Source organism: Trachemys scripta, chromosome 8 (assembly GCF_013100865.1).
Source record: "Trachemys scripta elegans isolate TJP31775 chromosome 8, CAS_Tse_1.0, whole genome shotgun sequence".
Taxonomy (NCBI): domain Eukaryota; kingdom Metazoa; phylum Chordata; order Testudines; family Emydidae; genus Trachemys; species Trachemys scripta.
Genome location: NC_048305.1, coordinates 85,657,340 through 85,729,428, shown reverse-complemented (window position 1 = coordinate 85,729,428; position 72,089 = coordinate 85,657,340). Strand labels below are relative to the sequence as shown.

The window sequence follows — 72,089 nt, the reverse complement described above, 5'->3', positions numbered from 1 at the left end:
ATCAAGTAACCAAAGTTTCAAAAATTGCCCTCACTATGCATTTACATGATAAACAATATTGCCTTTAAAAAAGTTTCTACATTCTATTGGGTAAATAATCTGTATTTAAAAAAATATCCTAAAAATACATATATTCACAATAGTCTAACGATAATAATACGTCTTTAAAATTCCCTAGAAACATATTTACATGATACCCTATTATAGTAGGCTATGTCAATATGGTGCATTTTTAAAGTCCTTAAATACGTATTTACATAATCCATACTTTAAACAGTCCTGAAATACATATTTACACAATAGACTAATCTCTCTAAAAAGTAATTGCAATCCATTGTGTCTAATCTCACACAGTTCTGTGAGGGATTTGTCTCTTTAATTTTGTCGTCTTTTTCAATACTATCATTTAACTCACGTGGGGGGAAAAATAGGATAATCGAGGGCCTAATACTGCTCTCATTGAAGCCTCTGACAATTCCCTATTGACTGTAAGGGGTGCAAATTTGAGCCACAAAACTGTAATGCAAAACATGAAAAAAAAACTGATATTTAGTTTTAAATCTTTCTAGATAATGTAGATTATTCAGTGAATGATGCTCCATATTTCTATACTTTGGAATACATAAGCACAAGAAAACCAACTAAGGGTAGAATTTCCATAGTTTAAATAATATATCTGTCAGCTACAAAGCCATGGCACAAGAAAATTAATGAGTACTCTCAGAATTTGCAGCCAGCTAATAGTTAATTCGTCTTAATTAGGGTCAGTCTCCTAATGTAGGGCCTAATCCTGTTCTGAGATTAAGCATTTATCATATTTATAGCAGATATGAATAAGATCCCTATGTTAATTTTAAGGATCAGCAAACCCTGAGGGAACCGTTATTTCCCTTTCACATTGAAAAAAAAAAATCTCTGCTGAAGAGAGAGCCTTGATAAAGTCAGCATCACTGTTCTTGATAAACCCTTCCTATTTTAAGCAACAGAGGGTCCTGTGGCACCTTTGAGACTAACAGAAGTACTGGGAGCATAAGCTTTCGTGGGTAAGAACCTCACTTCTTCAGATGCAAGTAATGGAAATCTCCAGAGGCAGGTATATATCAGTGTGGAGATAACGAGGTTAGTTCAATCAGGGAGGGTAAGGTGCTCTGCTAGCAGTTGAGGTGTGAACACCAAGGGAGGAGAAACTGTTTCTGTAGTTGGATAGCCATTCACAGTCTTTGTTTAATCCTGATCTGATGGTGTCAAATTTGCAAATGAACTGGAGCTCAGCTGTTTCTCTTTGGAGTCTGGTCCTGAAGTTTTTTTGCTGTAAGATGGCAACCTTTACATCTGCTATTGTGTGGCCAGGGAGGTTGAAGTGTTCTCCTACAGGTTTTTGTATATTGCCATTCCTGATATCTGACTTGTGTCCATTTATCCTCTTGCGTAGTGACTGTCCAGTTTGGCCAATGTACATAGCAGAGGGGCACTGCTGGCATATGATGGCATATATAACATTGGTGGACGTGCAGGTGAATGAGCCGGTGATGTTGTAGCTGATCTGGTTAGGTCCAGTGATGGTGTTGCTGGTGTAGATATGTGGGCAGAGTTGGCATCGAGGTTTGTTGCATGGGTTGGTTCCTGAGTTAGAGTTGTTATGGTGCGGTGCGTGGTTGCTGGTGAGAATATGCTTAAGGTTGGCAGGTTGTCTGTGGGCGAGGACTGGCCTGCCTCCCAAGGTCTGTGAAAGTGAGGGATCATTGTCCAGGATGGGTTGTAGATCACTGATGATGCGTTGGAGAGGTTTAAGCTGAGGACTGTAGGTGATGGCCAGTGGAGTTCTGTTGGTTTCTCTTCTGGGCCTGTCTTGTAGCAGGAGGCTTCTGGGTACACGTCTGGCTCTGTTGATTTGTTTCTTTATTTCCTTGTGTGGGTATCGTAGTTTTGAGAATGCTTGGTGAAGATCTTGTAGGTGTTGGTCTCTGTCTGAGGGGTTGGAGCAGATGCGATTGTACCTCAGTGCTTGGCTGTAGATGATGGATCGTGTGGTGTGACCGGGGTGGAAGCTGGAGGCATGAAGGTAGGCATAGCGGTCGGTGGGTTTTCGGTATAGGGTGGTGTTAATGTGGCCATCGCTTATTTGTACGGTGGTGTCCAGGAAGTGGACCTCCTGTGTAGATTGGTCCAGGCTGAGGTTGATGGTGGGGTGGAAGCTGTTGAAAGCATGGTGGAATTCTTCCAGGGCCTCCTTCCCATGGGTCCAGATGATGAAGATGTCATCAATATAGCGTAGGTAGAGGAGGGGCATGAGTGGACGGGAGCTGAGGAAGCGTTGTTCCAGGTCAGCCATAAAAATGTTGGCATATTGTGGGGCCATGCGGGTGCCCATAGCGGTGCCACTGGTCTGGAGGTATATATTGTCACCAAATTTGAAATAATTGTGCGTGAGGATAAAGTCACAGAGCTCAGCAATAAGTTGTGCTGTGTCATCATCAGGGATACTGTTCCTGACAGCTTGTATTCCATCTGTATGTGGGATGTTTGTGTAGAGAGCCTCTACATCCATGGTGGCTAGGATGGTGTTTTCTGGGAGGTCACCAATGCATTGTAGTTTCCTCAGGAAATCTGTGGTGTCACGGAGATAGCTGGGAGTGCTGGTGGCATAGGGTCTGAGTAGGGAGTCCACATATCCAGACAGTCCTTCAGTGAGAGTGCAAATGCCCGAGATGATGGGGCGTCCAGGATTTCCAGGTTTGTGGATCTTAGGTAGTAGATAGAATAACCCCGGTCGGGGCTCTAAGGGTATGTTGATTTGTTCCTGTGTTAGTGTAGGGAGTGTCCTGAGTAGATGGTGTAGTTTCTTAGTGTATTCCTCAGTGGGATCTGAGGAAAGCGGCCTGTAGAATTGGGTATTGGAGAGTTGTCTGGCAGCTTCCTTCTGGTAGTCAGACCTGTTCATGATGACAACAGCACCTCCTTTATCAGCCTCTTTGATGATAATGTCAGGGTGGTTTCTGAGGCTGTGGATGGCATTGCGTTCTGCACGACTTAGGTTATGAGGCAAGCGATGTTGTTTTTCCACAATTTCTGCCTGTGCACGTCGGCGGAAGCATTCTCTGTATAGGTCCAGACTGTCATTTCGACCCTCAGGAGGAGTCCATGTGGAGTTCTTCTTCCTGTGTTGTTGGTGGGAGGGTATCTGTGTATCAGTGCGCTGTTCAGTGTTATGTTATTCTTTGAGTCGGAGGCGGCGAAAGTAGGCTTCCAGATCACCACAGAACTGTATCATGTTCGTGGGGGTGCTGGGGCAAAAGGAGAGTCCCCGAGATAGGACAGACTCTTCTGCTGGGTTGAGTGTGTAGCTGGATAAATTGACGATATTGCTGGGTGAGTTAGGGGTACCCCTGTTGTGGCCCCATGTGGCAGGTAGGATTTTAGACAGCTTACAGTCCTTTTTCCTTTGTAGAGAGGTGAAGTGTGTGATGTAGATCTCCTGTCTTATTTTAGTAAAGTCCGTTTGTGTGGAGGGTTGGTTATTTATGAGAGTCTCCAGGTTGGAGAGCTCTTTCTTGATGTTTTTCTGTTTGCTGTATAGGATGCTGATCAGGTGGTTCCTCAGTTTCTTTGATAACGTATGGCATAATCTCTCACTGTGGTCTGTGCAGTATGTAGATAGCAATGGATTCTTCACCTTCAGTCCATTTGGTATGATGTCCATCTGTTTGGATTTCCTATTTTCTCCATTCTGGGGGCAAGAAATCATATTTCTCCGTCGCAAGCTTACAGCTGTTCTAGGGAAGAATGAATCCTATTACCTAGATTTAGAAAGCTAATAAGCAGCTTGCCTCAAGGATGATCTTCTAGTCCCTTCATGCGCATGCAGAGAAACAATATGGCTAAAAAGATGTACTGTAGTTTTTAGAAGAGATGCCCTCAACCCCACCCAAAAAAAGTCTACATGTTTACTAAAGCCTTTTATCCAGCTATGTTCACTCCAATAGCCACCCAGACACTGTCCAGTATCTTGGCTTTCCATCAGCCAATCCAAATCTAGTAACCCAGCATCAGTTAGAGAACTTGTTAGCTCAGAGGGAGAGAGAGAGACAGCTAATAAGCTGTCCAGGGAGCCTGCAGTCTGCTGTCAGCCAGGAATCTGACTTGAGATATCTCTTTTAAGGCATTCAATTGATGCCAGAAGTCAATAGATTGAAGCTTTTGAGAAAGGTTTGCCTCTGTCATTTATAAAATAGTAAAACCAACAGTGATCTGGTGAAGTAGGGTTCCAAGAAGAGAGGCTAAGGGCACCTACTCCTTCAAAAAATATTAGTGGGAAGGTAAATAGCCAACTATTAGCAAAGTCAGAAAAAACAATCGAGATGGTGAGTGACTATTATAGCCATTTCACGTAGAAGCATACAGTATTGCAGATCCTGAATTTCGAAGGTATTGCACTATTTCATAGTATAAGGCCAGTAAGGTAGAAAGATTAATTCAAATTTGCTTTTCTTCATTATAAAAGACTCAAGTAATTATTTCCAATGACTCCTTAGGAGGCACATGCTAAATAGTACCTCTAAGAAAATAAGCACATGCAAACGGAGAGATAAAAGAAAGAAAAAATTATGATGAATGTGAAATTGCTAAAACAGCAAATATTTCTAGTTAGTATATTTCAATTTGTAGTTTTGACAAATTACAAGTTGAAATACAAGAAATTTTTCCAAATGCATTTTTCCATGTAAATAAAGGTAACAATATTATGCCAAAGGACAGCAGATGTTCCAAAGTAACATATTTTAAAAATGAAGCTAAAACAATATTGTGTGATAACAATACAGTTTCCAAGTTTTCTTTCCAAAGCAGAGCTTTCCTGATTATAAGTGAGGGAATTATATGCTGCACTTACAGGAGTATGAATTCTATCTACCAGCTGTTTTCCCACATCTAAATACTGTGTTTCTGTGATCCTTCAGATGAGTGTCCTTCTATCTGCTTTTCTACGCATTGGAGACTATTACCACTGAAGTTAACTGCAAAACTATTGACTTCCCTGGATCAGGCCCTGTGAGGAGTTAAATAACTTCAGAGGCATTAGTCAATATTTTGGAAACATAACATTTCTTCCCTGAAGTTCTCTGATTTCTGGTGAGGGTTCCCCCCCCAGAGGTTTGTTTATATTACCCTTTCTGCAAACAATTCCTTGGTTTTCTTAGACTCATCCTGCAATCCTTTCTCAGGCAAAACACCCACTACTGGGGAAGCACTAATGGATCAAGTGCTTGTTCAGGTTACCATTCACTTCCATGAAGGAAAGCTAACCAGCTGTGGTCCTTAAGGGCCTCAGTGTGAATAACGCAAATTGTCAATTTTTGATTAAACAGATACAGTTATAAAGTTTTACTCCACAAAGGTAAGTGACTAGAGTGAAATCCCAACAAGCTGCATGGACACTTTTCAAAGACACCATAATAGAGGCCCAACTTAAATGTATACCCCAAATTAAAAAACACAGTAAAAGAAATAAAAAGAGCCACTGTAGCTTAACAACCATGTAAAAGAAGCAGTGAGAGATAAAAAGGCATCTTTTAAAAAGTGGAAGTCAAATCCTAGTGAGGTAAATAGAAAAGAGCATAAACACTGCAAGTGTAAAAATGTAATAAGAAAAGCCAAAAAGGAGTTTGAAGAACAGCTAGCCAAAAACTCCAAAGGTAATAACAAAATGTTTTTTAAGAACATCAGAAGCAGGAAACCTGCTAAACAACCAGTGGGGCCCCTGGACGATCGAGATACAAAAGGAGCACTTAAAGTCATTTTGGAGAAACTAAATGAATTCTTTGCTTCAGTCTTCACGGCTGAGGATGTTAGGGAGATTCCCAAACCTGAGCCGCCCTTTGTAGGTGACAAATCTGAAGAATTGTCAGACTGAAGTGTCACAAGAGAAGGTTTTGGAATTAATTGATAAACTTAACAGTAACAAGTCACCGGGACCAGATGGCATTCACCCAAGAGTTCTGAAAGAACTCAAATGTGAAACTGTGGAATTATTAACTATGGTTTGTAACTTGTCCTTTAAATCAGCTTCTGTACCCAATGACTGGAAGATAGCTAATGTAACGCCAATATTTAAAAAGGGGTCTAGAGGTGATCCCTGCAATTACAGACCTGTAAGTCTAACGTCAGTACGGGGCAAATTAGCTGAAACAATAGTAAAGAATAAAATTGTCAGACACGTAGAAGAACATAAAATTGTTGGGCAAAAGTCAACATGGTTTCTGTAAAGGGAAACCATGTCTTACTAATCTATCAGAGTTCTTTGGAGGGGTCAAACAAACATGTGGACAAGGGGGATCCAGTGGACATAGTGTACTTAGATTTCCAAAAAGCCTTTAACAAGGTCCCACCCCAAATGCTCTTACGTAAATTGTCATGGGATAAGAGGGAAGATCCTTTCATGGACTGAGAACTGGTTAAAAGACAGGGAACAAAGGGTAGGAATAAATGGTAAGTTTTCAGAACTGAGAGGGGTAACTAGTGGTGTTCCCTAAGGGTCAGTCTTAGGACCAATCCAATTCAACTTATTCATAAATGATCTGGAGAAAGGGATAAACAATGAGGTGGCAAAGTTTGCAGATGATACTAAACTGCTCGAGATAGTTAAGACCAAAGCAGACTGTGACGAACTTCAAAAAGATCTCACAAAATTAAGTGATTGGACAAGAAAATGGCAAATGAAATTTAATGTGGATAAATGTAAAGTAATGCATATTGGAACAAATAACCCCAACTATACATCCAATATGATGGGGGCTAATTTAGCTACAACTAATCAAGAGAGAGAGATCTTGGAGTCATCGTGGATAGTTCTCTGAAGATGTACAAGCAATGTGCAGCGGCAGTCAAAAAAGCAAACAGGATATTAGGAATCATTAAAAAAGGGATAGAAAATAAGATGGAGAATATCTTATTGCCCTTATATAAATCCATGGAACGCCCACATCTTGAATACTGCGTACACACATGGTCTCATCTCAAAAAAGATATACAGACGCCCCCCAACTTACGCAATCTTTCCATTCCGGAAAGCCTTGCATTAACTTGAATTTTGCATCAGTCGGAAACATATACTCATACGTTACGCAAAAATTTCCACAACTCAGAAATCCTATTTCTGGTTTATGGAACTTTTTCCATAAGTGCGAATTTGCATAAGTCAGGTCTTGGGTAACCCGGGGAGCATCTGTACTGGCATTAGAAAAGGTTCAGAGAAGGGCAACTAAAATGATTAGGGGTTTGGAATGGGTCTCATATGAGGAGAGATTAAAGAGACTAGGACTTTTCAGCTTGGAAAAGAGGAGACTAAGGGGAGATATGATAGAGGTATATAAAATCCTGAGTGGTGTGGAGAAAGTGAATAAGGAAAAGTTATTTACTTGTTCACATAATATAAGAACTAGGGACTACCAAATTAAATTAATGGGTAGCAAGTTTAAAACAAATATATGGAAGTCCTTCTTCATACAGCGCACAGTCAACCTGTGGAACTCCTTGCCTGGGAAGGTTGTGAAGGCTGGGGCTATGACAGGGTTTAAAAGAGAACTAGATAAATTAATGGAGGTTAAGTCCATTAAAGGCTATTAGCCAGGATGGGTAAGGAATGGTGTCCCTAGCCTCTGTTTGTCAGAGAGTGGAGATGGATGGCAGGAGAGAGATCACTTGATCATTACCTGTTAGGTTCACTCCCTCTGGGACACCTGGCATTGGTCACTGTCAGTACAGGATACTGGGCTGGACGGACCTTTGGTCTGACCCAGTATTGCCATTCTTATGTTCTTAAATCATAAAATTGGGTTTTCTGAGTTACAGCCATGTCACACAATATGCATATTACACCAAAGCAAGAGTTTTATTTCCATGTATGCCCCTTAGTGTAAATTATCTGTGAGTATGACCTGCCCACTGGGATGCAGAGAAAAGGAGGCTTGTTTCTAAGAGGTTTCTGCTCAGTCTGCAGATTAAAGAGGGAAATATTTTGCCATGGAAATCTCATGCATAATTGTAAAAGGAAAAGTGCACTTGGTTTTATGGAGTCGCCTTTAAACGGATTAAGGAGCCTGCTAAACCTTGTCTTCTGCTGCAAATGAATTAGCTACTCAGGAGCAATTAAAGCAGCGCTCAAGCACAGAGATAAAGTTGTGCCCCCCGGTGACCTTCTGTTGGAGGAAGCGACGTTTCAGCTGGCAGGACTCGGGCAAGGAGACAAGCTGCTCGCTGAGTCCCAGTACACCGGCTCCAGGCTCTACACCTCCTGTCCAGACCAGTACTCCCCCTACGCCCCAAATCAGAACACTGCGAAGCCGCCCAGTGCCACATCACCCCCCACACACACACCCTGTGTACACAACCCCGCACCCCCAGCTCCAAAATACTGTCTACACTCGCCAGCACTCCAACCCGAATCCAATACCCCAGCCCCAGCTCCCCTCCCCAGCACACCACCTTCCCCAAAGCCAATCCCCCTCCCCCGCCGCCCAACCCTGGGCTCCGGATCCCCCCTAGCCTGAGCACCCGCCTGCACCCCCGGCCGAGTGCACCTTCTCCTGCCCAAGGCCAGCTCCCTGCAGCAGATGCTCGGACCTCTCCGCCCCAGACAAGCCCCCCAGAGCCGAGCCCAGCGGCGGCGATGCACCTGCTCCGGCCCCGGGGAGCAGGCGGCTTTCCGAAGAGTTCTGGCCCCCGCTCGCCCGCAGCCCTGCGCCCACCGAGCCCCAACTTTCCCAGCTCCCCGAGGAGGCAGCAACAAGCCCCCCGCGCCGCGGGGAGGGAGCTGCTCCCAAACCCCTGTCCCCCCGCGCAAGCGGCAGGCAGGGGAGCCCCAGCCCCTTCGCTCCGCGCGGGGAGTCGGGGGGGCCCAGCCCCCAGGAGCTGCCGAGGGAAACAAACTCTTGCTGCGGCTGTTCACTTGCTGGAGCCGCGATGTAAACAGGCCAGACGGAGGCTCCGGCTCGCCCCATCCGCATGCACCGAGCGCCCGCTCAGCCTGGCGCCCCTTTCCCGGAGGCGGGGGGCAGGAGGGCTTACCGTAGGGAGAGGTGGAGGCTTCCCCCTTCCTGGCCATCTTTCCCCCGCTACCCTCGGTGCTGGTGGAGCCCGGGCGCCTCTTCCCCGCTCCTCAGCGCGCTCTTTGTTGCTGTGATGGCATTGGAGGCAGCAGCGGCCGGGCAGCCTGGCGCTGGGCTCCGCTCCGCTGCTGCTGCCGCCGCTCTTGTCCCAGCTCCTGCGCCCGACGCTGACCCCTCTTGTCCCGTCTGGGCGCCAAGCAGCCACTGCGCCGAATCTGCGGGGGCGGCGTTTCGGCAGCGGCAGGCAGGCGAGAGGGAGCCGGGGGAGCTGTGTGCTCGGAGGGAGCCAACCCGGGCTGGCCTTGCAAGGGCGGGGGGGCTGCGTGTGACACCTCCTGCAGCGCACGGACCCCACACTCCGCCCGCAGAGCCCCCCTCCCCCCACAATGCAGCAGCACCACGCAGGCGGCCCGGGAGCGCTGCACGCCCCCCGCCCCAAAAAGCAGCCTCCCTAACTTCTCCTGCAGCCTAGCCCCTGCTGGCGCAATAACTTCGGCAACTCCTGGGCAGGGCTGCGGGGCCTGCCCTGGGGGAGCGAGGATAGGAAGGTAGCAGCGTAACTCAAACGCACCTTGTTGGGCGTGGGAGGTTGCACTGGGAAGATGGAAGTTACAAAGCCCATCTGGCTTCCAGGGTGGAGGCCGGAAGCTGAGCTGCTGATCGGGGTGAATCGGTTCAGCTGAGGACACCCAGGAGCGCTCTCCCCGTCGGAAGAGCGCCTTTTGGAAATATTGGCAAGCTGTGTCGTGTCCACAGGGCCATACTGTTGCTTGAGACATTTTGTCACGCATAGAAACTATGCCGAACTCACCAGCAGTTTGTTGCTTGAGCCTTTGGCAAGTGGCCCCTGGACTTGAAAAGTTTCCTTTCCATTTTGTTATGCCATGATGGAGCTGTTCTTTCCCCTCGTGCTGATGAGTGTCTGGGACGGCCGGGTTGTGTCTTACCACGAGTCCGATAGCTGTGTCCGGAGAGGTAGAAGGGGCAGCCTGTTTGCTTTCCCAATGGCCTCTGGATGAGTGCGGCGGAACTTTTCCAAGACTTGCACGTGGAGACTTGTCATTCTCCTGATCTGAATGCATTTCATGATCAGGTAAAGGGCCAAGATCCATCTCAGTCCATGCATCAGTCCCAGCAGCAGTGTACGTTAACTATGACGATAGGAACCTTCTCTTGTAGCGGCTAAAGGGGTCACTCGGGAGGAACGGGGAAGGCTTAATCCAGTGCTGAGCTCCATTTTGAAAATCAGTATGGCTCAGTCAGTGCTGCAGCAAAAGGGCCCTGTAATCGAATCCCAGCCACAGATTTACAGTTTAGTCCATTGTTAGCACGGTGCCATTAAGATGATTAAGCGGTACGTTTCTGATCGCTGGTCCCCCTTCCTTCTTTTGCAATATCCCTATGTAATTCTTGACACAAGCCTGCCTATAAAACCAAGATTTATAGTTTGTCGGTATATAAAGAAAAGACATTAGGGGAAGGATACTATCCAAAGCCTGAAGGAAAGAATGCCTATGTTAATACTTTTTTTGAAAAGCAGGATGAGATCCTCAAATCAAGGTGCTAATAAGTGCCAAATAATATTACTTATTATACTGATGTGCATGTGAAAACTAAACTATGGGAGCTGTTCACATACATCTACTGAGATAGCAGGATAAAAACACAAAAGGAAGACCATGATTTTCAGTTATTTTACCTACAAGTTTTGAAGTAATAGCTGCAATCAGTCATTCCTATACATTCATCCTGTGCATTGTGAGGGAGTCAAGTTTCACCAGGTTATGGCAACATTTGTTTTCCCTTTGCAATGCCGTTGCAGCCAGAAGAGTTACTGTTCAACAGCTCTGCTACCTATGTGTATTCTGAATTCTAGCATTTTATATTGCTTTCAAAAATAAGATTTTGCTACTTTTTAGCACTGCAGAGCCACTGCAACATTGGGACAACAAATAAGATTCTTCCTTGGCTCAGGTAACATCAACAGATCTGTTCACTAAATCTCTGTTGCCAAAGTGGCCTGATGTATAAGGCAGAAAGAGAACACAATCTAACCTACGGATTCTAGGTTGAGGTGTCTGGGCTAGCAATTAGAAAACCCATCTATTTACACCAGGGGCATAGACAACTGGGAGCTTGGGGGCCTGAGCACCACCCCACCCCCCCCCCCCCGCCCCCTAGGGATTGTGTTAATAAATAAAGGAAACATGAGTTTGGAACATAAACTTGTTAATTAAAAGTGGCAAATTTAATCCTGGTACAAATTTAATCCTGGTACAAAACTACTCAGAGTGAGATTCAACAGATATTATTTTATTATTTTTAATTCTCACCTTTGTCAGTCCGTCCCTCCACTAATGCAAGTTGACACCACACCATTCTATTTTGTTGTGAGCACGTTCTTTCAATTTTTGGCCAAAGAGTTTTGTCATGAGATTGGCCCAGAGCATTTTTGGTCTGCCCAGCAGTCACTTGTGGTCTCTGGGAATCCAGTCACTGATGCAGGTTATCCACCTATTGTCTTGGCTGCGGACTACAGGACCCACCTGTATCGTATATTGCCTGCACCAAATCGGTCACCTCTGTACGCTTTCTGATCTCCTCATTCGATATATGATCACAGAGCAATATCTTACACATTTGCCTTTCCATTGCTCTCTGGGTGACAGCGAGTTTTTCTTCCTCTGCTTTCGTCATTGACCAGCTTTCCGCTCTGTACATCATTGCTGGCAGAACCAGGGAGTTGAACAGTTCTTTCCTTTTGTTCCTGGGCAGTTCATCATCCGTTAGAGACGCCTTTATTTTGTTGAAACTTGCCCACCCCGCATTTCACCTCCTACTGCATTCCCCTTCGAATGAGTTGTCTCTGCTCAGCTGCTGACCCAGAAAAATATATTTGTTGACCGCCTTGATTTCTTTCCCATTTACAGAGATGATTCCTTCTGCACCATGCTTATTCTGCATCCACTGCGTCTTCGATGTGTTCATTTCTAACCCAATATCATGAGAAAATATTTGCAGTTGCTGCAATTTGTCCTCCAGTTCTTATGTGTCCTTTAATTAATTCTGCTTCCCCCCAATTAAAAAGGTTGTCTGTGTGCTTGTTACAAGTAAAGTGAACAAGGATGGTCTCAATATCACTGAGACAGTAAACATGGAGCTCTGCAATACCATTTATAAAGTCACTTTTCAGAGCATAACCACCTTTAGTGGTAAGAAAATGGGTAGGTTAGAGAAGGGCTGAATTTCTGCTCCAAAAATCTGAATTTAGCTTAGGCCCAGGGCAGGTTTTCTCTCAAAGGAGAGGGGCCCAGAACATGGGCAGGGCCAGATTAACACAGGGGCTTTAGGGGCTGCAGCCCAGGGCCTCGGACTAAGGAGGGCCCCCGCAAAAATAAATCCATAATTATATACAATTCAGTGGTCACCACCCCGTCGATCACAATCGACTGGTCGATCCTGGAGCTTCTGCCAGTTGATCGTGATCTCTGGGCCACTAAAAGTCCAGCAGCGCAGCAGGGCTCAGGCAGGCTGCCTGCATGCCATGGTCCCACATCGCTCCTGGAAGCAGACGGCTGCGTCTCTGCGGCCCCTGGCGGGGGGCGAAGGCAGCTCCGCGCACTGCCCCTGCCCTCAGCACTGTCCCTGCAGCTCCCATTGCCCAGGAACCGGCCAATGGGAGCTGTTGGGGAGGCACTTGCGGGCACGGGCAGTGCACAGAGATATGCTGTCCCCCTCTCCCCAGGGGTGTGCAGAGACGTGCCAGCAGCTGGCTGCTTCCGGGAGCGGTGTGGGGCTATGGCAGGCAGGCAGCCTGCCTGAGACTTGCTGCACCGCCGGCCAGGAGACACCTTTGGTAAGTGCCTCCCACCGGAGCCTGCATCTCTCACCCTCTCCTCCATCTCAACCCCATGCCTCAGGTCAGAATCCCTTCCTGCACCAAACACCCTGTGAGAGCCCACACTCCTCACCTTCTCCTGCACCCCAACACTCTGCACCAGCCTGGAGCCCCCTCCTGCACCCAAACTCCCTCCCAGAAAAAAACTAATATAACAGCTGTTCTAAGGTAAGAAGTAGGCTATTTTGAATTAACTTAACTATATTCCACATGTTTTACAACTGAAATGTAACCACAGACTGGCTTTATGTTAATTAAAAGGCAAGTTTAGTATAGCATTAATAGACTTGATGCCATAATTGTGATCATTTTGTTTTAAATTAGGAAAAAGACTTGTATACATGGGCCCCACAAAATCTAATAGCCCCGCGCCCACAGGAGAGTTAATCCGGCCCTGAACATGGGGTGGGAGGGGGGGAAAGAGGGGAGATTTGCCTTCCTCCTGCCTCAGTTAGCAAGGATTGATACCCCTATGTGTTGGGATAAGATGTTCCCTCAGAGCAGTGGTTCTCAACCAGTGGCCCATGGGCCGTTTGCAGCCCAATCAGCATACAGCTGCGGCCCATGTGACATCCTCAGGGCCATAGACATAGTATATATATTGTGTTGCTGCAGCCCATATAACACATAAAGAGCTGCATATGCAGCCCACAATGATAAATAAGTTAAGAACTGCTGCCTCAAAGTGACCCCATTTCATCAAAGTATGTAAATGTGTACTTGGCTTTGGGTACATGCATCAGGGCTTTGCTGAATCAGAGAGTGCTTGTCTTCAGTGCAAAGTTAACTCAGGTTCTTACTTGAGTGTTGCCCCTATCCTAAGTCCCATCCACACTCAGAAAACTCTCACTCCAGTATAGTGGGGTTTTACACCTGAGCTGGGTGGGTATGTGTAAGTGTATGTGTACACTGCAGCTGGGAGCAGCCTCCCAGCTAGGTAGACAGATTGGCAGTAGCTCTGCTGGAGCTCACACACTAAAAAGAGCCATGTAGAAGCTGAGACTCTCAGACAGCACTCAGACTAGCCACCTGAGTTCAGCCCAGGAAATCAGGGGGCCTTAAAAGCAGGAACTGCAGTCCCAGCTGCAACCTCTACACTTCTATTTATAGAAACCGGAGGCAAATTATCTTGAGTCTGTCTGTGTCGGCTAGGAGGGTCACTCACAGTGGCAATGTAGACATATGACCCCAGTGCCGCTAACACTCACACTCAAACACAATCATTCTGTAGTAGGGATGCAGGCAGATCACATATAGCAGGCACCTAGTAAGTAATTCTCAATGATGTGGCTGCCCTGACAGTACCTGCTGAACAAGTGACTTACAACTTACATTTGTTGAGAGCCTGGCCAGCTACCATAACTCTCTATTTCTTCATATCTGTTTCTTGTATTGATTTCTTTCCATGTTTCTCCTTCTCTTTTTTTCTAAATTAATAGATGGTGTAGACTGTAGAGGGATGGAGAATAGTTGCTGCAATTGTAAGAGTGAATGTAGGGGTATATAGGCTCTCAGCCTTATTGTACATGAGGTTTAAATAAAGGGATAGAGATATTTACCAGCTTAAACAGAAGGCTTCATGTCATCCAAGAGTCTTGCTCCAGGAAGAGTTTGATGATTAAAGGGCAAATCCTGACCCACCCCACTACCAGAGGTCCCCCTGAGAGCAAAACTATCCACTGTGCAAAGGGATGGGCTGTATATGGGAGAGAGGCTACGTGTGGGACAGTTCTATATAATCAAGGATATGGCAAAATGATCCTCTGGCTCTCTCCACACTGCAGTGGTGAAGCATTGGGTGTATGAAGAGGTACATTAACCAGTGAGCTGAAATAGTCTCCATGGAGCAGCTCCACCACTATTTCACTACTTCAGAATATGGGGGGAAATTCCTTTCCCTGTTCCCCTCATGTGGATACCCCTTACTCAGACTGGTCATGGGATTTGACTCTCAGGGAGGGTTACAGCCAGAAGTAATGGAATTTACGGAACCAGTTCTGCAGAAAAGCACTACCTCTGGGGCATCGGTGTGACCCAAAGCAATGTCTAGCTGGAGGAAAAAAGTAAAATCAAAAGCTGACACCTATGGATGTCAGTCAGCATAATTACCAGAACCAGGCACCTCTCTGTAGTTTAATCTCTCAAGTCTGTCTTGACAGAACACAGCCATGCACACTAGGCATTCTTTTGGTTAGGATTGTTTGGTTGTTTATTTAATAAACTGCCAATTTTTAACTATTATGATTGGGCTCCCATGATTTTCTCAAAAGAGTAACCCAGCATCATTTGTAGTATTAAAACAAGTTTAACTCATGTGCTGTGTGAACTTGGCCCAATCACTTCATCTGGGATTGTCAAAGGGGTCTAAGGGATTCTGGCACCCAACTACCATATCAAGTCATTGAAAGCCTTCACCTTTTTGTCTCTAGGTCTTCCTTCACACTCATTGTATGTCATATAAATATATACACCACTCTTTTTAGGACAATGCTTATTTCTATGTGTTTTTACAGCACCTAGCTCTATGGGGCTTTAATCTGTGTGGAGGTCTCTAGGTATTACTGTCAGACAATTAAAAATAATAATCATCAGCAACAGTATCAGCATAATCAGCATCTCATTCTTCCCTGAAAAGATGGGCACAACTCCTCTCTACTACTAACGCCTGGTCTACACTGGGGGGGGGGAAATCAATCTAAATTACGCAACTTCAGCTACGTAAATAACATAGCTGAAGTTGACATACTTAGATTGACTTACTGTGGTGTCTTCACTGTGGTGAGTGAACTGCTGCCGTTCCCCCGTCGACTCCGCCTGCGCCTCTCGCGGCGGTGGTGTACAGGAGTCGATGGGAGAGCGCTCGGGAATCAATTTATCGCGTCTAGACGAGATGCGATAAAATCGACACACACCCCCAGATTGATCGCTGCCCGTCGATCCGGGGTAGTGTAGACATACCCTAAGGGAACTGCACCCAGGTATCTGAGGGGAGAATTTGCTTCAAAGTGTAAATTGCATACAGTCCTTTGCTGCGGCTGCTAAAAATAAATGAATTTTACTATATAATTATTCTTAAAACTACATTTTAAGCCAACATCCATTTATACTTTGCTGTTCAATATGTAGCTTTTATTTATCACTAGATGACTATTTCTGTTGCTTTATCTATTTAAAATTACTGACAATGTCAATACAAACATTTATTAAAAATCCAGACAGCAATCTCTTACCACAGCACCCTCTACTGTTGCTTTGCGATTTAAATTTGATATTACTTTGAATTTACACATTATAAGTAGATAAATAATGACTTCTGTGACAGGATAGGACAAATCGCAAGTTAGTCTTATTGATGTACAATAAAAATGGAAGCTGCCTGGTTTTTCTATAATTCAATGCAGATCATCATTCAGCCTTCCAGTGATTCCAAAACTGATCTACAAAACTACCACTTCAAATACAATCTTGGATACTAGTGACCAAAAGTCCTTACTAATGTGAAATGAGTTTAGTGGACTGAGTTCAGTTCTCTGTCGACAGGGATCCATGCGGAACAATCAACGCTACAATTGGCAATAATCTTCCCCCATATTGATAGTGGATATTGATCTCCCTTCTCACCCCAGCGACACTTTAAAGCAGGGTGGAGGTACATTGGTGAGACAGTTTAGAGAAGCTTGCTCTGCTACTATTCTATGGCAGAGATGACTTTGGACTCCAAAACTACAACTTCATACTTTTATGAACAGTAGTTCACACAGAATTTTTAACTGTATAATTGAAGAAAACCATCTTCCACTTCAAATAATCACACACAGTGCCTCCCTTTCCTCAGATGCAACTGCCCACAAAGCAACTCTTTGTTTCAGCATGGTTTTGTTGTCTCATTCTTAAATCAGGTAATTAAAAAAAAGTTTTAACAACAGTTTAGAAATAAATTTAACGTTTGTTCAGCTTGAGGCAAAATTAAGAAATATGTCTCAATTCCACAGTACAAAAGGACTTGCCACTGAAAACATATACATGTATATAAATATGCTCTCTCTTTCACTGTGCACAATATTTTTCACATTATTCAAACATTTAAGTGGTAAAACACAGGATGTTTTCAACAAAGAGTTCCTTTCAAAGGTACTTAGTGGCTATGAATATTAGAGTTATAAGTAGTTTTACCCTACCCACATAGCAGCTTTAACCATAAAATACTTTTTATTAAGTTACTGTTCCAGCTTCTGAGCTACTCTAAATGTTAAATATTTTTGACAAGTAGATGCTTTCATTGCAACTAGGCAGCTCTGTTAAATATTTAAAATATGGCTCTCCCAGGCAGAAAGGGAATAAGAGCAGCATATCTGAAAGTTTTTTTCAGCTGCTAAAATGCTCAATGCAGCAAATATTTTAATATTATTATCTAGGTTGGATTAGTATCACTGGTGCTTTCCAAATCCGGTGGTAGGCAGTGTCCCTGCCCCAATGGCTATTTTGTTTTGTTTGGGGGTTTTATGTCTTTAACCTGCCTATATTTCACTCACAGAGCAAATTAAAACCATGGTTGTCCAACTAAACTGTTTCTAAAAAAATTCTTCAGAAGCTAGGTTTGAATCTACCATTCACATAACATAGAGGAGAATACATAATATTTTAAAACAAATTAGGATGGGATAGTCTTATCACTGAAGCATGAGGCATAACTACTCTTCCTGGATTGACCATTGGCATCCTGTATTAGCTTGGGTCAATCACTTACGCCAAAATCACTACTCACTTGAGGTTAAATTCCTTAAATTTTATAAAGTGTTTTGAGATCCTCAGTAGGCAGATGTTAAAGGAGTGCAAGGTACCATTATGTGTGTCATTAAAAGTCTGAGATTTGTGGCTTGAGCTGCATTTTTGTACATCCAAAATTCCCAGTGAAGAGTCAATGGAAGTTTTGAGTGCGCCAGGAATGCAGGATGAGTCTCTTTAATTGTACAAATTTTTCTATAAATCCAATATGAATGTTTTAAATTGGTATCCATTACTATCCATTATTCTCAAATGTATGTGTTAGATATTAAAATAAACATACCTGAGTATTTTTTTCTGAAGTTAAGGCAAGAAATTAAACTCTGTGTGTACGCATGCTCAGTGTCCTATTTAAAAAACTCCAAGACTGAACAAATGTGGCTTTGTAATAACAATGAGGCACAACCATCGGTCCTTACTGAAGTTGTGAAACAAAGCAATTTGAGTTATCCAAGCACAAAATAAAACAAATATCTGAAAATGTTTATAACTGAACAGTTTAAACTTTTCACATGGAAAAAAAAAAAGCCATGTAGGCTTTTTTCCTAAACTTTCCGAAATACATATATCACTTTCGAACTGTTATCCAGTTAAAGAAAATACTGTTTTTGATAAAGTTGCAAGAGTCTGAAAACAGACACTTAGAAAAAGATTCTATCACAGCCTTATCTATAGTCACTACTGTGATAGTAAATTCAATGATTAATATTTTTTGTATAAAAAATAAATTCCATAATTTTATTAAAGGGAAACTGCCATGCTTGTTAAGTTGCCCTATTCTGAAGTTATCCTAGTCTGTAGGTTTTGACTTCAGGATACCAATGCTACAATTTTATTTTTTTATTATTATTTTTTTTTGCTTTAGCACCTCACTAATCTGCACTACATGGCCACACAGAAAAATTTCTAATAAAAAATTCATAGCAGATGCTGTAGTGAGGTCTGATATTGCTAAGACTTAATTAAATAAAAAATATACTGCAGTACATTTACTAGTAATAATACGAATAATAAAAATACTTAGCACTTGTATAACATCTTATTAAATATTAACATACATAATTAGGCCTAGACTGCAACTGTCAAAATAAATGAACTGAGTATATTTTGCAGTACATTATCCTTATTTTTGTATTGTGTTTACTTGCTAATTTATACAATTCAGCAATAATCAATGGGTCTCCTGATCATTAGCATGAAATAGGATGTTCTATTGTATTAATGAACTGGGCTAAGCAATATATAATCTATACTGCAGAAAAAAATTCTCACAGGAGGAATAAGTAAAATTACTGCAGGCTTATTAGCAAAGGGGTAGCCTGGATGCTCACGCAGAGGAAAAGGGGGCGGGAAGAGAGATTGTCTTTCTCTCTCCTGTGATGATTCTGGTAGGATTCCAGTTGGAAATGCGACACCTCTGCCCAACAGAGATGTAGAAAATTCTTTGCATGTTCACTTCTCATGTGAACTCTTATGTTCATGGTATGCATACTGAGAAGTTGGATGAAAATATAAAATAATCTTACTGCAAGATTGCAATGTAACACTACTTTGACTCCTTGTACAAGGGTTCTCCGGGGCTCGACCCTTTCTGGGGCTGCAGGGAGCCACACCGGCTCACTACACACAGTTGATGTTGGGGAATTAGTCTGGCCACGGAGTCTCCCTCGGCAGCCCTTGCTGTAACAGGAACAAATACTGTAAGCCCAGGCCCTGGGTCAGGGCGGGGCAACACTGGGTCAGATGCTCGGGCCCTCGGGCCGGAGCGGAGCACTGGCACTATAAACAGTAGCAATAAGTCCAGACCCTAGGTCAGGGCAGGGCAACAAATGCCGAGTCAGGAGCTCAGGCCCTCAGGCAGGGCTGAGCAACCACAGTACAAACAGTAATGAGTCAGGGGCTAACGCAGAGCTGAGCAGTGACAGTAGGCCCAAGCCTCCAAAGGCCTGGGAGAGGGGGAGACTGCCACCCATGAGTTGGGTGGCAGGGAGGACGAAGGCCCTCCCACTCCACTGCGTCCCAGCCCGGGGCCCTAGCAGCAGCAGAAGACCCGCTGCTTAGTCAGTGGGGATCCTGGCCGCAACACACTGACATGGGCTCTGGCAGTGCTGCAGCTAGACTAGGGTCGTCTGCCCCCGGGTTACTTCCAGACTCCCCCTCGGGTAGTAACTGGGTCAGGGTGTTGTCCTCTAGGGGGTTCAGCACCATACGTTCCTCAGCAAGCGGCAGGCCCAGCAACTCCTCCGGGTAGCGGGCACAGGGCAGGCCCGGCCAATCCTGGTGGCGGCCTTGGGCCGCGGGGTTTTCCCACTCGCGGGCTAGGCTGGAGGCATCTGGCCTCTCCAGCGGCTGGAGCCTTACTGAGCTCTGAGGGCGAGCCTTTATACTTCCGGGTCGCCGCCTGACCCTCTGAGGGGCAGGCTCAGAGCTCCCTAGCTCTGCCCACTCCGGCCTCCAGACAGGTTCTTCCCTCTCTGGGGAGGCGGGGAGCCTCACTACGCTCTTTAATCCAGAACAATAATACACAATAACCAAAAACAGAGAGAGACAAAGCAGGTTGCTCCCTAAGGCACTGAGGTGTAACTCACCCTAGCTTGTTCTTGACTAGCTCATTCCAGGCTGACTCTGACTGCAGGATCAGGAAAAACCCCCACTCATAAAGTGATAGCTTGCAATTCCAACACAGTCCTCAATACACAACATGAACAAGCTGAGCCTGTTCTGGGGGCCTCAAAGTTTGAGTGTCTCTGGGTGTTGCTGAGGCACTGGAGAAGTCTGACATGGAATATCCCACACTGCCACTAGGAGACATGAGAAGTAGCAGTGGGGAAGCAATTATTTGGGGGTGTGAAGGGTTAGTGTCCTACCTCTGAGTTGCTTTTGCCTACTGCTGCTGCCCTTGACTGGGGATGACTTCTAATCTCCCTCACAGCTATTGCTGATGCCTCCTATTCATAGAATCATAGAAATGTAGGACTGGAAGGGTCCTCCAGAAGTAATGAAATTCACCCCCATGCTGAGGCAGAGTCAAGTAAACCTAGATCATCCCTGACAGGTGTTTGTTCAACCTGCTCTTAAAAATCTCCAACAATGGGGTTTCTATAACCTCCCTTGGAAGCCTATTCCAGAGCTTAACTCCCCTTATAGTTAGAAAGGTTTTCCTAATATGTAACCTAAATCTCCTTTGCTTCAGATTAAACCTACTACTTCTTGTTACTTTCAGTGACAGGGCCGGCTCCAGGCACCAGCTTGTCAAGCAGATGCTTGGGGCGGCCACTCCGGAGAGGGGCGGCACGTCCAGCTATTCGGCGGCAATTCGGCGGACGGTCCCTCACTCCGGCTCAGAACGAACGACCTTCCGCCGAATTGCTGCCGCAGATCGCGATCGCGGCTTTTTTTTTTTTTTTTTTTCCCTTTGGCTGCTTGGAGCAGCCAAAACCCTAGAGCCGGCCCTGTTCAGTGAACATGGAGAACAATAGGTCACTGTCCTCTTTATAACAGCCCTTAATATATTTGAAGACTATCAGGTTCCCCCCTCAGTCTTCTTTTCTCAAGACTAAATATGCCTGTGTTTTCTAATATTTCCTCATAGATAAAGTTTTCTAAACTTTTTATCATTTTTGTTGCTCTCTCTCCAGTTTGTCCTCGTCTTTCCTAAGTGTGGTACACAGGATTTGCACAGTACTCCAGCAGAGCGCAGACTGAGCTGGATAATTACTTCCCATGTCTTACATTCGACACTCCTGTTAATACATCCCAGAATGAGAAAAGTCTTTTTCACAGTTGCATCACATTGTTGACCATATTCAATTTGTGATCCACTAGAACTCCCAGATCCTTTTCGGCAGCATTATCACCTGGCCAGCATCCTGGTGTCCCTGTCTCCACTTCTATCCTTCCAGCCAGTCTGTCCCTATTCCCAATTTATCCACTCTCAGCCAGCTTGTCTTTCTTCTCCAGCAGGACTGTCCCTGCCCAAGCCAGATCTTGCCTCTGTACTTACTCTCTCCACTGGCCAGTCTGTCCCTGCCTCCACTTGCATCCTCCTCAACAAACCTACCCCATGCACTCTTCCTCCCCACAGTGAGGTATGGGACTGTTCTACATTCCATCTATACTTCAAAAATAACTGCATCACAGCCACATTTAAACAGGATGTGACATTTATTTCTGGCCAGCATGGACACTACACTGAGGGGGAAAAATCTCACAGGAGGAATGAAACGTAAAAAGTACTATAGGCTCACTAGCAAAGGAGAAGCCAAGATACTGGGGCTGAGGAAGAGAAATGAGGGATTGAAGTGAAAGAGTGAAACAAGTTCCCTGCCTAACAGGGTTACATTTTTTTTCCATTTCACACAGCTAAGATAAAACAACAAAAACAAACCAACAATGCTATAACATGGTAGGGTAACAACCATGTTTAAAACATTTTTATCTTTGTAGGATATATAGCACCTTAGTTAGCTGCTACTGTTTGCACAGGATTTTATTAAAACGATTGTTTTAGTTCAGTTTAATTCATAAACCTTTGTGGATGTTGAATGTCATAGAAAACAGTCATTGATCTACAAGGGTTTTGGATCATGCTATAGAATTTATTGAAAAATCATATTTCTGCTGTAGAATTTTATAGAATGACTTAAAACCTAATGGAAGGATAGCCTTTTCTATTCACATCTACAGACATTTTAAAGTAATGTCTATAGAACCCAATTATATTTCTATAGAATTCAGCTGGTTTAATCCCTATTAAATTCTATAGGATTTGTCTATAAGGGAAAACACAAACGTACCATTTTATTTTAATAATTATAAGTGTGGAGGACAGGGTGAATAATAACAGGAGAGGATGCTTGCTGGATAAGTCCATAGGAGACCCTGAGGCCATGTCTACACTACAAAATTATGTCGACCTAATTTAGATCAGCATACAGCCACCATAGTTATTAAATCGTTTGTGTGCGCGCACACTTGGCTCCTCGTGTCGGTGGTGCGCAACCTCTCTAGTAGCACTTGTATTGATTGTATTGTCAGTGCGGGGCATTCTGAGATGGCTCCTGAAAGCCAGTAAGAGTCGATGTAAGCAGCACAGTGTCTACACTGACACCGTGTTGACCTAATTACATCAACCATGTCTCTATGCCGTTCTGGGAGGTGGTGTTACTAAATTGGAGTAGAGAGGCCCTTATGTCAGTGGGAACCAAATTTAATTGAAGACTCTTCCACAGCTAGGTTGACACAAGGCAGCTTACTTTGACCTAACCGTTTAGTGTAGGCTAGGCTTGAGTGCTTTAACCAACTCAATGTGGATATTACACAGTGGTGTAGGACCCGTAACGGGCTGTAGGTATCTTTTGTCTAGAATGATTTCTGTACAGCTCTCTCATTTCAGTTTTATGTAATGTTAAGGTTGTGACTGTCGGTAAGGACATCTGCTTATTTTTAATCTGCATGACAAGATATTTGCATCAGCCTGTCCCCATATTGCAACTCAAAGATGTGAACAAACTGCTGTTGTGTCAAACCAGAAGTAAATATAAGATTTTTAAAAAGCCTGCAAGATGCAGGGCCAGATTACGAAAACTGTGACTGTCCTACCAATTTTTTAAGAACTTTTCTTTCTACTTCTACAGCAGCTTTCTACAGTTTCATTGGGCCATGCTCAGTCAAGGAAGGGTGCTACATCAAAGGGACATCACTGAAATAGAAATTGTCCCAATGTAAGACATGCACAGCATGAGTTCAATTCACAGCTTTGCCACAGACTTCTGTGTCATTTTGAGAAAGTTACTTAGGGTGGGATTCAAAAAAGTATTTAGGCACCTAACTTCCTATTGATTTCAATTGAAACTAGGTGCCTAAATACCTTTGTGAAACCCATCCTTATAGCCAGATTCTGAAAACTTTACTCCTGTTTATTAGCACCTTACTCCATGAACAGTCACAGCTGGACTATACATGAAGTAAGGTGCTATTCAGTAGAAATAAGGCTATCAAAATCAGGCCATTATTTTGTTCTGTGCCTCAGTATCAAAACTATAAAATGGGGATAATAATTCCCTATCTCACAAGGGTGTTGTGAGGATAAATTCACTCAGAGGTGTTCACTTATTACAATGATAAATACCTAGAGAAATAGGTGATAGATGGATAGAAAGGTGGACTGCTCAATAAGTTAATTAGTTAAATTGCCTCAACAGAGGCAATAATATACTGACTGATGAATTTCTTCACCTAGATATCTCCCATGAAGATGACCTATGGGATACCACCCTAATTAGGATGTAGCCATTCCAAGAGAACACTGAAACTTGGAATCCTTTTATTTGTGACCTAGGTAGTATGGTGATTAGCACATTAGAAATATATAGTTAGCATACACCAAAATCTTGAGGATTTACTTAAACAAGACAGAGTCCTATATTGTGGCTAGACCTTTTATTGAACTATGTTTCTTGTGAGAACAGAAACATGTACTGATAAAGGAGTTAAAACCAGTGGTCGGTCTATTTAATCAAGTGTCCACCTGGAAAAACGCCTCTATCAAAAGTAAAGAGACAAGGTGGGTGAGGTATATCTTTTATTGGACCAACTTCTGTTGGTGAGAGAGACAAGCCTCCTGAAAAAGAGCTCTGTGTGGTTTGAAAGCTTGTCTCTCTCACCAACAGAAGTTGGTCCAATAAAAGAAATTATCTCACCGACCTTGTCTCTCTAATATTCTGGGACCAACATGGCTACAACTATACTACATCTATCAAAAGTAGTTATAGGATACTAGTTAATGAGACTATGGACCTGATTCTGATTCCAACTATATTGGTGCAAGTCAGGTGTGATCTCAATTAAGTCAAAGGAGTTACACTCATGATGTAAAGCCTGTGTGAGATCAGAATCAGCCTCTGTTTATCAGTCAGTAAGTACATATTCCAAGAAATAACACAGAAAAGATTCTAATAAGAAGGAAACACCACAAGAGTAATCTGATATGTGGGGCCATACAAAGCTATTACCTAAAATCAGGGCCGGCGTTTCCCCTAGGCGACCTTAGGTGGTCGCCTAGGGCAGCAGGATGTGGGTGGCGGCATTTCGCTGCCCTCGGTGGAAATTCGGCAGCGGGGATCCTTCCGCTCCAGGTCATCAGCGGAAATTCAGCGGCAGGTCCTTCACTCGCTCTGGGACCCGCCGCCGAAGTGCCCCGAAGACCCGGAGCGGAAGGACCCAACGCCGAGAACGCAGCTTCAGAGGAGGAGCTACCGCCGATTACTGTGGAGGAGCGCTGCCACCTAGGGCGGCAAAAACCCTGGCGCCGCTCCTGCCTAAAATTGCCTTTTTTTTAAATTACTGACAATCATGGCTTATCAAACTCATCAAAGTAATCATGGAGATTTAAAATACCTGTCCATTAAACTGATACTGGATCTAAACTGTTCTCCAGCATATATGTCTTCAGATTAGCAAGCTGCTTTAAAATGAGGATTCTGTCAAACATTTATGGGAAAAAAGTGAGGGAAACAGGTTATTTGGTACATTATTTTTAGATTTGGCCTTTATCCAGAAATTGAATTCACTATGTATATTTATTTTGAAAGTGGTTAGTGAGCATTTTTATTCAAATCCCCAATAACCTTTTTTGGGAGTCCAGAAATTATGTATTAATTATAGATGATTACAGGATGATATGATGTCCCTGGGCCGTTTGTCCTAATATATAGCTCAAAGATAGGTAGGTATCCTTACAAAATCTTTTTATCTATAGACTAGAGCATCCACCACTTTCTTATCGAATGCCCCATATTTACCGGGAAATGTATGTGAAAATTAACATCAGTTTAAAATACCCCATCAGAAATCACTCAGATCAGCAATATGCGTTAAGCCCGGTCTTTTATGTTTGCATACAATTAATAAACATAATTATCTGGGAGTCAACTGTATAGATGCAGGAACTAGAGGTGCTGGGGGTGCTGCTGCTGCATCACCTGGCTTGAAGTGGATTTCATTATATGTAGGGTTTACAGTTTGGTTCAATAGCTCTCAGCACCCCCACTATAAAAATTGTTCCAGCATCTCTGGACAACTGTGCCCAAGTAGTATCTTCACATTATTTTTGTTGTTTAAGAGCAAAAATGACACAACACTAATAATAACTGTCTTTTATACCTGTAACACAATTCAACAAATTTAGCCATTTTTCTTGTTCTTAATTCATCTAACAAACCAAAGTTCCTACTGATGTCTTCATTTCTAACTATCATATAATTAAATGGCAAAAAACATTAACACAGTGTTAAGGTTGCCTGCTGATAGCTTGTTCCCTTTCAGCATGTGGAGTTCACAAAATCCAGCCTTCTGAAAACCAAGTAATACAGAATGCCCATGCAACCTTAACTCTGCTTCCTAGGAGCTGGCAATAGCCACTGGGAATTATCTTCATGCACTGCAGCTGCATTCACTGTTAAATGTAATTGTCTTAAATGGTGGAGGAATAAACTAGACAAGCTTGGGAGAGCTGTGACTGTGATATGAAGAGATCTCGGTCTAAGTCCTCCCATGAGTGTCTTTTCAAAGGAAAGAGATTTCATTTCAGTCTGCACCATTTCAATATAGAATTGTGTAGGATGTGTCAGTATCAGGACATTAGGGTCTTCTTCCCACTAGTGGGATATGAGAGCAATCTGTGGATTTAATGATGGATAGGGAAAGAACAGATTTAGGTGATATCATGTGAGCAAATGTGAAGCGGTGATAGAAGTGTATAAAGTGGTTGTTACATTTTACAAGTTTGGAATTCTGTTGGGGGACAGGTTCAGTGTTGGTGCGTAGGACAAGTGCAGGTAGTGCCTGTCCATTACAGTGAAAAGGCAGAGTGGGAATATGTGTGATATGGGTGCGTTGATCACACAGAGTAGAGTTAAGGATGCACATAACTGTATTTTTAATTTACCTTAACTCTGTATTCCCTAGTTTTCAGACGTTTGAGTTTTTGCCCTTTAATTTCCTATTTTTTTAAACAGAAAGAAATGTTGGTAGGAGCGAGTGCTCATTTAGACAGTTGTAGTCCTCACGTAGGTCTGCAGCTGATACACAACTGTGGCCAGACAACAGTCAAAAGACCTAGTTTTTATATAGTATTTTTCAGCAATAGATCTCAAAGAACTTTACATCATTATCCCCATTTTACAGAAAGGAAACTGAGGCACAGAGAGAAAACGTGACCTGCCCAAAGTCACCCACCAGGCCAGTGGCAAGACTAGGAATAGTTCTAGTCCAGTGTTCTTTCCACGAGGCCACCCAGTTGCTATGTATGTCATCTGTGCTCCTTTCCACTCCTCTACATTTTGTTATAGCACAGGGGTCGGCAACGTTCGGCACGCGGCTCGCCAGGGTAAGCACCCTGGCAGGCCGGGCCAGTTTTATTTACCTGCTGACGCGGCAGGTTCGGCCGATCGCGGCCCCCACTGGCCACGGTTCGCCGTCCCGGGCCAATGGGGACGGCGAGAAACGGCGCAGGCAAGCGATGTGCTGGCCGTGGCTTCTCGACGCCCCCATTGGCCCGGGACGGCGAACCGCGGCCAGTGGGGGCCGCGATCGGCCGAACCTGCCGCGTCAGCAGGTAAATAAAACTGGCCGGCCCGCCAGGGTGCTTACCCTGGCGAGCCGCGTGCCGAACGTTCCTGACCACTGTTATAGCAGAATGAGGATAATGGTGCTGCTTTGAAATGTTTGCAATGCATAGTTACTAACAGGGCCAATGAGAGAATCTCATCAATCTATGTCCCAAAACTGTGACAGTTTTATCACATGACACTTATAATAACTGTAAGTATATGAGAGAAGCCTTCTTCATCCCCTGCCCAACCATTCCCTGCAATATGTACCCCTCCCCCACCAACATTTCCAGCTTCCTTTCCCCTTCCAATTAAGCCATCAGCTGGCATAGTAGAAGCCATTAACATGTAAGAAATTGCTCCTTGCTATTTTCTGCCCTATGTTGCTGTGTACATATATCATGGGCAGTGTCTTACTAGGGTGGGGGTTGCATGCTACCTTGGTTTTGTAGCCCAAGTGCATTCTGAGCTGGGCCTCTCATTCCCATTACCCACCTCCAGCTTGGATTCCCAAGCCCAGGCCCTGCTTCAGTCAGGCTGGGAAGCCATGCCCCAGGTCCATCCACTCTGGCCCCCTCTTCCAAACCAGCCCAGGTCCCTTCCCCAAACACTCTGATCAGCCCCACCCCTCACCCCCCACCTGGAAAATGTATATATTAACTATTCATTTTCTGGATTTCAGATGTGTAAGTCTGCATTACCTTTAGTGCCCCCACCCCAGATCCTAGCCCCCACCCCATTACCTTCAGTGCCCTCACCCCAGATTCTAGCCCCCACCCCATTACCTTCAGTGCCCCCACCCCAGATTCTAGCCCCTACCCCATTACCTGCAGTGCCCCCACCCCAGATCCTAGTCTGAGCAGCGGACCAGGCTGTTGATTGACTCCCTCACTTCACGGGAATCTTCCTCAGAGATCTCCAGGAAACTCTCATGAAGATACTGTGCGATCCGCTGTTACAGGTTCTTCGGCAGAGCTGCTTTGTTTCTTGCCCAATTTACGGTAACTTTCCCGCGTCACTGTGCCATCATGGGGGGTGGGGTGCAGACCATTGCTGCACACAGGTGAGCTGCATAGGAGCCAGGGTGGAAGCCGCAGTCTTGGAGAAGACCCTCCCTTGATTCCCTGCTCACCATCAGCAGCGAGATATCTTCCATAATGATCACCTCCTGTGAAAATTGTGGAGACAGGAATGATTATCAGGCCCCCCTACAGTACTGGCTCTCCCCAAGAGCCATGTGCCCAGTGTACAGCAGGGTCTGGGAAGAGTGATTTACCCTGCCCCTGTGGCTACTCACCATTTTGGGGGTCTTGTGGCTCATGTGTGCTTGCCTGGGGTCAGCCAGTTAGTGACAGGTGTTTGAGTACTGGCTGTGTTTTAAATCACTGAATCAGTGTTGGATGTGTTGCAAACAATACTGCTTCTGTAAAATGTTGCGTTTAAACTTCACAGAGATGACCTTGGGAGCACAGCCTCCCTCTTTGTTATCGACTGCTGAACGGCTGCGCAGAATTAGAAAGTGGCCAAGAAGAACTAAAGAGGACTTACAGCATGATGTTATGATGCACTCTGCCACCGAGAAACAGGAATTGAAGGAGTGGCGGGACAGCGAGAAGAGGGACCAAAAGGAGAATGTGGCACGCCAGAATGAAGCCATGGAGCAGCTCTTAAAGGTTATGGAGCGCCAAGCTGACATGCTCCAGGAGATACTAGCACTGCAAACCGAGCAGCTCCGCACCCACCCTCCCCTGCAGCTGCTATCACAAAACTCTTTCCCATGCTCCCCCTAGACACCGCCAACACACTCTTATCAACCTCCTGGTTCCAGTCTATACCAGCGGCATTCCAATCCTCCTCCTCCACCCCTCCCAGGCCCGCTGGCTCTCAATTGTGGACTCCCACTACTCACTGAACTCAACACCCATCCCTCTACAGTTTGGCCCTGCTGAAGTACAGTACCTGCGCATTGTACTCCAAAGGAGAAGGTTGGATATGATCCCTGGACATACACAAATCTTTAGCTGTCCCGGGACCCCACCTCCTCCTGGAACCCTTCCCTTCCCCCATCCCCCTCACTGCTGATGTGGGGTTTTATTTGTTTGACTCTCCTCCAGTTGTTCTTTTTTAATAAAAGAATTGTGTTGGTTTGAAAGCCATCTTTATCCTAGGTTTCAGAGTAGCAGCCATGTTAGTCTGTATCCGCAAAAAGAACAGGAGTACTTGTGGCACCTTAGAGACTAACAAATTTATTAGAGCATAAGCTTTCGTGGGCTACAGCCCATCTCTTCAGATGCATATAGAATGGAACATATATTGAGAAGATATATATACACACATACAGAGAGCATGAACAGGTGGGAGTTGTCTTACCAACTCTGAGAGGCCAATTAAGTAAGAGAAAAAAAAAAACTTTTGAAGTGATAATCAAGATAGCCCAGTACAGACAATTTGATAAGAAGTGTGAGAATACTTACAAGGGGAGATAGATTCAATGTTCGTAATGGCTCAGCCATTCCCAGTCCTTATTCAATCCTAAATTGATTGTATCTAGTTTTCATATCAATTCCAGCTCAGCAGTCTCTTGTTGGAGTCTGTTTTTGAAGTTTTTCTGTCGTAAAATAGCCACCCGCAGGTCTGTCATTCAATGACCAGACAGGTTAAGGTGTTCTCCCACTGGTTTTTGAGTATTATGATTCCTGATGTCAGATTTGTGTCCATTAATTCTTTTGCGTAGAGACTGTCCGGTTTGGCCAATGCAGCCGAAGAAGTGGGCTGTAGCCCACAAAAGCTTATGCTCTAATAAATTTGTTAGTCTCTAAGGTGCCACAAGTGCTCCTGATCTTTATCCTATTAATTGAAAGCAAAAAGAGCCCTGCAAAGCAACATACAATATGTGGGTATAACATAATTGTATCATCTGCACCAATTACCTCCTAGTACTACAAGCACTGCACTCCCGAGTATAGCAACAAATATTAGTGGCTTTCAGCTTCAAATTGCTGCCTCAAGGCATCCCTGATCCTTATGGCCCCGCGCTGCACCCCTCTAATAGCCCTGGTCTCTGGCTGTTCAAACTCAGCCTCCAGGCGCTGAGCCTCTGCAGGCCAGCCCTGAGCAAAGCTTTCACCCTTCCCTTCACAAATTATGGGCGTACAGCACGTGGCTATAAGGATAGGAATATTGTCATTGGCCAGATGCAGCTTCCCACAGAGGCAGCGCCGGTGGGCTTTTAAATAGCCAAAAGCACACTCAACAGTCATTCTGCACTTGCTCAGTCTAGACTAGAGATGTTAAAGTGGCCCGGCTGTATGGATGCAGCTGCGCCACTGTAAGATCTCCCTTATAGTCGCTCTATGCTGGCTACATAGTCAACCACCCCCAACCAGCAGCAGTAGCTATGTTGGCAGGAGAGCGTCTCCTGCCGACATAGCACTGTCCACACCGATGCATCTGTTAGTGTAATTTATGTCACTTAGGGCATGTCTACACTGGCAGAGTTACAGTGCTGGGAGTTACTTGCAGTGGTATTTGGAGTGGTGCACTCTGGGCAGCTATCCCACAGAGTACCTCTTCTGCCGCTAAGAGTTCTGGGAAGGCAGAGGAGGTCACAGGGCATCTTGGGTCCTGGCCCAATGCCCCTTGATGCATTGCTTCGCATCCCAACCATCCCTGTGCTTCCATCCGCATTTGGCGCCATCTTACAACGTTTTGTGTACTGCGCGCCCTGCCTCTTTGGGCTGCAGAAATAGATCCCGAACTGTTGACCAGTATGCTGCTTGCTCTGACCAACACGTCACGCGTGGCAGTGGAGTTATTCCTTAAACTACAAAGGCAAGAGGAGTGAGACATTGATCATGTCACATGTAGTAGCTACAACACAAGATTGCTTGTGGCATTCACGGAGGTGGAACACCGTTACTGGGCTCGGGAAACAAGCACTGAGTGGTGGGATCACATCATCATGCATGTCTGGGATGTTGAGCAGTGGCTGCAGAGCTTTCGGATAAGGGAAGTCACAATCCACGGGAATGTGTGATGAGCTCGCCCCAGCCCTGCAGCACAAGACACGAGAATGAGAGCTGCCCTGCCATTGGAGAAGTGTGTGGCAATTGCACAGTGGAAGCTGGTTATTCCAGACTGCTATAGATCAGTTGCTCACTAGTTCAGAATGGGAAAGTCTACTGTTGGACTTGTGTTGATGGAGGTCTGCAGGGCCATTAATTGCATCCTGCGCCAAAAGACCATGACTCTGGGCAACGTGACACTGTAGATGGCTTTGCACAAATGGACTTCCCTAACTGTGTAGGGGCAATAGATGGCACGCATATTCCAATGCTGGCACCAGACCACCTGGCCACCAAGTACACTAATTGCAAGGGGTATTTCTCAATGGTTCTCCAGGCGCTTGTGGATCACAGTGGACGTTTCACGGACATTAACGCAGGCTGGTCCGGAAAGGTGCATGACGCACACATCTTTCAGAACACTGGCCTGTTCAGGAAGCTGCAAGCAGGGACTTTCTTCCCAGACCAGAAGATCACCATAGGGGAAGTCAAAATGCCCATTGTGATCCTGGGAGATGCCACCTGTCCCTTAATACCATAGCTTATGAAGCCATACACAGGGCAACCTGACAGCAGCAAGGATCAGTTCAACAACAGGGCTGAGCTTCATCTCTGAAATAGAATACCCAATGGAGATGAATACAGCCTGAAACAATAGCTGTGAGATATGTAAACTGCTCCAGTCAGGTGTTCCCTTTGCCACTCTCCAGTTCAGGAGCGTCTGAGATGTGTGTGTTGAGCATACCCGTTCTCAGCTTCGCACCCCAAGCAGTCATGCAGCAGGGAGTGCATGCTCCGAATGCATTCCTGTCCTAAGCTCCTCACTGAAAACAGGCAGGGCTAACGTGGGGGGTGGGGGGGAAGAGGGACTCAGACTCCCCTGAAAAGGTAAGCTCCTCCGAAACCTGACCCCCACCCAAGCCTGGCCCTCTCACCCAGTCTCCTCTTCCCCCCTCTGCCCAGCACCACTCTCGGGACGCTGCCTTTCTCCGCGCCCCTGGCTGGCCCCTAGGCCCGCTGGCTGTCGGGGGCCCGTTGAACGCGGAACTTTGAGGCCGGACCCGAACCCAGCCCCGCCCCCGAGCTGTTCAACGGGCCCAGTCTCTCCGCCCCGCCCAGGAGGCGGGGCCCAGCGGACACTGCTCCTCGCCTGCAGCCGGCGGGGTCAGCTCGTACTCAGGGGCAGCGCCCATCAAGATGTCTGCGCTGAGGGTCACCCGGGTGAGGAGGAGGAATTGGCCGGGCGGGGAACGAGAAACAGGCCTGGCGCTGGGGAGGTGGGACTGGGGCAGTGCAGGCCCCGGCCGCGGGAGAAGCGGGGGGCGGCCCTGGGGGGGACACGGGTCACCCCGGCCGCGGGAGAAGCGGGGAGCGGCCCCGGGGCGGGGGGACATGGGTCACTCCGCGGGAGAAGGGGCCGCTGAGGGGAGCTATATTGCGGCTCAGGAAATGGGGGTTATGGGGAGCACCCGAGGCTCGGGCATGCGCACAGTGTGATCGGTTCTGAGGGAAGGTGCAAGGGTCAGAGCCTGAAGTGGAGGCCCCGCCCTGCAGATGTGTGCTGTGGCTCACAAGGGGGTACCGATGGCGGTGAGGAGAGCCTAGGATCGAAGGAAATGGGGGCAGGAAAAGATTCTGGGGCCCAGGCGGGGGCCGGAGTGACACCAGGGGCAGGGAGGGGTGGGAGGCCGCAGTTTGAAGTAGGAGAGCCACCAGGGCTGAGGGAATGGTCAGGTCAGGCAAGGGAGGGCTCATGCTGGGGGATAGAAGGCAAGGCAAAGGAGACGCTGGGGTCCTGGGTATATAGGGGGGAAACTGTGGAGAGGAATGTGGAAGACGCTGACGTCCATTGAATCATTAGTCCCTGAGTGTGGGGAGAAAGAGGACAAAGCTGAGGCTTAGGCTGGGTGTGTGTATTTGTGCGCCATCCTGATAGAATGTACACCGCTGTTTGACCAAGTCATTCTTCTTCCCCTCTACTCCTGGCTCTAACAAATTCTGCAAGAAGGCTTCACTCAACTGGCCTCTTGCTCTTCTCCAGAGTGTGGCTTTTAGAAATGACAATGCTTTTCTAAAGCTAAGCCCCGTGGAGCAGGTGCACTGGAGAGTGAAGAATTGCAGACTCCTGGAGTCCTTTCCCTGTTCTGTGTTTGTGCCTCAGCGTTTGGAGACAGATTAATGTTTGAACAGGTCAGGTGTTAAACTTCCAAAGTGCTGTTGCTCTGTCTTTTGTTTAGTGTTTACCAGCATGTGTTACACAACCTTGGGGCTCTTCTGCTGGTGTGGGAAATGCTAAAGGAGTCCAAGACACTAAATCCCTGAAGGAAAAAAATAATGAATAAACATAACTTCTCCTTCAGACTAAACAGAAGTGCTCATTAATAAGAGAACAAAGCTTTGGATTTTTGAAAATATCTGACAAGGAAGTATCTCCTTAAATATACATCTCTAATTATATATTTTAATTTGATTTATAATGCTGTAAAAAGAATTTATGCTAGGTTCTAATCACTTTCTCTAGAAATTAAAAATACAGTTCTAGACAAGAAAATAAATTCTACTTGAACTAGCAGCTACTTATCACCCTCAAGCCATAACATATTTACTCCAGATGTCAAAATACCCTCTTTACCACAAATACCCGCCTTTATTATAGCCCTGCCACACTGAAATCCTAGGTAAATAGATGGTTCTTGCAGCTGACTGTGATGATCAACAAATTTAGGTATTCGAGATTAGCAAAATAAACAACTTCTGTGGATGAGTTCCCCTACTGGCAGCAACTCTCTCTTTTATACCAACTTGACTACCTCTGCTGACTGGGTGTGGCAATGTCACGCAGGGAGAAAAGTCCCGTGCCATTTAGTGTTTTACAGATCAAACCTAACACCTTAAAATTCACCTCAAAGCTAACAGGCAACAAATGCCAATCATGGAAAGTTGATGTTCTGTACTTGCAGCAAGCTGTGCCACATAATAAGATGCTTGCCAGTTCTGCACCAGCTTCAGCCTCTGGGGGTATGTCTATGCTGCAATGTAAGCCCAGGGTTAGTGGGATGTGAGTCAGCTGACCTGTGTTAGAGAACCTGGGGCTTGTGCATCTATAGTAATTCTTAACCCTACATTAACAATTTTCTAGCCAGGGCTCAAACCTCTGGCTCTGGAGTCCACTCTGCAGCTCACAGACCTGAGTCAAACCAACAATATCTCAGATTCTCTAGTGCCCTCCCAAAATGTGGCCACTCTAACCCTTTGTGTGTGGTGCATTGTGGGAAAACTTTACTGCCCACCCTGCACATTACAGGAAGTTTGAACAGCCCATCGACACATCCTGCCTAGCAACATGGAGGAGACCCCTTTTCAAGAACTTCGCTTGCATGCGTGTTCACTCTTTCCTCAGGAAGCGGGTGGAGCATCTAAGAGGTGCTGGTGGACATTTTGGTGGCATTTTCTGACCCACCAAAGACGTGACAGATTTTATGATAGAGCAGAAGGAGGCAGAGGAGGAAGAGTATGCTGGGATGGCAGACTCGCATTGGCTGTTACTGCTCAATACACTTAGTATAGCTGCTTATGCTCCCTACATAGACCAGTGCTTCTGGTGTAGGGCCACAAGCACAGACTGGTGGGATCACATGCAGATCTGGGATGACCAGCAGTGGGTTCAGAACTTTCAGATGAAGAAAGCTACATTTCTGGAGCTTTTTGAGCAGCTTGCCCTGACTCTCAGGTGTAAAGACACCTGCACGAGGGAGCTCTTGCCCTCTAGAAGCAGGTTGCTATAACTGGAACCTGGCTACCTCATACTGCCTCAGGTCTGTTGCCAACCAGTTTGATGTTGGAAAGTCGACTGAGTAAAGTGGTGGTGAAGGTTTCTGAGGCAATGAGGCACATGGTTTACTGCAAGGTGGTGGGCACAAATATATTCCTGAACTAATTGCTGGCTTGGAGAGAATGGGGTTTCCTGACTGCACCAGGGCCATTGATGGGACTCCTGTCCATAGTTTGCCTTTCTTCTCCTCCCCGCACTTCCCCCCACCCCCCGGTCCCAGAAGCCTTGGTCCGAGTCTACATCTGAGAGATTTGCGTGTAGGCGGAATAGGAGATTGGAAGCAATCTTGAGTCTGATCCTGGGCTTACATTGTAGTGTAGACATACCCTGGGTTAACTTAAGGTATACCTCTATGTAAAACGCATTGTAGTACTCCAGTACTCAGCTTCGTCTTGATTAGGAAAAAGGGTGGGCTTAGCTAAGATAGTTTTGGTAAATCTAAACTAAAGTTGACTGCTTTTCCTTGTGTAGATGCAGGGTAGTGTGTTTAGCATGATTTTAGCAGGTTGAGTTATAGCCTAGGTAAGAGCTAAGCCCAACCCAAAGTCAATCCCTTTTCCTAGCTTAAACAAAGCCATTAGATCCCCAAAGGCATGAGTGACTGCCGCAAGGGCTGCATCCAGAAGAAATGGTTACAAACTTTTGGCAAGATGAAAATTAGAAAAAGCCTTTCCAAAAACAGCTGTCCTGATATAATAAAGTATACCGTCCTAGTCAGTGACATTGAAATCAAGAAAATTTGAAGGATCCAAGTCCCTAACATGTTTCAGATCTGTCACTTAGACATTTTTAGACAATTTTGCATGGTTCTGTATGCTGTATCAATAATCATAGAAGTCATTTGGCCCATAGACAGAAATATAAGAAAGTGAAATACACCATTTATTTCATAGTAGACATAACTTCCCTCCCTTCATCCCCCTCTCTTCAAGGTAGGGATAAGGACAGTATTGCTTACTTACCAATTCAAGATGGTTATGCAACATTCAAGTATACTATAGCTTGCTTCTCTTCTCTTGCCATCTAAAGTTGTCTTCCTGTATCTCCTTACCTTCAAAACTGTCCATCTATTTAAAAAAAAAAAAAAAACTCAAGATTTTTTCCTTGTGTATACCTCTCAATTGCTCTCTAATTACCACGTCTATTTTAACTTGTAATTTTTGGGAGGCAGTTTTTATAGAAAATTTGATCCAGTGGAACTTCATTTTGTATCTTCAGTCTGGTTGCTAGTCTAATTTTGTGTCCCAACATGTTTGCTCGTTTGATGGCAGAAGAATCTGCTTTCTTCCTTTCTGAGATATGACGATTGTTTGCCATAGTCTCCAATGAAGTAATTGTAGTGTTTTCTGCATTAGTTTGATTGAATCAAACATTTTAATGCTGTATACTATGTGTCTGTTATGCTGTTTCCAGGCATCTGACAGATCATGTGTTATCTTCTATACTTATCAAGAGAATGATGGACCTTTTAGCCAAAACAAAATCCTTGCTACTAAGAAAGTGTCTAATTATGGCATTATATAGTCTTTAAAGATGACTTGTCATTACTATGTCATTTATTGAAACACTATGATGTCTTATATTCAGCTTATCTTAGAAATCAGTAAAGGGAGGGACCTCTTAGGAAGCTGAAATGTTGTGCTGAAAGTAACTTACATTTGGTCAAATTCATTGTTCCATATTGTCAAGATTCCCTCCCCACTTTGAACTCTGAGGTACAGATGTGGGGACCTACATGAAAGACCCCCTAAGCTTATATTCCACCAGCTTAGGTTAAAAACTTCCCCAAGGCACAAATTCCTTGCCCTGGGATGGTATCGCTGCCACCACCAAGTGAGTTAGACACAGATTCAGGAAAAGGACCACTTGGAGTTCCTGTTTCCCCAAAATATCCACCCAAGCCCCTTCACCCCCTTTCCTGGGGAGGCTTGAGAATAATATACCAACCAAATAGGTAACCCAGACCCTTGGGTTTTTAGGACACTAAAAACCAATCAGATTCTTAAAAACAGAACTTTATTATAAAGAAAAAAAGAAGCATCTCTGTAAAATCAGGATGGAAGGTAATTTTACAGGATAATAAGATTTAAAACACAGAGGATTCCCCTCTAGGCAAAACTTTAAAGTTAAAAAAAAAAAAACAGGAATAAACCTCACTCTTAGCATAGGGAAAATTCACAAGCTAAACCAAAAGAAAATATAACGCATTTCCTTGCTATTACTTACTTCTGATATTACAGAACTAGTATTTCAGTAGGAGCTGGATTACTTGCTTGGTCTCTCTCTTTGTCTCAGAGAGAACAACACACACAGCACCAAGCAAAAACCTTCTCCCACAGATTTGAAAGTAACTTCTCCCCTTATTGGTCCCTTTGGTCAGGTGCCAACCAGATTATTTGAGCTTCTTAAACTTTTACAGGTAAAGGAGGGATTTTATGCTACCTGTAGCTGTATGTTCATGACACATATGTAACTGTATTCTCAAAGGAATGTTCAGTGGGTTTAATATTGTTTGCAAAGTATGCTCTTAAAAGTCTCATGCAGTTGACTTTTACACAAAGTCTGAACACTAAACTACCAAATCGAAGACCAGCTCATACTTACTTTGCTGGACTTATCAAATTGCTTTTCACTGTGCATGCTTCATTTGATCCAGTTTACTGCTGCTCTCTCCCACCCCCCACCCCCCCCCAAAAAAGAAAACCCCTGAAAAATCTGTGTGTTTTTCTTCTTTGAGGAAATGTTGGCGCTATCTCATCAGTCTTAAGCAGAAATTGCATGGTGGAATCTTGTGGTGAAGCACTGTACTTCTGTTCACCGCATGCCTTAAGATATAATAAACAATATACCTCCCACCACCTAGGAAGCAAAGAACATAAGAAGCACAGCAGAAAAATGGAATGGAAAAAGTCAATGATCATCTTTAGAGAGGAAAATAAACTCCATATTTACTGCTGAGTCACAAACTTCTGGAGCAAAGTGACCATAGATCACTAGCCATCTGGGGTAGTAGTCGCTTACCAAAAAAACAAACAGAAAATAACGCATGCTCCATGAATTCCTCTGATTGAGATTTTTCCAAACAATATATTCTGGCAAATGCTGATTTCTAGGCAGAATATTATTAAACTGGCATTAAGGCTGTAAATACATGTAAAAGGTTAATTTAAAACAGGAGGAAAAAAATCAGTGCTTATATTACACTTTTTTCTTCTTCTCCTTTTTCAAGGCCCCAGTGCTCCAACATGTAGTGCATAGTTGGACTGCCGGACCTACACACAGCTCCACTGAAGTATTGGGTTCCATGCAGACAAACAGACTGCCCATTTGCTACACGTTGCAGGATCAAGACCTAAAATAGCCAAAACTTTTAAAAACACTTGTAATTATTTTGCAACACTTGATGCAGTATTGTTTAGAAAGATGAATGTGTGTCTGTATTTAAATGTTAATGTGTTATAAACCAATCCAGTAGTTCTTAAGGCTCCAAGAAGCTTTGCATTGTGAGCATGTTAAATCTCATATTCCTTTATTTTAAACAGGTGCTTCAAAGCATTGCTCAATGTGGCTGGAGATCACAATCTAGTCAAGCTGCTCAAGTGTCACATCAAATTAAACCTGGAGCTGGCTTTAGTTTTGGTAAGTACTCTGTGGGTCTGAAGCAATGTTGCTAAGCAGTTTATATCTAAAATTTGTTACAATCTGGAGAAAGTACCTGTCCTGCAATAGCTCAGGAATGTGTTCCATATTATTGCAATGCAGGGTGATGCTGTAGTTCAGGTTGAGAAAACACTTTCATACGAAAGCCCTATTTTCATTGATTATTCTCTTTCTTTTAAAAAATATTTTTAAGAGCCAAAATTCCTTTCTTGGTCAGGTCAGAAAACCCGTGTGTGTATGTATGTAGAGTTGGATTTAAAAAGAACAAAACTCAACTTCTTTTGGAGTTTTTCAGTGGTGGAATCTTTCTGCCCTTGAATAACTAACTCAAATGACTTTCTTTTGAAATACAAATAGTCTTTAAGGAGCATGAAAAATGTTATATTTGAAAGAATATGGTTTAGATGTAATTTAAGTTATAACAATTTAGATTTTCAAAAGTCATCTCAGGTCACTTTTTGTAACTACATACAGAAGTGTGATTCTCTCATCTGTTTTCATGTGTAGTTTTCATTAGTAATGAGAAAGATATAGTAGTGATTTGGTCCTGACAATGTTTTGGACCTGTAGTTTCTCTCTTTGAAGTGTCATACATCAAGTTTATATGAACTCTTTAAATAGAGGCATCCTTTAACTTGAGATGAAAGTAGCTCCACAAGGGCTTCCTGTAACAGTATAACCATCTTAACTTTTCAACTTACTACCTGTCCAGTGGTTAGGATACATTGTAGTCTAATGACATAATAAATTCAAATAATTTAGCAGGTGTAAGAGTTCATCCTGATATGAGCACATAATTATAATTGAAGTGTTGTTATTGGAGAGGCGGTAGCTAGATATTTGGAAGAGTATGAGATGTACTGCTTTGAAAATACCTGATTTCTGCTGCATTGTTAACATTAAGCTGAACTGGGACTGTTCAGTATTTGATTCGCTGAGAAAGCTTGACGGTCCATGCTGGTTGGATCTGAAAGACTTGGCCTGATAGTTGCAGCTTTGGTTTCCCCTGCCAAAGCAGGGTATATGATGAGAACATAACTGCATTATACCCCACTAAAAAATTCTGGGTTTGCTAGAGCTATTCTGTAGCAGAATATTGCTCCCAGTATGGCTCAGCTCTTTTCACACAGGACTAATAGGCACTCAGCAGAATGAAACCATAGGTGTAATAACAGGTACTATGAGACTGTCCATCCTGGCCTTGCTGCCGGTTCTGTCTAACATCGCCCCTCCTGACATCAGCCGACAAGTTGCCTTGCAGAATTTACTCCTAAGATGCAAGACATGCCATATCTACCCTTGTTTAAAGATGTGTTTAATCCTTTGAAACAATGTCTTAGCCCCCGGCATCCCATTTGGACAATTCTCCTAAGGAAACTCAATATCACCCTCAGGGCACATACTAGGTGGCAAGGACAAGCTTCAAACATAGCCAGCGCCTATATCATGAGAGATCCAACGTTCCAACCCCCAAGTTTTGACCTTCCATGTCATCTTTGGGTAAAGTTCAGTTGCTTCAGATGTGGCATGATCACATGTGCTGTTAATGACTATAAGTAGCTCCTTTGTGACTCCCCACTTTGCTGCTATTGTCAGTTAGAAGATGTAGGCCACATACTTGTAGGCTTTATCCATTGGTAAGCCTGCCCCTTGTGGACTTGCACAATGCTTTTCTGTCCGGTATTAAATGTTTAAGATACTTGGACTAACGCACTTGATTTGATTGTGTAGATGCAATTGCAATAAATATTTAGTAGTTGGTTGAGCAACCTCCAAAGAAAAGACATCTGGAACGTCTGTATCTTCTGTGTAGCAGACTGTTGCTTAAAGACAAGGCCCTGTATTGTGTGCAATATGTCAGGAACCTTGGAACTAGGGGGCAGGAATCCACCAAGCCCTCACATTCCTCATCCCCCTTCTCTATTCCAATCAGTACAGTGTTCTTTGTATTATTCATTTTGATAATAAACTAATTTTTTTTAATGTCTCCCCCACTGTGACCCAGAAACCTCTTGGTGCCAACTGACAGAGGGCACAACAGTACATAGGATTATAGGTATCCCCTGGGTTCTCCAAAAGGAGTAATGTAAGATCTTTGCTGAAAGCATGTTTCACACTGGTCATCATAGCCATTATGAAATGTGTATGAAGATCATGCGTAAGGAATTGTGTGTGTATATTGAAAATTATGTAAGTTAAGACAGATCACTGGAAGGCGATAAACAGATTCTAGGCAGAAAGTGGGTAGTAAACACTTACCTTTCTGCTTGTCTACTGTGTATTATATGCCTCCAGGCCAATTCAATCAGCACAGGAAACAATGGACATACTTGGAGACAGGCTATGTTTGCTGTTCGGGCCAGATGCAGGCCCGAGATTTACAAAGACAAAGTAACCACAAGATAAGCCTCTGAAGAGGGGACCTTCTGGGCTAAAGGACCATATTCTGCATAAAAGAAGTAGAAAGGAGATTAGATTTCATCCTTTAGTCTGGGAAGACAAGCTGATCTTACAAAAAGAGGGTCTAAGCCAGTGGTCACCAACCGGTTGATTGCGATCGACTGGTCAATCCTGGAGATTCTCCCAGTTGATCATGATCTCCGGTTGCTAAAAGTCCGGCCGTGTGGTGTAGCGGGGCTGCTGTTAAGGCAGGCTCCCTGCCTGCCCCACGCCGCTCCCAGAAGCGGCCAGTGCAGCATGTCCCCATGGGGGGTGGTGGAGGGGTCTCCGCCTGCTGCTCCTGCCTGCAAGCACCACCCCCGCAGCTCCCATTGGCTGGGAATGTGGAACTGCGGCCAATCGGAGCTGCGGGGATGGTGCCTGCAGAGAGGGGCAATGCGTGGAGCCACGTTCCCCACCCCCGGGGGCCAGGCCGGGGCATGTCGCTCCCTTCTGGGAGCGGTGTGGGGCCGGGGCAGGCAGGGAGCCTGCCTCAGCCCTGCTGCACCGCCAACCAGGAGCTGCCTGAGGGTAGTGCTGCCCAGCGGGAGCCTGCACCAACCCCCAACTCTGAGTTCCCTCCCGGAGCCTGCACCCCGAACCTCCTGCCCCAGCCCAGAGCCCCCTCCCAGAGCCAGCATCCCATACCCTCTGCTGCACCCTGACACTCTGCCCCATCCCACAGCCCAGAGCCCCCTCCCACACTCTGAACCCCTTGGCCCCAGCCCAGAGCTTGTACCCCCTCCGGAACCCCAATCTCCTGCCCCAGCCTGGTGAAAGTGAGTGAGGGTGGGGGAAAGCGAGCAATTTAAGGGGGGGGGGATGGAGTGAGCAGGGCAGGACTTTGGGAAAGGGGCGGAGTAAATCCTGGGTTGCACTTAAATTCAAAAAGTGATCTTGTGTGTAAAAAGGTTGGAGACCACTGGTCTGAGCCATCCTAGTTGAAAATGCTGGGAAAAGAATTTGGGGTATGCTATCCTGTAGGAAACACAGGTATGTCCTGTGAGTTAAACTTAGGCTTCAGAAGGCATGTTAGGATTTTGTTTTGTATGTAACCATTTGTTTACAATATTCTTAATGGCTTTCATTTGAATCTCTGTTCTTTGATACTAAACTTATTCTTGTTTTTACTGTAAATATATCTAAGGGCCATGTGTTAAGCAGAGTGGTAATCTTGACATGAAACTAGTAATTTGGTGTGTACTGTTCCTTTGAAAGTAGAGAATCTGGAAGTTCTGAGAGTTTTCAGTGGCTAAGGGGATAGGTACTCCAGAAGGACGTGCAGAGGACTTGAAGATTGGTGTGTGCCTGTCGGTAACTTGTACAGAGAGTGCAAGGCCTGTGGGCCTGGAAGGCAGTGCTTGTGTTACCAGAAGCTGATGGAATCAGGGAGCTGACTCAGCAGGCACAGACAAGATTTCCTCACACTAAGGGAGGTGGTGATGAGGTGCCTCACACCCACATTGACATTTTCAATGTTCTGCAGATCACTGTATCATCAATTACTAAGTGCATTGTACATTTTGTTAGGTGAAAAGTGGAGATTATGCTCTTAGGTAGAGGAAGGCTGAGCCTTTTTGGCCCCCAGGAGGCAACTGAGGACGGTTTTTCTTTTTTTCTCTCCCCCCCCCCCCCCCCCCCCCCCGTGCTTCAGGTGGGAGCAGATCTAAGTTCCCTGAAAGCTGCACAGCAGCCTATTTAGCACTGTGCATGAGCTCAGGGAACCTGCCTGGGGACCTGCCATCCCCAACTCTGCTGCGGCATGGCCCCAGGCACGTCCGGGGAAGGGGCACCTATCCTGCAGCCTCAGCCCCGGAGCTGACGTGGCGGGGAGAGGCCCCTCTTTCCCCCCCACCCCGCAGCCCAGGTACTGCTGCAGGGAGAGACAGCTCTCTCCCTGCTGTAGCCCCAGGGCAGCCTGCACGCCAAACCCCTCATCCATGGCAACACCCCAGAGCCCTCACACCCCTGCACCCAATCCTCTGCTTCAGCCCTAAGTCCCGCACCCCCAGCCGGAGCCTTCACACCCCTGCACTCCAACCCTCAGCCCTAGCCCTGATCTCCCTCCCACACTCTGAACCCCTTGGCCCCACCACCATCACATGAATTTTGTTATGTGCACATCACCTCCATATTGGTGCACATAACAAAATTCATTCCGCACATGGGTGGGAAAAATTAGAGGGAACACTGAAGTAGATCAGTAGTTCTAACAAGCAGTAAGACTAACTGTAGTGTAGAATTTGTGACTAAAATGTTTTGTTTTCTAGAGCTCAGTGATGAACAGAGAGAGTTTCAAGCTACTGCTCGTAAATTTGCTAGAGAGGAAATCATCCCTGTTGCTGCACAATATGACAAAACTGGAGAGGTAGGCTTGCCATATTTTTGTGGGAAAATAGGTGTGGATATTCCACTTTTTCCAGTTCTGAGAAATTAATTGAATGACTGAGAGTGTAAATACTTTCTTTTCAGTATCCTGTTCCCCTTATAAAACGGGCATGGGAACTTGGTCTGATGAATTCACACATACCAGAAAGTTGTGGTGAGTAAGCAGTTTTTTTAAGCTTATAAAATAAAAAAAATGAAGAAGAATGCTATGGAAGACCCCCCCTTTTTTTTTATTAAGGTAAAGTTATGTGGTTGGTACTAAATAAACTACTCCGAATTTGAAGATGTAAAGCAATAACGGGTCTATTCAATAGGCAGGCTGACTTGTTCAGTGCATGATTAAAAATTTCTAGATATTAAAAGTCAAAATACACGAATACAACACCATTCACTAACATACTAGAGGCTGGGGGCTTCTGCTGGAAAAAACATACAGTATTATCATAGAATCACAGAATGTGGAGCTGGAAGGGACATTGAAAAGTCATCAACTCCAGCCTCCTGTGCTGAAGCAGGACCAAGTAAACTTGGACATCCCTGACAAGTGTTTCTCCAATCTGTTTTTAAAAACCTTCAGTGATGGGGATTCCACAACCTCCTCTGGAAGCCTATTCAAGAGCTTAACTACCCTTATAGCTAGAAAGATTTTCCTAATATCTAACCTAATTCTCCCTCACTGCCAATTAAGCCCATTACTTCCTGTCCTACTTTCAGTGGATGTAGAGAGCAGTTGATCAGTCTTCTTTATAGCAGTCCGTAACAATTTGAAGACTAACAGGTTTTTTCTCCAGACTAAATGTGTTCAGTTTTCTTAACATTTCATCATAAATCAGGGTTTCTAAACTTTTTATCATTTTTGTTGCACTACTCTGGACTCTCTCCAGTTTGTCTGTGTCTTTCCTAGTGTGGTACCCAGGATTTGTACAGTACTCCAACCTGGGTCTCACCAGTGCAAACTGAATCATAGAATATCAGGGTTGGAAGGGACCTCAGGAGGAGTCCAATCCCCTGCTCAAAGCAGGACCCGGCCCCAGGCAGATTTTTGCCCTAGATCCCTAAATGGCCCCCTCAAGGATTGAGCTCACAACCCTGGGTTTAACAGGCCAATGCTCAAACCACTGAGCTATCCCTCCCCCTCCAAGTAACTGAGCTGGGCAGTTACTTTCCATGTCTTTATATTCGATATTCCTTTTAATATAATGATCGCCTTTTTCGCAGCTGCATCACATTGTTGACTCCAGTTCAATTTGTGATCAGCTAGTACCCCCCCCACAGATCCTTTTCAGCAGTTCTATCAACTAGCCAAGTATTCCCCATTTTGTAGTTGTGTATTTGATTTTCCTTCCTAATTACTTTCTGCTTGTCTTTATTGAATTTCATCCTGTTGATTCAGACCAATTTTTCAATGTCCTTTTGAATTCTAATTCTGTCCTCCAAAGTGCTCCCAACCTCTATTAGCTTTGTGTCATTGGCAAATTTTGTAATCGTTCCCTCCCCATCACTCCATTATTCAAGTCATTAAAGAAATTATTGACTAGTATCAGATGCAGGACTGACCCCTGTGGGACTTCACTAAATATGTCCTCCCAGTTTGACAGCGAACATTTGATAACTATTCTTTGAATACTGTCTTTCTTTCCAGTTTTGCACCAACCTTATAGTAATTTCATCTAGACGACATTTCCCTAGTTAGCCTATGAAAATGTCTTTTGGAACTGTGTCAAAAGCTTTACTAAAATCAAGAGATACTATGTCTACAGCTTCCCCTCATCCACTAAGCCAGTAACCCTGTCAAAGACGAAATTAGGTTGGTTTGACATGATTTGGTCTTGACAAATCCATGTAGGCTATTCTTTATAACCCTATTGTCCTGTAGGTGCTTACAAATTCATTGTTTAATAATTTGTTCCAGTATCTTTCCAGGTTTTGGAGTTAGGCTGATGGGTCTATAATTTCCCGGGTCATCTTTGTCTCCTTTTTAAAGATAGGTGCTACGTTTGCCCTTTTTCCAGTCCTCTTGAGTTCTTGATGATGATTGTTACTGGGTTCGAGATTGCTTCAGCTACTTCTTTAAGTACCCAAGGATGAATTTCATCAGGCCCTGTGGACTTGAATACTTCTAATTTATTCAAAAATTCTTTAAACTGTTCTTCACCTATTTTGGCTTTTCTTCACCCTTCTTGTTAATGTTTATTGTATTGAAGTATGACCATTTTTAGTGAAGACTGAAGCAAAATAGGCATTAAACACCTAGCCTTCTTGATGTCATCAGTTATTAGCTCTCCTTCCCTGTTAATTATAGGATTTAAGCTTTTCTTTTCTTTTTTTTTCTTACTTCACTGTATTTAAGGAACCTCTTATTACCTTTTAGGTCCCTTGCTATGTGTAACTTATTTTGTGCCTTAGCCTTTCTGATTTTGTCCCTTCATACTTGTGCTGTTCTTTTGTACTCCTCTTTTCATCCTTTCCACTTCTGGTAGGATTCCTTTTTGATTTTCAGGTAATTGAACAGCCCCTGATAGGAAAAATGGTTAAGAGGCCAATATGGTTCTATCTTTCCTCTGCATCAGAATAGTTTGCAGTTGTGCCTTTAATATTGTTGTCTTGAGAAACTGCCAGCTCTCCTGAACTCCTTTATCCCTTATATTTTCTTCCCATGAGACCTTACCTGTCAGTTTCCTGAGTTTGTCTACTTTGTTGAAGTCCATTATCATTTATTTGGCTGCTCTAGCTCCTTCCTTTCCTTAGAATCAGGAAATCCTATTATTTCATGATCACTTTCACCCAAGTTGCCTTCTCTCTTCAGATTCACAACCAATTCCCCATCAAGTCTAAAATGGCTGTCCTCTTGGTTACTTTCTTCACTTTCTGGAGCAAAAAATTGTCCCCAATACATTCCAAGACTTACTGGAAACTGTGTTTTTTCGTATTACTTTCCCAACAGGTGTCTGGGAAGTTAAAGTCCTTTATTACTAGTAAGTCTTGCGTTTTTGGATATTTGTTTGTTCTGGAAATGCCTTCTCCACCTCCTCTTCCTGATGTGGTGGCCTATATAGACCCCTACCATGACCCTTTTTCCCCTCTTTTATCTTTACCCAGAGACTTTTTCAGCTGGTCTGCCTCTTACCTCTTCCTGGACCTCAGAGCGTGTGTGTGTGTGTGTGTGTGTGTGTGTGTGTATATAATATATAATTGTTGATGTATAATGCAACACCTCCTCCCTTGTTTCCCTTCCTGAACAAGCTATACCTCTCTATACCAATATTCCAGTCATGAGACTTATCCCACCAAGTTTCTGTGATGCCAATTTAGTTATTATTTAGCTTATGTACAACTCTCTTCCACTTCTTCCTGTTTGGGGAATAAACTCCTTGCATTTGTGTATAGAAATCTAAGACGTTGAACAGTTTCCCCCACTGATTACTCTCTTGTCGCTCCTATGACCTTACTGTAATTTTCCATGTCCTGCCACACCCCCAACACCTAGCCTTCTTTTGAGATTGCCTTCTTTATGCCTATCCATGGGCTTTGGTCACCTGTCACCTTTTGAACATAGTTTAAAGCTCTTCTCGCTAGGAGATGTTGTTCCCCTTCCATGTCAGGAGGACCTCATCTCTTCCTAGCAGATTTTCTTTTGTAGTGTGATTTAGAAGAAGGTACACAGTTAACTTCCGTGATTTTTTTTTTTTTTTTTTTTTTTTAACTAGTGTATTTTTGAAGGAATCTCACTACAATGTCTAAATATGATATGGAATTAATCAAGAGTGATCATTGTAGAAAAAATAATTTTGTTGCAGGCCTCAAGTCTGGTAACAATGCCATGCAATCACAAAAAAAGGCACTATCTTCTGTAGGCTTTAAAGGACTACTCAGACTGACTGTGGAAACTGGAGGTTAGATTGAGACCTATCAATTTAGGGCCAGATTCTCTCCTATGTCTGGCATCTATTTGGTTTAGTAGGGAAAATGTCAGGGAGCTGATTATTACTCCCCAATTTCTCTGTCTGTCTTGGCCTAGGCTCTGGCACAAGTTAGAGCAGCCCAAGGGCTGACTCCAGAGGGATCATTTGCCAATTGGAGACTATTTGGAGCACATGCTTTAAATTTGGGCCAGAAGTAGGATGGTGTAGGAGTCCACACTGCCAGCTTTTCAGCTCAGAACTCTTATATTCCAGGAAAATTCTCGGCTGGCTGGATAACAGCTAGAATCTGGAGGCAAAAGGATCCAGTATGGAGGGGGGAGAGCAAGAGTATTGACAACAAGAAGTTTGTACAAAAATACTTTTGTCTCAGTTCTTTGTAGCTTGCCAAGCAGATCGCACACAGAAACCCTGGAGTGTGAAATTTTATTTTTTTAAATAGTCTTACTTATTTGACAAAACTCTAAATTCTCATGCCTGGGGAATTGACTATTTGGATAAAATGTGATAAATACATACATATCCAAGGGGATATGTTTTTGATATTTCCTTGAATTTATCTGTATAAAGAATTGTTGCATGTTTTGGCTGTAAACTATTTTTGGTAAATAAACTATTTAACTGTAGGTGGACTGGGCCTTGGCACTTTTGAAGCTTGCCTTATTACAGAAGAATTAGCTTATGGATGTACAGGGGTCCAAACTGCTATTGAAGCAAATTCCTTGGGAGTAAGTCTTATGTTTTATTTTTCTATTATTTTTGACTAGAGTTTATAGAATTCTGTTCACTATTTTAAAAGAATAAATCTTCTCTTGTAGCAAATGCCAGTCATCATTGCAGGAAATGAGCAACAGCAGAAGAAATATTTGGGGAGAATGACTGAGGAGCCATTGATGTGTGTAAGTGTAGCTGCTACTTTGTAGAATGCTCGTGGTCCATGATATCTTATTTTGCTTTCTTTTGAAGAAAATGTAAAGAGATATGTACTTAATCCAAATAGGTACTTAAATATAACTAGACATCACAATTTACTGTAAGATCAGGGATAGTAAGTGGAATACATTCAGTTAGCAAATAGAAGTTATTTGGAGTACAGTCAACCAGGAATCCTAACGTAATTGTCTCAAAATCTAACTTTTCTTGCAAGAAGAGGCGTGGTGGGTGAGAGGTCGAAAAAAATCTCATTTATGTAATCAGAGGCAGATTTCAGAAAATAATTAAAAGTATGGCCCAACACCTTAGGGCATAAAAACAATCTGAAGTACTATAAACTCTCAGTAGCTGCTGTATCTAGAATATGGTGAAGATTCAGATGTCTACTTCAATAAAGGCTGCATAACTAAGCAGCCAAAAATAGAGCATTACAAAAGAACAGGATAAACATAAAACATTCCTTTGCATTCTTAGCTCCAGATTTCAAAGCACTTCACACTCTCATGTGGAAATTAAGGCACAAAGAATGTGTGACCCTGGACAAGGGTCATGCACATGTATCACATTAGAGTTGAAGTATAGAAACCAGATTGATAAATATATCTGGACCGTTTGGTAATAGTGACCATAATATAATTAAATTTAATATCCCTGTGGTGAGGAAAATACCATAGCGGCCCAACACTCTAGCATTTAATTTCAGAAAGGGGAACTACACAAAAACGAGGAGGTTAGTTAAACAAAAATTAAAAGGTAAAGCACCAAAAGTAAAACCCTTGCAAGCTGCGTGGAAACTTTTTAAAGACACCATAATAGAGGCTCAACTTAAATGTATCCCCCAAATTAAAAAACATAGAGAACCAAAGAGAGCCACCGTGGCTAAACAACAAAGTAAAAGAAGCAGTGAGAGACAAAAAGGCATCCTTTATAAAGTGGAAGTTAAATCTTAGTGAGGAAAATGAAGTATAAAAATATAAATAGGAAGGCAAAAAAATTTTGAAGAACAGTTAGCTAAAGACTCAAATAATAGCAAAATTTTTTTATGAACATCAGAAGCAGGAAGCCTGCTAAATAACTAGTGAGGCTACTGGACGATTGAGATGGTAAAGGAGCACTCAAGGACAATAAGGCCATTGTGGAGAAACTAAATTAATTCTTTGCATCAGTCTTCACAGTTGAGGATGTGAGGGAGATTCCAAAACCCGAGCCGTTCTTTTTAGGTGACAGATATGAATAACTGTCCCAGATTGAGGTGTCATTAGAGGAGGTTTTGGAATAAATTGCTAAACTAAACAGTAATAAGTCACCAGGACCAGATGGTATTCACCCAAGAGTTCTAAAGGAACTCAAATGTGAAATCGTAGGACTACTAACTGTAGTCTGTAATCTATCATTTAAACCAGCTTCTGTACCAAATGACAGGAGGATAGTTAATGTGACGCCAGTTTTTTAAAAAGGGCTCCAGAAGTGAACCCAGCAATTACAGACCAGTAAACCTGACTTCAGTACCAGGCAAACTGGTTGAAACTATAGTAAGGAACAAAATTGTCAGACACACAGATGAACATAATTTGTTGGGGAAATAGTTAACATGGCTTTTGAAAAGGGAAATCATTCCTCACTAATCTACTAGAATTCTTTGAAGGGGTCAACAAGCATGTGGACAAGGAGGATCCAGTGGATATAGTATATTTAGATTTTCAGAAAGCCTTTGACTAGGTCCCTCACCAAAGGCTCGTAAGCAAAGTAAGCAGTCATGAGACAAGAGTGAAGGTTCTCTCATGGATTGCTAACTGGTTAAAAGATGAGAAACAAAGGATAGGAATAAATAGTCAGTTTTCAGAATGGAGAGTGGTAAATAGTGGTGTCCACCAGGGTCTTTACTGGGCCCAATCCTATTCAATATTTTCATAAATGTTCTGGAAAAAGGAGTAAACAGTGAGGTGGTAAAATTTGCAGATGGTTTAAAAAAAAAACAAAAAAACTATTCAAGATAGTTCAGTCCCACACAGACTGCGAAGAGCTACGAAAGGATCTCTCGAAACTGGGTGACTGGACAGCAAAATGGCAGATGAAATTCAGTGTTGATAAATGCAAAGTAATGCACATTGGAAAACATAATCCCCCCTATACATATAAAATGATTGGGTCTAAATTAGCTGTTACCACTCAAGAAAGAAATCTTGGAGTCATTGTGGATAGTTCTCTGAAAAAATCCATTCCATGTACAGTGGCAGTCAAAAAAGCAAACAGAATGTTGGGCATCATTAAGAAAGGGATAGCTAAGAAGACAGAAAATATCATATTGCCTCTATATAAATCCATAGGACGCCCACGTCTTATTGCACGCAGTCTTTAGTGATCACCCCATCTCAAAAAAGATGTAATTGTAATTGGGAAAAGGTTCAGAAAAGGGCAACAAAAATGAATTAGGGGTATGGAACAGCTTCCATATGAGGAGAGATTAATAAAACTAGGACTTTTCAGCTTGGAAAAGAGACAACTGGGGGGGAGACCTTTATGATAGAGGTCTATAAAATCATGACTGGTGTGGAGAAAGCAAATAAGGAAGTGTTATTTATTCCTTCTCATAACACAGGAACCAGGGGTCACCAAATGAAATGAATAGGCAGCAGGTTTAAAATTAAACAAAAGGAAGTATTTTTTCACACAACGCACAGCCAACCTGTGGAATTCTTTGCCAGAGAATGTTGTGAAGGATAAGACCATAGCAGGGATCAAAAAAGAACTAGATAAATTAATGGAGGCTAGGTCCATAAATGGCTATTAGCCAGGATGGGGAGGGATGGTGTCCTAGCCTCTGTTTGCCAGAAGCTGGGAATGGATCACTTGATGATTACCTGTTCTGTTCATTGAGTCTGGGGCACCTGGCATTGGCCACTGTCGGAAGACAATACTGGGCTAGATGAATCTTTGATCTGATCCAAACTATGACCACCATTCTTATGTTCTTATCTATTATTGAAGTTTTATCAGACTAGTAAGCCAATTGGTCACTAAGTTGCTTGGACTCATTTGACCCTGTGTGGTGGTGTTTTTTTAAATACTTAGAGGACAGCATCAGTAAGTAGCTTTTCAATATCCTAATCCCAAATGTGGAAATTTTTAGTTTTGGTAGTCCAAGTAATTTAGCTTTAAGTTTGCAATACATGTATTTATTATTCTTATTCATCACAGTGGCTTATTGTGAGCTTCCACCCTGTCAGATCCTAGATAGAATAGAGCACCCCTAATGTTGTGGTATCTTTAGTACACCTCTACTCCGATATAACGCGACCCGATATAATACGAATTCGGATATAACGCGGTAAAGCAGTGCTCCGGGGGGGCGGGGCTGTGCACTCCGGCGGATCAAAGCAAGTTAGATATAATGCGGTTTCATCTATAACGCAGTAAGATTTTTTTTTTGGCTCCTGAGGACAGCGTTCTATCGGGGTAGAAGTGTATCAAGATTTGCTTTGTACTGTATCCGAAAGATAAAACTAAAGTTTATACGTGAACCCCACTTTCCTGATGATCTTTATCAATAGTCATCTTTGTAAAGGGCTTCACCAGGTCCTTGATGGGATCTATTAGGAAAAACAGTTCAAGTTTGCATGTAGAGAAAGGAACGTGAGAGGAATATATTTCCGTGTGTTTATGGTGTGTGCGTGGGTGTGTGTGTATGTATGTATGTATTACATACTTGACAGCCCATTGTTGTGTGTATTTGTATTTGTAATGATAGACTGATTGTCAGAGCATAACAGTTAGTTTTTTTTGGCAAGTATGAATGCCATCTCAGTGTTATTTCTGATACTATGATACTTGAAGGGTGGAAAGACAGCATTTCTTTAACAGCTAAACCAAGCCATGCCTCATTGTGACACAGAGGCTCATTTGTTCTTATCATAAATATAAAGGGAAGGGTAACCATCTTTCTGTCTACAGTACTATAAAATCCCTCCTGGCCAGAGGCACAAAATCCTTTTACCTGTAAAGGGTTAAGAAGCTCAGGTAACCTACCTGGCACCTGACCAAAAGGACCAATAAGGGGACAAGATACTTTCAAATCTGGGGAGGGGGGAAAAGGCTTTGTTTTGTCTGTTCTTTGTCTGCTCTATGCGCTTGCCGGAGACAGATCAAGAAGGCAAGCAATCCAACTCAGTTAGAATTAGTGAGTAATAATAAGGAAATGCATTAGCTTGCTTTTATTTTGGCTTGTGATTTTCCTTGTCTAGAGGGAGATTTTGTCTAGAGGGAGGTTTATCCCTGGATTTGTAACTTTAAGGTTTTGCCTAGAGGGGAGATCCTCTATGTTCTTGAGTCTTCTGTTATTCTGTAAAGTTCTTACCATCCCGATTTTACAGAGGTAATTCTTTTACCTTTTCTTAATTAAAATTCTTCTTTTAAGAACCTGATTGATTTTTTTTTTTTCATCGTTTTAAGATCCAAGGGTTTGGGTCTATGTTCACCTGTACCAATTTGTGAGGATATTATTCTCAAGCCTCCCCAGTAAAGAGGGTGTAGGGGCTTGGGGGATTATTCTCAAGCCTGCCCAGGAAAAGAGGTGTAGGGGGTTGGGGGGGATATTTGGGGAAGGTAGGACTCCAAGTGGCCCTCCCTAAATGTTTGTTTAAATCACTCGGTGGTGGCAGTGTTACTTAATTCAAGGAATAGGGAAATCGTCATGGCTGGAAAAATGGAAGACTGGTGAGAGAAACTATCTTGAACAAATCCTGTACCTTGCTAGCTTAAGTTTGAGACTTTTTGATTTGTTAGTAACACTTTATAACATTATTCCTTTTTCTTGGCACCATTTATCCTATGTCCTATTGTAAATAGATTTGTTTTATTTTTACCAATTCAGTGGTGTGTTTAAAGGGAAAGGTGTATTTACCCCAGTTAAGTTAATAAGCTATAATGCGCTTTTGTGTCTTTAGAGGAACAAACAAACATTTATTATTTCTCTGAACTGTCCAAGAGAGGGATGGACATTAGAGCACATAGTTTGGGGAATAATTGGGATTGGGAGTGTGTTGGAGTCACTCTGCAAGTATTAACCCAGGCTAGTAGAAAGTCACGTGGGGTGACTGGCGTGTTGCAGGCAGGCTACTGGGGTCAGAGTTGTAGGACCAAAGCTGCAAATAGACATAGGTACTCAGGGCGTGACCTGCATGTTGTTGCTGACCGTGAATGTCATAGCTTGGAGTTATAGTAGCAAAGCATTTGAGGCACCCAGGGTTACAGGGCAGGCGGTTACTCAACCCCTCGCTATTCTGGATTGCATCCTGAACCTTGTGATACTCATACAATTGTGGGTTTTTTGTACTCATTAGAAGAATTACAAACGCTGGACTAAAGTCTACTCTCTGACACACTGGTATACTCTTCTGTGTCAAATAAGGAACTTTCACTATTCAAAATTATACTGGTATTAGAGTCTAAATTTCTTTCTGCTGTAAAAGTGTAACACAGACTGCATTACAAGCGTCCCTGTGTGACTTAAGCGTATCCTTTGGGGACCATTTCCTAGAGGTGAGAGGAAAGTCCATTCCTTTTTAATGCATGAGTTTTCTGCCAGCAACGTGCCATTTTTACTAGTGCACAATTGCTTACATCACTGGATTGAGACCACCATTTTTTTAATATAGGCACCTAAACATCAAATATAAACTTTCAGTCACTACCAGCCCGGGCTGGATTCAAATTAGCAGCTTAAAAGTGAGGTGGTTTGTATTCTGATAATTTTAAGAGCCGTTCAGTCTCCCAGTAAAGCACACTTACTATACACAGATTGAATTATTAACAATTTTTACATTATGGTGCATCAGGGATATAAAGATAACAGGGGAGACTTAAAAAATAAAAATTAAATTGAGTTGCTACCCACATCACTTACTACTTTCCTATTACTTCAAAAAGTAAACTGCATGATATGCCTTGTCAAAATTTTCCATAATATCTAGTAAGTCACTCTGGAAATTTAAACCTGTTAAACATACTTTTGCTTTTTATCTACTTTTTTTTGGTAAGGCTTCTTTTAATGCATTTGTGGAAACACATTGAGTGAGATGAAAAACATCAAGACCATTGTAAGTAATAGTTTGGTACCTACACAGTGTGATAATTTATACAGTCCTCTTCATTAAATGAAGTGACATTTGTTACTTGATGCCTTGCTTTTTTTTCTTTTAGGCCTACTGTGTAACAGAACCTGGAGCAGGCTCTGATGTGGCAGGTATAAAAACGAGAGCTGAGAAGAAAGGAGATGAATATGTCATAAATGGTCAAAAGATGTGGATCACCAATGGTGGCAAAGCTAACTGGTACATTAACTGCTTATTAATCTGCTGTATGGTTTCAACTACGTTGTGTTCAGCCCTTCACCATGTTTTATATATAACAGAAAATTTTCTCTGATATATTAAAATAGGTATTAGGCTCTCTTTTATGATCCTCTTCTAAATCTTCATGTTCATTACATTATATTTTGAGCTGTGATCAATATATCACTACAGAATTTTGCAGCTAACAATACACACTTGAGTGCCCCACAAGATCTACTAAGGAAACCATCAGATAACAAAACTTCTGAAAATGCGTTTGATAGCAGCATGATTTAAAAGCCAATCAATTCTATCTATTTTTAAAGGGAGGAAAAGTACAGAGGATGACTTACTTGCACAGTACTCAAAAGAACTTGTCTTATTATTCATTACTCTGCCTTGATTGTATACATGGTCATTGAGCGTAGTTCTTTCTTCTAGCCACATATACGGCTAGAAGACGCTTGTCACTTCCCACACAGATGGTTATAAAAAGCAGTTACATTTGTGTGGTGTCTTAAAAAGAATACTTTCCAAGCTATCCCCAAATCTAAATGATGTTGCCTTGAAGTCTGAAAAGAGCATTTTTTAAAAAGTACAGTTCTCTCATCCTGCCCTAGTTAATATCCTGTTGTACAACCTGCTTCAGAGAAATCTGCTTAATGGTTCAAGATCTTTGAGGAACCATTTAATAGCACCTAGCATCTGTCTTATGTCATCAAAGAATACTACAAGGGTGACTTATCAAATTTGTTGCATTTTTCTTTTAGAAGTGAGCTGCAACTTAGACATAGAAGAATAAAATTAATCCCCTCTATGGGATCATATGATAGTTCTAAAGATTTTCACACAATCACCTGCTCCCCTAATCCTTGATCTGCTATTAAATGACTCATCTCTGCAATAGCATTATCATAACATTCCTAAAGATAGTAACTAATATAATAAAAATGTACATTACACGATGAGGAAAGGGTCCTTTGTATCAGTTATTTGTCCTGTGTAATTTTGTTGGCACTTAGATACCACAGTGGTGGGTGTACTGGAAGTGACTCAGTAGAAATATTTTCAATTTAAAGCCAGCTTCCTTTCCTTTCCTTTCCTTTAATGCTTCCTTTTTAGAATCTCTTGATAGGGTTAATGTTATATGGTATTTAGTATCTATCTTAAAAAAACTTGCATTTGTTTATCTCTTAATCCTGAAGACAGGTTTGAGTCACTCAAGTTACTATGTGTTTGCACTAGGTATTTTTTGTTAGCTCGTTCCAATCCTGATCCGAAAGCCCCTGCCAGCAAAGCCTTTACTGGATTTATTGTGGAAGCAGACAGCCCTGGAATCCAAATTGGAAGAAAGGTGGAGTATATATGCATAGATATTTATAAGCGTGCTAGCTGTGGTACTAGGAGTTGCACTGCTCTGCTCAAAAACAGTAATGTTAAAGGAGAAAGTACTATTACTTGATTGATTTTTAACATATTAGGTACACAACATAACTGTGCCTAGCACAAGAAAACTTTTTTGTACTCATTGCGATTTCTATATTCTGACTCATTTTTAAAGATGTTTGAAATAAATTAGTGGTGACTTACTAGGTCTATCATATTAGTATTATGGGTTTATTTCAAGTAAACATGAGGCTTGGTCACCTGGATGGTTTTAAAAAAAAAAAAAAAAAAAAGCCTGATTTGATCTTGTTTACACTGGTGGAACTCTATAAATAACCATGGAGTTACACCACTGTACATAAGAAATATGTGAAATCAGAATTGCAGCTAAGACCTCTTTTTTTTCTTGCAATCAGAGGACTTTCTTTGTTTTGACTGCTGATCTGTGTGTGTCTGCAAGGAAGCATGACTGGTGGGAGTAAGGAAGGAGCAGCTTATCTGCAAAACCCCGCACCTTGAGTTCTGTCTGAAAAGATTTTACCTATTGTTTCAAATAACATCTAACTATTGAAAATGAAAAACTACTTTTCCTCTGAGGGTCCTGTGGCACCTTTAAGACTAACAGAAGTATTGGGAGCATAAGCTTTCGTGGGTAAGAACCTCACTTCTTCAGATGCAAGTGAAGAAGTCACTGCTTTTTACAGATTCAGACTAACACGGCTACCCCTTTGATACTTTTTCTCTATATTTTACTGTTGTGTATTTGACATAACTTCCCGTATAGTCAGTTTCATTGGATCCTCTGCATAGAGAGCCTGTCTCTTTTTCTTGGTAAGGTGGGTGTTTAAAAAGCAACAGGAAGGAAAAGGAAAGACGTGATTACACACCCACAAAAATTGTCAAGGAGATGGAGGGGGACGGGGGGGAGAAGGGGAATGACTCATGGGCCAGTGTGGTACCTGAAACCAATTTGCCAACTTGATTGGCAACTTGAAATGTCCATTTAATTAGAAGAGGAACATATGTCTCCTTTCCTTTCCTGACTCCCAGCCATGGCTGTTCTGTCACTTGAACAGTACCACTATGCAGCAGGTGGAGCCATGCTACCGATCAAATTTGTTGTTTTACATTGTGGAGCGGTATCCTAAATGCTTGTTTACCGGTTGCTCTATTTCTTGGGGATGATCAAAGGGACTCTGTCATATCAACTTAAACCTGAAATTTATATTTTTGTATTTTTTTTTAAATAAATCCAAAATTAAATCAACCTTGTACAAAACAAACTTCAGTAGAAACATTTTTGACTTTGTAACATTTCAATAGAATCTATTTCTGAATGAACAATTTCTCTCAAAGAGCTGGTCACTAAAATGTTTTGTTGCTAGTGCATGAAAACCAAAAAGTGAAACTGCTTTAGAAAATGGCTGTAAGCAAAAGGTGAAATTAGCAATTTTCATTGTGCTTAGAAAAATAAAGGGAATAAAAAGCATAAGGAAAAGAATGATTGATTTTTTTTTTTCAAAAAAATCATTGTTTTAATAAACTCCTTGAGTGTTTTTAGCATAAGTAAAGAAATTTGTTTTTGGTTGCTTATTTATCAACCAGAAGTAACTCTTCAAGATTTAAAAAAATGCAGTTATGTCAAAGCTGTTTAAGTTTTTGCTCTCAAGAAAGCTAATCTGTCTTTTGTTTAAAAATATGGTTTATAAAACAAAGGGCAGTGGTTAATTGCAGTGCAAATAGGTATTTGCCTGTGGAGTTACCCAATATGCATGTCTAAGTGCTCTGTGGGTGCATCTGGTGTGTTTAACTTAGATTTTTTAAACCAGGTTTTCAGTTTCAATTTCTTTTCATGTAAATCAAAATTTAGAAAACATCATGCCATGGAAGTATTCAGTTAGTTATACCTTTTGTAAACTTCCTTTTCAGGAGTTGAATATGGGTCAGCGCTGCTCAGATACAAGAGGTATTGTCTTTGAGGATGTGAGAGTGCCCAAAGAAAATGTTCTAAGTGCTGAGGGAGTTGGTTTTAAAATTGCTATGGGAGCTTTTGATAAAACCAGACCTCCAGTAAGTAGCAGAAATAAGGTGCTTTTTTAAAAAAATAAACAAAAAAACTTAAGGTAAAAGTGGAGAATTCAGATTTTATTATGTACTGTATTTGAACTATACAGGTAGCAGCAGGTGCTATTGGGCTAGCACAGAGAGCATTGGATGAAGCTACTAGGTATGCTTTGGAAAGAAAAACCTTTGGAAAACCAATTATAGAGGTAAGTTAAGCAAAAAGTTACAAGCCACAGTTTCGTAGCACATGTTGTTAAGATACTCTATTTTCATAGGACTAATTTATAGTATCCTTCTGCCCTCACTCTGCTTTTTCAGATGGGAAGGTAGAGTTGAGCACACCATATAAAACCATAAATAAAGCTAACCAGGTACTAAGTCGAGAAACTTTTTTAAAGAATGAATTGGTAAATGGTGATAGGTCATTTGAAAGCAATGTGCTGGGACTGAATTACATCAACCAGATACTTCAGTTTCCTTACTTATTGGGCAGGAAGCTGCAGGGAAGAGAAGACTTGATACCAACTTTTCTTTTTGATGTAAAGCAGGATACAGACCCTGTTAATAATGTAGCTAAACAGTGCAGTTCAAAGCTAAATTTTGTAATTAAATAGGTTTTAATTTTTAATTACTTGGGACTATGCCCTGAGCTACAGGTGTGAGATTCTGCCATCCCATAGTATATCTCTGAACAGAATTAATTCCATATGCTGCTTTGCCCACAATATTAAAGAAGCTACATTGTTTCTTTTGTATTCCCTGTAGAATCCTAACTAGGTAATATTAACTTGCTTTTATTTTAACAATCGTAGCACCAAGCAGTGTCCTTCATGCTGGCTGAAATGGCAATGAAAGTGGAACTAGCTAGACTGGCTTGCCAAAGGGCTGCTTGGGAGATTGATGCGGGTCGCAGAAATACTTACTTCGCATCCATTGCCAAGGCATTTGCTGGTGACATTGCAAACCAACTAGCTTCAGATGCGGTCCAGATTTTTGGAGGAAATGGATTTAATAGTGAATATCCTGTAGAAAAACTAATGAGAGATGCCAAAATCTATCAGGTAAGTAAAACAAATAATTAAAATATTACTATAGGGGTCGTGTTAGGTCTATAAAATAAGCTAGTGGTTGCTTGCTTTTAAAATTGATTACTAAATAATATTTGAAAAGCTGCTTTCTCCCTGCCCACCTCACTTTTTTTGTGTGCAGGTTTTGCTTTGCATCTTTCGAGGTAGGATGCATCTTCTAGGTAGACTGGGGAAGGAGGCTAGCCAAGAAGGCAGCTTGGGACTCTATCACTGAACTTGTTTTAGCCAAGGTTAAGCAGCATGTTGTAGTAGCACTTCATTCACTCCATTGCTCCTATTTTGGAGGGAGCTGGGATGATGGATTGGAAAAAACAGTTCTGGGCTACCCCAGGAGTGAGGAAGGGGAGGATATTTGGCTTTAAGAGAGGCAAGTAGCTTCCAAAATCAGTGATGAGCCTTGGCATGTATTGTCTGAAACTAAAGTTGATGACAGTCACTACTCTTTTTAGCTCTTAAAATTACTCTTGAGATCTGAGAGATGTGCTACTTGTGCCTTCAGTTTTTAGAACATTCATATATTATGTGGATATTTTTATTCTGGGACTTGAGTGTCTCTTTCCAAGTAAGAGCCATCTTTCTAAATGCTATCTTAAGTCTGAATACAGAAATGTTGGCATGGCAAGTCCGCATATAGGCTAAAACACCATTCTTAAACTTGGCTTAAACATGCTTTGTCCTGACCCCACACTACATGGCCAGTACTTAAGCAGCCTGAATTAGTTTTAATGAAATATGGTTCTCAGCCCAATTCAGATAACTCTTAAACTAAGCAGCAACATAAAGGGCTGTATGTAGTAAAAGGAAGGCTGCCTCTCTTAGCACTTTGTTGGTATAGCAGGTATCCAGTGTTGTCTTAGCAAGCTCCTCTGAAATGCTGTTGTGGAAGCTCAGTGAGGCTCAATTTCACAGCGGGGAGCAGCACCTGGTTAGGCAAGGTAAGAGGAAGCAGAGACTGAAAGGAAAGAAATCAAAATGTAGAGAAGAATATAGACTTTAATCTCCCACTTCAGTCTGTTGGTTCTTAAACCGTTTTTAAGGAAACTGAAATGATACAAAACAATATAAATAATCAAACTTACAGACTATTTTAAAAGGCTTTCTGAAGTGGAGATTGAATTTTCTTCTTCCTTACATGATGATCCATTGCACTTCCCTGTTGCAAAACTGGTGGTAATCTTCACCCATTTGCCAAGTCATATAGGCAGAAAGGAGGGACCCATAATAAAAGCATTTTATGATTACTTAAACTAAAAGCCCCTTCAAGTACTCAAAGTGCTGCAGTACTAGTGCCAAGCAGAAGTTATCTCAGGAACATTATTGATACTAATTACTCTTCTAAAGGAATGATTGTGAAAGAATTCCTTTGCACAACCAGGGGGCACAGTACTTTATTTCTAATACTACTATCAAGTGCAGGAATAGGAGCAACTAAATAATTCTAAAAAGGATTTGGTTCTTTCACCACGCAATGCATTTCCTAAGCCACAAAATATTTATCCAACCTTCCTGTGAAGATGCTGGGAAGTTCTAATGGTATAAAGAGAGTTTAGAAACCATGTTCTGTGACTAACTATCAATGTAATTGGTGGGAAACTTTTCTTTGCTGCTCCTGTTGTTTTTGGTTCACATGAATGATATAAAACTATTTCATTATTCTCATTAATTATTATAGTCCTGAAGCTGTTCTGGTTTCCTCTTTATATATGAGAAAAAAGAAAGGAAGCTGCAACCTTATTCTGTGTTTAGTACAGCACGTTTCTATACCCTCTGCAGAACCTGAAGACTCGTATTCAGGTAGAACGCTGTTTAGTTCTCTTGTCCCATGACAGCAATCCTCTTTAACTTTTCCTCTACTTTATTTTTCTCTGATATAGGGAAGCAAAATAAGAAAGAAATGGGAGGCTTTCATCTTTGAGTTTATTCCTTGGTCTGGATTGAGGAGCCATTTTGTCAGTGTTCCTTGGGCAGCTCAGTTTTTCCACAAGCAAGCAGTGGATAAGGCAACTGATGTCTGTAATCCTAGGCTCTGAAATTCATCTTCCAGTGATGCTCTTGAGCTTTCTCTCATGATTATTTGCCAGTCCATGAAGTGTGTAACATTAACTCTCATCCAGAAAATGGACAGCATTCATCTACAGCTGATAGACAAGGCCTACATCCTTCAGAACAAGTGTTACTCTGGTAGTGAGATTAGTGTCTCAAGAGCCTTTTTTAAAAAGGGAGATTCTGTCTTGGACTATTCAACTACATGTAATGGTCCAGATTCTCCCCTGTGGTGTGACTGCTTCATAGCATAGTAGTATCCTCCAGCAGCACAAAAGCAGGTTTAGACTAAAGTGTATGTGGCTGGGACTTTCCTGTGACCTCTGGCTGCTCAAACAGCCTTTCAGGTCCATTGGCAGATGGTGTGCGTTAGAGAAGCTAAGAAGCTGCTCTGACTCACACCAGAGAACCAGTTCAAGATAAGAGGAGCACAACTATGGCTTTGCATTCCCCAAGTTTAGCTGTGGCACACACAGCCAGCCAAGGATTGGGGCCCAGATCTTGTTCCAGTTCCATATGTGTGTCTGTTTCCTTTGCCAGTGAATCTATAAATAGTGTTATGGGACCATCTATTGGAAGGAAACAGGAAAGAGTTGTGAAAATCCAGCCCAATTACACAAGTCTCAGGCAAAACATCCTCCCTTCCAGTTCTTTACCTTCTCTACAGAAAAGCACAGTCCACTCAAGCTCTGTCCCAGTACCCTCTCTGGTCTCTGAGTGTACCCCTTCAGGTTCAGACATCGTGCCTTTACCTCTCCTAGACTGTAATCCCACAATTTTCCCATTCTTAGACTGGGCCCTGGGCTACTGTACCCTGTCATGCCCTGTGTATAAGCTATGCTTACCCAGCAGGTCTGACTGGGTTTAACAGTTCTTCCCTTTGAGAGTCTGTGATCAGTGGTGAATATTGTGACCAGACAGCTTGTTAAAAACAAAGTATTGTTTATGTCTCACAGTAGGAACAAAGCATAAAAGAAAAAGGATTTTAAAACAAATTATAATCTACCCATGTATCTGTCTTACCTGAGATAACATTTTACCATCCTGTGTTTATAACCTAAGCAGGCCAACCTTCAGACACCCCAGCAGGTGCCTATGTTGGTGTGGTTTTCCCAAACAGCTCCCCAGTCTCTTTATAAACTGATATTGACCTTTTGATCTTCTTGTGTTCCTGAGTCTTTCTGTCTAGCATTGTCTCTTAACAACCACAAAGTGCCTACCAAATAGTGACTTATTTTGAGTCAGTTTTCCTTTTTGTTTTTCCTGACATCTGCCCCTCCCCCATTACTAACCCAACATAGTCATACAGTAAACGTTGCCAATAACTAAGTCAACAAACAGTAATAGAACAGATCCATATCCATCGTAAGCTCTTCAAATATTTTTACTGTGTAACTAGGATGCCTGGGGTTTGTAAAATGGTTTTAGGTTGTCATCTTTATAAATGGCCTATTAAGTTTCAGAGTAATATCTTTTTATATCCGTCACAACATTTATCTGAGAAATCTATCCAGATGTTTGATTTTATGTTTCCTAAAGTGATCTGTAGTAGGTTCGCGCCGGGGCTCTACCCTCCGGGACGGAGGGGCACCACACCGACTCACTACAGCACAGACAGTCAAAGCTCAGGCCCCTTTACGCAGGGGCTGAGCGACCCCCCCCAGTTCAGGGAGCTCAGGCCCTCAGGCAGGGCTGAGCAAACAATCAGCTAGCTCAGGCCTTTTGGTGCAGGGGCTGAGCAGCAATCAACAGTTTAAAGGAGGCCCAGGCCCTGGATCAGGGCGGGGCACAAACAGTCACAGCTCAGGCCCCTTTGGTGCAGGGGCTGAGCAACCATCAGTTATGGGGCTCATGCCCTCTGGTGCGGGGGCTGAGCAACAATACACTTGGGGGGAGGCCCAGGTTCCTACCTGAGCGTTGGGTGAGGGGGAAGCCTGCCACCCGTGAGCGGGGGTGGCGGGGGGGATGCAGGCCCACCCACTCCACTGCGTCCCAGCCCGGGGCCCTAGCAGCGGTTACTGCCGCTGCTGGTCAGTGGGGTGTCCTGACCGAAACACACTGACATCGGCTCAAATTCCATCTTGTCTTGCAGTTGGCAGAGGGGCCCCTGGCCCAGTGCCTGCTGGCCTCTAATGCCTGAAATCTCCAGAGAAGCATTTGGGGCATTTATCATCGAAGACTATTTAGTGGCCAACACATTATTGCAGTCCATGCTGGATGTCATAAATGCTTCGGCCAGAGTTATGGCTTCTGTGGTGACCATGAGAAGAACGTGCTGGCTGCAGAATTCAGGCATTATTCCCGACATGCAGCAGGGCATAGAGACTGGGTGGTGTTTTCACACAAGATGGATGAGACCCTGTCCTCCTTCAAGGATTTTAAGGCTACCCTACGTTCCTAAGGGGTGTATACACCAGCAGTGAAGAGGTGCCACTTCAGTGGTTAACCACAGCAACAATACCATCTGCAGTGCACCTTTGGGCAACCTTTTGCTCCCTTGAGACAGCGGGATTACCTCAGAAAGGGTCATAGATCCCAGACGAGGAGGCTGTCGAGTCCATGGTTTGACCAATCGATACACCTCCTGCTGGTGCCCTCCAAGTGCCCATTTTGACTCTGCTAGCCGATCGCTAGCCTAGGGTCCAGAATCATCTTGTGGACCATCTCAGCAGGAATTTTCCCCTGAACCATGAGTGGTCTCTAAAGCTCTGTGTTCTGCAAGTCATCTTTGCAGCGTGGGGCATCCCAATGATTGACCTGTTCGCTACAAGGGACAACAGGAAATGCCATCTCTTCTGCTCTCAGGGTGGCCTCAAGGACACCTTCCATCTCATTTGGCAATTGGCTTTCCTGCATGCTTTTCCTCTGATCCTGATCATTCCACAGGTCATCGTCAAGCTGAAAGCAGATCGGGCCAAGCTCATCCTCATTGCCCTGGCATGGCCGAGGCAGTGCTGGTTTTCCGACCTTCTTGCATTGTCACTTCGGCCTCCTTCCTCTCCATCCTGACCTGCTCATGCAGAACTACGGTCACACCTTGCATCCGGCACTCAGCTCCCTCCCTGCATCTTATGATGTGGCTGGTCTGTGGTTGAATGAGGAGGAAGAGTGATGTTCTGCAGCTGATTGATAGACGTACTCGGTAGTATAAAACCCTCTACCAGGATGGCCTATTTGGCAAAGTGGAAGCGTTTTTCAATGTGGTCATTGGCCTGCGGAGTTCAGCTGACACTAGCTAGTATCCAAGACACCTTGGACTATTTGCTACGTCTTCAGTTGTCAGGCTTACACTTAGGTCATTGAGGGTGCATCTAGCAGCAATCTCAGCCACTCATTCATGAAAGATCAGTGTTTTCCAAAGCCACAGTGGAAAGATTCTTCAAAGGAATCCTTCATCTCCACCTGCCGGTGCAGGAACCAGTTCCCTTGTGAGATGTTACCACCGTTTTAGTGACTCTTATGGGACCTCAGTTTGAGCCCCTGGCATCCTGCCCCTGTCCTCTCATGTCAAAAAACTGCCTTCCTCGTGGCAATAACTTCTTCGAGGAAAATATGTGAATTGCAGGCAGAACCTCCCTGTGATGGCAGAGCCTCCTTACACACAATTCTCCAAAGACCAAGTGATGTTTCGGCTGCACCCAAAGTTTGTTTCTCAAGTGGTCTCTGCTTAATTTAAACTAAGCAGTATATTTGCTGGTGTTTTTTTCCTAAGCAGCATTCCTCTCCAGAGGAGCAGTGTCTTCACACATAGAAGGTCAGACATAGTCTGATGTCCAATCTGGACAGGACTACAGCCTTTCAGGCTTCACCGTCTCTGTGTTTGTGTGGTCTGCAGGCAGTACGAAGGGGCAAGCAGTTTCCTCACAGATGATCTCTAAGTAGATAAGTTCCAGCATCATGACTGCATATGAAATCGCTTTGGCTATGCTTCCTCTGTGGGTGTGAGCTCATCCTATGAGTAGCATTCCTAAGTGACATCTCAGTATTGGATATTTACAGGGCTGCCACGTGGTTGGTGATACATACATTACAAACCATTGTGCCACTACCATGGCATCCAGAGCAGATGCAAACTTTGGGAAGGTGGTCGTGCAGTCCTTGTTTAAATAGACTTTGAGCTGCACCCCCTACAGATACTGCTTGAGTCACCTAAGTGGAATACCCAGCAGCATTTACTCAAAGGAGAAATGGTTACTTACTGTAACTGTAGTTCTTTTGAGACGTGATGCAGATGTGTATTCCACAACCCACCTTCTGTCCCCTCTGCATAGGCATCTAGTTTCTGGGCATTCAGTGCAAAGAAACTAAGGGGGGGTCAGGGTGGCAATACCTCAGTAGCCAGGGATGGGGCTATGGCCTCAAGGTGCGAGTGCTGCCCCTCTAGAGGGACTGTTAGGCAAAATTCTCCACATCTAAATGGTGTGCGCACACATCTAAGTGGAATACGTGTCTGCATTACATCTCAAAGAACCACAGTCGCAGTAAGTAACAGTTTCTTGTCTAAAGTGTCCAGAGCCTTTTAGTTCTATAATTGCCTTATAAGTATTTTTATTATTTAAATCTTTCTCCCAGGAACTTGGATTTATTGTTTATTTTTATCATCCGTTTTCTTTGGGACTGAGGGAATGGTAAATGATTTTTATTTGAAAGAAAAAATCTGAGTAGGTCTCTAAATTGTCTACATTCATCTTCTCGGAACTTTATTGATTTTGATTAATCTTTTTTATAATTATGATGGATAATGTCTGAGCTTATATTTAAGAATTTTAAAATTTTTTATTGATTTAAATTTTCACCATTGCAGGAAATTATGGTGAGGTCAGGCAATTATTTAATGACAGTAGACGTTCAGATTCAAAAAGTTAAAGCTTTATAAACCGTTAATACATAAATTGTTAATATCACATGTCAAAATAAACAAAGTAAATATCCGTAAATCAAGAAATTGTATCTGTTTTACTATTTATTCGCTAGCCCCTTTGTAAAACACTAATTTTAAATTGCTGGATTTTGACTCTGATAAATTCTCAAGCAGTGTTGACCCGAAGTTATGTTTGTTGGAAATATATTTTTGTCAGTTTGTGCATGGTGAAAGCGATATTTACTGACATTTACAGATAAAAAAATCTAATCCTTCCAAGCCTAGTTATGATTATCCCCATTAATCTCTCTGCAGGAGTTATATTTGTGATACATCAGCTAATTATCTAAGGAATTAAAGAGAAGAAAGCCTCAAAGTAGTTTCTTTTGTGGTTTTGATTGGTCTCCTGTTGTTGACATTTGTAGCAGTGTTTCATTATTAAACTTTCTTTAAAAATAATGAATTTGCTGAATTGATTGCAACATTCTTCTGAAGTCTGGATTGAGGAATTTTCATTCTTCAGACATTGATCATTGGTCACATGTTTTGGAGTGATTCTAATTTCCTTCAATATTCCATCTAACCATACTTCTCTAGTTCTAGTTTCTATTCCTAATCTTTTGGGAAGCTTATGGAAAAGGATAATCCACAGTGTTGCTTCATCTGTCTGTAAAGAGTCTTTAAATGCCTTACTGTGTTTCATGCACTGTCACTTTAAAGTAAGTATCCCAGCCTCTGAAAGAGTTTGTTTTATTGCAGATTTATACCATCCTCCCATTTCTGATGCATGATACCTCACATGTCTCTTGCCCTCGATTACTTTTTGCACTTTATTGTCTACCCTACTGTATCACTGCCTGATGACAGACTGCATGTGCTCTTGGACATATGCTTCATCTACCAAACTTTGTTTCTCATCGGTTCTTTTGTTCCATTTCTGTACTTGATTTCATTCAGTACTTCATACATTCTTCCATAGGCTGTTCTGATAAAGTTATTTTCCCCTTTTGTTCTCGATTTAGTCCCAATTACAAATCTAAGTAACAGTGACCATGATCTTATGTAGACGCTCCCTCTGCACAACTTAAAAAATAACCTTTGTGCTTAAAGTGCCCAAAATTCTTGAGCCTGAAGCTTGTTCTTGTTTTCAAACATGGGGTGTTAACTGAACTCTTTCTTGTGATATTTCTTAACAAGACTTGTAGGTTTTTCGTTGCTCAGATAATGCTTTGCAGTTATATACTGCCTTCCTTCTGGGAATCTTGAAACACCTGGTGGTGAAGATAATTATCTCTATTATGCAGTTGGTGAAACTGAGGCTTTGTGACCTTGACCAAATCTATAAAAGTCTTTAAAAGAGTTAGGAACTGAAATCATAACTCAGTCCTGTACTTTAACCACTGAATCATACTTTGTGTCTCCCATCATGCCTCTCTATTTTTGTGTACTGCCAAAAAGGATAAAGACCAAAATTTGATTTCAATCCTAGCACAAAGAGCTTCATAGTAAATGTTTCATTTTGTTGCCAGCACACAGGCTAAAACAGAGGGGTGGTTTGTGCAACAGGAGAAAAGGGGGGGGGGGGAGAGAGAGAGAGAGAGAGAACACCGTGCCAGAAAAGATACAAAAATGTGAGCTGAGAGATGAAAAAACACAGTATTACTGCAGGAGGAGGGAGGCATTGAAAACCTGATAAAATGGAGACAGACAACAAAAGAAATTAAGAAAGTAAGGGGGGAAGTGGCCATGAACAGTTTGGGTAAAAAGAACAACACTGCTTTACATACTTGTGAAGCTTTTAACGTTTTGTATGTTGTATTGAAACTGATCTTGCTATTTTTAAAAAGTTTTAAAAACTGGCAGTGTAACACAATAATGTAATGGTATCATAATTCTTTTCAGATCTACGAAGGAACAGCTCAGATCCAAAGGCTGATCATAGCACGTGAACATGTGGCCAAGTTTAAAAGTTAAGCAAAAGCATTGATGTTGGCTGTCAATGCCTTTATAAAGGAAAAGAGGGCTTTAAACTTTTTCTTGAATGCAGTTTAAAAAGAAAAAAATAATAACCTTTCATTCACACTTTTGTATTATGTACTTTCTTAAACCTCAATTTTTCCCCTGCTCTGTCTACAAATTTGGTATTTTCTAAAGCATATCTTTGGCCTCCAATATGGTATTGCATTGTTTTTTTAATAGTACATTTTTTTCTCCTTAAAAGGGTCCAAACTTGCACACATTGGAATACATTGTAGTTTCATCATTGAATTCAGTAGGAGCAGATTTGGACCTAAGCAAAGAAGAAAATATCGAAACCTTTAATAAAAAAGCTATTACTCTGTTTCCTCAGAGATCATGTTCTGCTTCGTAGGTTTCAATTTCTTCTGTGTACTTACAGCTTTATGAGTTCTAGAAACTTGCACTTTCAGAATATTTAAAATTAAGTATAGGTGAATGTTTAGGCCCTGCTAAATTATAATACTGTGTTCTGACATCAAAACAGGGATTATTGTTTTAGGAAAATAATATCACAGCAGCTTATCACTTTATTTTACTATACTTGTAAATTGTCTATACATGTATGAGCAAAACCTGTTTTATGCTATGCCATTGTAAACAAACATGAAATTTGGTTTACTTGTGCACCATCTTTCATCTTATTTGTCTGGAACAAGTACTGATTTTTTTTTTTTTTTTTTAATTCTGTCTATTTGGATGCATGTATTTTACCTTCTGTGCCTTAAAAAAAGCTATCGTATTGTATACAGTTTAAAAAAACCAAACTTCATTCTCCTCTCTCTCTCCTTCCTAAAATAAGACTTCTTTTTATGGATAAATACTATGAACAACTTTTGGGAACTAATGTTATGCGCAATAGTAGTTTCATTAACTACATATTTTTTTTATAGCAGAAAAACTGAACAATGACCATTCAGATTCAGATTTTTTAGTTTCTTTGAACTGCACGCATTCAAAATCACCATAAGGGTTACTGTGCCACATTTTTGGATATAGTATCCCTATTAAACATAAATATTACCTCAAGTATGATGATTGATAGAAGCAGTAAATCACACAATGCAAAGTTTTTCCTGTCATGTTTAATAGTAAATGATTCGAAAGGTGTTTGTTAGTCATAGTGCTGAATTGCAGTAATAAAAAACTACTTATTCTCAGAAAACAGATGTGCACTACTCATTTTTATTTTCAAATGAGGACCAGTTTCCTTCAAATAGACTATGGTAGAAATTGTATAACATTGTGAGGTATGATTGGTAATAGGATATTCAGATATGACATTTTAAGTTACGTGTTCAAATCAGGTCCAGCTCAGAATTAGACAATTCATTTTTAGTCCGTCTTTGTGAATGAGTTGTTAATTATACTTTAATTCCTATTTGGTCATTATCCATGCCACAGACCACTGCAATGGACCATCCAAGTCGAGGCCAGAGGTTGCATAGCTTAGCCATGGAAATCTTGCTCATATTGGGACTAACTCACCTCTTCCAAATTATCATTGATACTTAGTGGGGTTTGATGAGGAGGGGAAGTTTACACTGATACTGTGCATGCTATGTATCTGTTTTGGGGATCTAAGTAACCTCAGGCATTACTTGAACAGCAGTCAGAATCTAGCCACTGGAAGTGAACAAGTATCATGTCAGTTTCCAGGACTGTCAATCTTTCATGAGAACTAAATTCACATTTCAAGTTTTATTCTCTGTTCTGTTTCCTAGTTGAGGGTGAATCATTTTGTAGTAGGGGGTTTTTGTCTAAACTTACTAAAATAAGTATTTAAGGTGTCACGAGGCATAAATTTTGTTTTCAGGTAGTACTAGCAAAATGCTAATCCTCATAGAAGTCTTACTGAAGGAAAACAGAAGTGCTTGTGTGCATGAAAGCAGAATCATAACCGCTATGTAACCTACATGAAGAAAGCCTGCACCTGGCATCTATTATTGAAGAAAAGAAAAAAAAAAACATGCACTTGAAAAAACTTTATTTTTCATATTGTGATTCTGCTCCTATTGAAGTAAATGCTAAAATCCCAGGAATTAGGCTGCTTGTCTTGTAACGTGCTGGTCTAAAGTGTCACTTGCACAATTTCACTTTTTACATGCTGGGTTCTCAGCTGCTCAGGCGTCACTTGTGAAAAAATCTGACACCTGCATATCTATCGCTCTTGGTCCAAATTGAAGATAAAGATCCCACAGATCTACTTGGAAAGAATAAGGATCAACACTTTCCCCTCTCCATTTAAAAACAAATTCTCATCTGTAGAATGCTGTTTGAGCTATTGTTGAGTGTTTATGGCATTGACGTTTTGCCTGCAGTCATTGCAGTGACAGTATCTAACTTATGTGCTTTGGGCTACTTGGAGTACTAAAGAAAAAAAATCTGTTCTAAAAAAAGCTTGATAATCACTCCACTCTATAAAGAAGACAAATTAGTTTAAAATGCCATTTTTGCACTTACATTCTAAAAAGATGATTTGGATGGAGTGCACTTAAATGTATACAAGCAAAAGTTTCCCTCCTGTGTGTGTGTGTGTGTGTGTGTGTGTGTGTGTGCAGTAGGATAGAGAGAGAACACAGAGAACCTTTTAAAAAGAAGGAATCATCCTTCTCTCAGCAATGGGATGCTCAAGGATAGGGTGCCATTTCCAACGGCTTGCAGCAATGATTTCACCCACCGTCCACCAGGTGCTATGAAGGAGTAGTAAAACCCACTGTTTACCATACTCCCAGTAACACTCCAGCACCCAGGAGACATTGGGCCAGGGGTTCTCAAACTGGGGGTTGTGAGTTTATTACATGGGGGGTCACAAGCTGTCAGCCTCCACCCCAAACCCTACTTTGCCTCCAGCATTAATAATGGTGTTAAATATATAAAAGTGTTTTTAATGTATAAGGGGGGGTCACACTCAGAGGCTTGCTGTGTGAAAGGGGTCACCAGTACAAAAGTCTGAGAACCCCTGCATTAGGCCTTTCAAAGGGATAATGCTTCCTGATAAAATCACTAAGGTTGTGGTTACTCCCACTAACATGGCTGAGTCACGTAGGAGGTATAATGAATCCAAAAAGCCAAACTCTACCCTCACTTGCATCCTGTGCTATCTCAGAGATTGTTGGGCTTATGCAGGGTGAAAGAAAGGCAAGAATCTGGCACTAAATGTGTGTGTGGGGGGGCGTTAGGACTGCTTCTTCCCACTTGGCTACACCATACATTCTTACAGCATGCACTCTAGTGGAAAATCTGTGTGATTTTTGGAGTGTTTACTTGTCTTGTTGGAGTGATTTATGTGATCTCATTTATTCATGTATGTTCAGCATGTGAATTCTGTCATTTCTATCAGTCTGTACTTAGAAATAACTTTGCTCTGGGAACTGCTGAAAAGGGCAATTTTCTGAGAGATTTTGTCACCAAGAAAGATTTCTCATAGAACTCAATATCCATGCACCTTTCCTTGGCTTCTTGGACATATTCCTCTTTGAGTGTTTTGTTTAACTATAGTCTTCTCCACCAGCTGAAATTTAACATCCAAACCCATGATTGGTGCTTATAGAGGACTTAGGTTTTTTTTTTTTTTTACTATTATTATTGACTGGAGCATTCGATAGAAGGCAAAGTCTGGCATGTAGACCATTTATTGTTCATTGTAGTTTTTTAATCTTCTTTAGTTA

General features: G+C 42.7%; 1 protein-coding gene and 1 non-coding gene across 3 annotated transcripts; both read left to right on the top strand.

Moving 5' to 3' along the window:
• Positions 1-32,530: 32,530 nt before the first annotated feature.
• Positions 32,531-70,374, top strand: ACADM (acyl-CoA dehydrogenase medium chain). Of its 2 annotated transcripts, none has more exons than XM_034778689.1 (12): positions 32,531-32,680; positions 38,834-38,930; positions 43,661-43,758; positions 43,863-43,932; positions 48,326-48,426; positions 48,517-48,597; positions 54,830-54,960; positions 56,206-56,314; positions 58,276-58,416; positions 58,521-58,616; positions 59,223-59,471; positions 61,373-63,206. In XM_034778689.1, the coding sequence occupies exons 1-12, from the start codon at positions 32,657-32,659 to the stop codon at positions 61,526-61,528; spliced, it is 1,353 nt and encodes a 450-aa protein (XP_034634580.1). In that variant the 5' UTR covers positions 32,531-32,656; the 3' UTR covers positions 61,529-63,206. The 2 variants fall into 2 exon arrangements, with proteins under 2 accessions (XP_034634580.1, XP_034634581.1); XM_034778690.1 differs by lacking the exon at positions 61,373-63,206 and adding an exon at positions 68,305-70,374 and having other exon boundaries at positions 32,532-32,680.
• Positions 59,881-59,972, top strand: LOC117882325. The gene has a single exon (XR_004646983.1). It is a non-coding gene; the product is annotated as a small nucleolar RNA SNORD45 (small nucleolar RNA).
• Positions 70,375-72,089: the final 1,715 nt, after the last annotated feature.

Coding starts and splice junctions, on each gene's coding strand:
- ACADM (XM_034778689.1), top strand. CDS start 32,657: ATGTCTGCGCTGAGGGTCACCCGG. Junction 56,315..58,275: donor GAATCCAAATTGGAAGAAAG/GTGGAGTATATA, acceptor CTTCCTTTTCAG/GAGTTGAATATGGGTCAGCG. Junction 58,417..58,520: donor TTGATAAAACCAGACCTCCA/GTAAGTAGCAGA, acceptor TGAACTATACAG/GTAGCAGCAGGTGCTATTGG.